The sequence below is a fragment of the Rosa rugosa genome, chromosome 3 (genome assembly GCF_958449725.1).
Source record: "Rosa rugosa chromosome 3, drRosRugo1.1, whole genome shotgun sequence".
In the NCBI taxonomy this organism is placed as follows: Eukaryota; Viridiplantae; Streptophyta; class Magnoliopsida; order Rosales; family Rosaceae; genus Rosa; species Rosa rugosa.
In genome coordinates, this window is record NC_084822.1 from 49,032,325 (window position 1) to 49,103,167 (window position 70,843).

The window sequence follows — 70,843 nt, forward strand, 5'->3', positions numbered from 1 at the left end:
TAAATTTAAAAACAAATAAAATTGTATATCAAGTATAAATATCGTTCCCGATAAAAAAAATGAAGAGAAAATTGATGGAGGAAGAAGATAGAGAGGTACAAGTTTTGAAAATTTTGGTGTGAGAAATTAAGGTGAGGGAGTAGGTATTTATAGAAATTAAAAAAAAAACAATTATGATTTTTTTTTTTACCTTCCAGATTATTTTTAAGGGTGAAAAAATAAGTTACCATTGCCAATTAATTGCAGCCATTGGATCGAATGATCCAACAGCTACAATTAATTGACCGTTGCAGAAAAGAATCAGTTAAAAAAAAAAAAAGATGGAGCCGTTGGCAGCAGGCCATGTGAGTGTGGAGCCCACCACCAACGGTCGGGCGATTCGCTTGCTGAGAATCAGTCATCCAATTGCCTGGGCAGCTGGGGCCCTCCAATTGCCCGAGCAATCCACTCCCGCTGCATCACCTCATTTCACATTTCTCTCCAATTGGTCACCCAATTGGTACATGGCTGCATGTGCTCTAATAGGCTGCCCACTCTTTTACTTCACAAGAAAACTCCTTTTGAGGTACTTTATAATAAATCTCCTGATTATTCTCGAATGTGTGTTTTTGGATGTGTAGCTTTTGCTACTTCTGTCAATCCTTCATCAAAATTTTCTCCACGTGCTCATAAATGTATTTTCCTTGGATATCCGATTGGTCAGAAAGCATATAAGTTATATAATCTTGAAACCAAAAAGATTTTTACAAATCGTGATGCTATTTTTTTGGAGGATACTTTCCATTTTCAATCCTCTTCTCAAGGGATTTCGTCATCTTCTCCTCCTTCCTTGTCGCTTCCTGTTCCTATCCTTGACAGCACCATCTCAAATCAACCACCTCCAGCTCCTCCCTCTTCATCTCTAGAACCTGCGTCGCCCAGGATTGATACCTCGTCGCAATCCCAGCCCAGGATTGATCCCTCGTTACAATCCTCCAGCTCCCCTCCTTCCTCTCCTCTTTTGTTCGACACGGATACTGCTGTCCTCAATCCTATTGACCAACCTGTTGTTCCCATCAAACAACCTGCCATTGAACCTCCTCCTTTGGCCGACCAAGATCCTATCCTTGCTCCGCGATGCTCACAACGCCCACATGTTCCTAATGTCCGTCTCAAGGACTACGCTCGCAAGTGATTTTGCCTCCACACACTTTGTCATCTCCTTCGCCGAATCCTCTCAAAGGTACACGCTATCCTCTCTGCAATTTCATCTCTTATCAGCGTTATTCACCACTGCACCTATCCTATGTTGCTGCTATTAGTAGGGATGGGGAGCCTACTTCTTATGCTCAAGCTGCTTCTGATCCTAAATGGCAAACCGCCATGGATGCCGAGCTTGCCGCTCTTGTTGCCAATAATACTTGGACTCTTGTTCCTCTTCCTCCTGGCAAATGCCCTATTGCATGTAAGTGGGTATACCGGATTAAATGTAAGGCAAATGATTCTATTGAGCGTTATAAAGCTCATCTGGTTGCCAAGGGTTTTACACAGGCTGCAGGCATCGATTACCATGATACCTTTTCCCCCACTGCAAAGATTATTACTGTCCGTTGTGTTCTTGCTCTTGCAGCCTGTCAAGCCTGGTCCCTTCATCAACTTGACGTTAATAATGCCTTTCTTAATGGGGATCTCCATGAAGAGCTGTATATGTCACCTCCTCCTGGTCTTCGGCGACAGAGGGAGAATTATGTTTGTCGCCTCAACAAGTCCTTGTATGGTTTGAAACAGGCATCACGGCAATGGTTTGCTAAATTCACTGAGGCGATACTTTCTGCTGGATTCACTCAATCAAAGGCCGACTATTCCCTCTTTATTCAGAAGGTTGGTAATTCCCTTACGGTATTGTTGATTTATGTTGATGATATTCTCATCACTGGGAATAATCTGGACTCTATTAAGGCTCTTAAACAGTTTCTACATAGCCGTTTTAGAATTAAAAACTTGGGTGATCTTAAGTATTTCCTTGGGATTGAAATTGCTTGTTCAGGAAAAGGTATATATTTGTCCCAAAGGAAGTATGCGTTGGAAATCATCAAGGATACCGGTTTTTTGGGTGCCAAACCTGTTGAGTTTCCAATGGAAGAAACAAAATTGTCAAATAAGGGAGACTTGCTTAAGGATCCGGCAGCATATAGGCGTTTGGTTGGCCGCCTCATATATCTCACCATCACCAGACCTGACATTACCTATTCAGTTCATGTTTTAAGCAGATTTATGCATGAGCCACGTTTACATCATATGGCTGCAGCACTTCGGGTTGTCAGGTATTTAAAGTCATGTCCTGGTCAAGGTCTTCTTTTACATAGTGAAAACGATTTAAGTTTGAGAGCTTTTTGTGATTCTGATTGGGCGGGTTATCCCATTACTCGCCGTTCTACCACTGGCTATTACGTGTTCCTGGGAAAATCTCTTATTTCATGGCGCACCAAAAGGCAGAAAACAGTCTCTTTATCAAGTGCTGAAGCTGAATACAGAGCTATGGCATGTACATGTTGTGAGCTTACTTGGTTGCAAAACTTGTTTGCTGATTTGCACATACCTATTGCCAAACCTGCCATGTTATATTGTGATAATCAAGCAGCTTTACACATTGCTGCAAATCCAGTTTTTCATGAAAGAACTCGTCACATTGAGATGGACAGTCACTTCATTTGTGACAAGATAGTTGATGGGTCTGTTCGCACTAGATTCGTTGGAACCTTGCAGCAATTGGCAGACATTTTTACAAAAGCGTTGGGCAAAGACAGGTTTAAGAATTTGTTGCACAAGTTGGGAGTTCTTGACATTCACTCTCCAACTTGAGGGGGAGTGTTGAGAATATTATGTAATTAAGAATAGATTTCTTGTATCTTTATCTGTATACCTAGATTATAGGGTTTCCTTGTTAATCAAGGTTGTATATCTGTATATATTGGTGATTATCAATAAAAAGGAAAAACAATTCAGTCACAATTATAATTATTTTACTGCACTCTTCTCTCTCAGGTCAGATTTCCTCTCTCTCCTCTTCAATTCTTCCCTAATTTGTTTACTCTCTGCGTCTGTTTGGATTCCAACAACTTGTACCAACTTGAAACAAAAACCAAATATTGAATCTTGAATTTGACCTAGGGCTAAGCTATTACGTCTCAGAATGGAGTTAAAGACTTTGTTATAGTGTTGGCTTTAGTTGAATTTTACGTTTCCCGAGGTCACCTCGAGCAAAGATGCCAAAAGATTTTGGCTTTTCTTTGTTTTTTGTGGTTAATTCAATTTTCTTGGCTGCCAAACTGTAATGGTTTTGATATGGGGATTTGAATGTGATTGTTATATGGTGTGTGTATTCCGAATATAAGCACCGGAGGGAGTAATTACTACAATGCCTTTAGGCTCTATTACTAGTGACTTTCCACGATAATTACCTACCCAATATAGGTTAATTTTCAAGCAGTAATTTTCTATACAAATTTCCATTCATGAAAATTAAAAGACCCCCATTCACAACTAAACAAGGGAATTTGGCCGTAAACCCCACCATCAACCCAACGACCACACCAAAACAGAGCAAAAGATAGAGACACATTGTCCCAAACTCCCAATAAGATGCCCCGGAAAGACTCAAAGTAAAAGAGAAAGACAAAGAACCAAGACAACCAATCCTCCACTTTAACCTCTATCAACCTCAATGCAGTTGCCGCTGTACCCTAACCAAAACCCCCCTAGAACTCAACTTGACAACCATGATTGGTTATCCAAGTTTCCACAATTAGAAACAAATAAAATATTCCCTGAAAAAACCCCAACGATTTATTACATCACACCTTGGCGTCCACGGAGCCAAGCCTCTCTCTCTCTTCACTAATACTCACACACTTAAAAATCCGAAAACCCGAAAGTCAAAATCTTCGCCACCTGAAAATCGGAATCGGAATCATGAAGGCCCTCGCGGCCACCGCGGCGGAGATCTTGAAGACCCCGACGTTCATCAAAATTACAGCTATTGCCATCGCGGTGGCGGGGATTTGTTGTAGTGTGCTAGTTCTACATGTACATTATGCTACTGTGTTTACTTGGTTTGAGAAAGAATGAGTGTTCTTTTGGCTAACATGAGATGAAATAATAGGTGTGGTTCAGTAATGTACCCCATACAAGACTTGTCGAAGATAAAGGTGGTCAAAATTGGATAGCGATTAAGAAAGATAAATTTGTGTTTCCTGGAGGCGGAACACAGTTTATTCATGGGGCAAATGAGTACTTGGATCAGATTTCTCAGGTTAGCCACTTCAACGATTCTCGTTTGAGTGTTTGAATATGTTCTTTAAATTATATTGATTTACTGTCTCTCGGATTGAGTGAGCAGATGATTCCTGAAATTGCATTTGGCCGCAAGACCCGAGTAGCGTTAGATGTTGGTTGTGGAGTAGCGAGTTTTGGTGCCTTTTTGATGCAACGGAATGTGACCACTCTGTCAGTAGCGCCAAAAGATGTCCATGAGAACCAGATCCAGTTTGCACTAGAGCGTGGTGTGCCTGCTATGGTGGCAGTGTTTGCAACTTGTTAGTGCAATGTTTATTTGATTGGCATTTCCTAAGCGCAACAACCAAGAGTCATGCTTTCATGTAATAACTTTCTACTCTTGGATCCTTAGAAGAATGGAATGCTTCAAGCTTCAGGCACAACTTCATCAACCAAGTATGTCTTGCATACATGTGCATGCTTGTCAAGTGGTTAGGACTGAACTTGTCTTTAAATCCTATTGTAGGATGCGAAAATCTTTTCAATCCTATTGTACTGATATGCGAATTTTTGGAAGGTTTTATCCAAAGCATTCAAACTTTCTTAAATTAGTTTATGGGCTTTTCCTTTTAAATGTCTGATTTTAATCCATGGATAAAAACCTCTTTTGCAAAGCCTTTCTGTAGCAGAAACCCTAAGAGACACTAGTTCATTCATATCATATATATAGATGTGTTTTTCACGTTGTTAGGTGTACACCAGAACAGAAAAGATATCACTGCTACATTTGTAAAGAGCTTTCTGATCTTTCATCCTCGGAAAGTATTGAGCCAAAATTGTTGAGAATTCTTCATGAGCTGTTCCTTGTTTAGCTCTTGAAGGACTATCAAATCCCAAAACTTTTTCTGTCAAAAAGTTTTCTAGTTTTATGCTTCATGTGTGTTGGTAGTTCATGCATGATTTGTGCCTTGAGGTGATTGACAACCGAGGTGAGAGTTGTGCCATCTCAAGATTGACAAAGGAGAACAAGGTCGCTGATTTGGAAGTAGCAAAGACAAGGAGACACCGCTGCCCACTAGATTGGTTCTAGTAGATGAGTTGTGTAAGATCTTTATGTACTTTCATATTCATATAGTGGATTGTTCACCGGCATAGTGCCCGCAGTTGTTTACCTCTTTGGAGGGTTTTACTGCGTCAACAGATCTTGTGTGATGAGTTTACTTTGAATGGTTTGGATAATTGAGTAAAGCATAACTTCGTCAGACTTATTGAGATTGATCTGCAGTTTCGTTTAGGATTCAAGTTGTGTTCCTATCCTGTATTAAGATGCGAACTGGCCTGCACTCCTAAGACTGATTCCTAAGTTGACATATTGATAAGTTCCGTTAGTTGGGAAATACATATTCATTCTGTAATTTCAATTGCCATCAGAGCAGGTCGCTAGACAAACTTAGCGTGATCCTGGTTAGGAATAGAATGGAAGGCGCAAGTGATCGTGCTGCTGGGTCGACAAGCCATCCTCCATTTCTTGATGACAAAGCAAATTATGCGGCATGGAAGGCTAAGATGAAAGCCTTTCTGTGGGCTAAAGATGTGACTGTGTGGGCTATTATTGAAAGTGGCTGGGAGTATCCAACAAAGACTGAAAAGATCACACAAAAATCTGGCGAAGAAAGCTTTTTAATTGCTAGAGTCACAGTTGAGAAGCCAATGACCGAATGGACTGCAGATGAAAATACAAAGAGTACAAACAATCAAAAGGCTCTAAACTCTATTTTCACAGCAATATCATCTGACAAGTTTCAACTTGTTTCACATTGTACCTCGGCAAAGCAGGCATGGGATATTCTTCAAGTCACTCACGAAGGCACCGCATCAGTTCGAGAATCCAAATTGCAGCAACTTATCACGCAGTTGGAGAATATGAAGATGGGTGATGATGACAAGTTTGCTGATTACTATGCTAGGCTCAGTGTTGTTGTGAATGGTTGTTTCAACTTAGGAGATCCCATACCTCAGCACAGAATAGTCAAGAAAATACTCAGGTCTCTTCCTATGAAATATCATTCCAAGAAGATAGCCATTCAAGAGTCGAAGGACCTGAATACCTATAATCTGCAAGAATTGATTGGAAACTTAACCACATATGAGATGGAACTCCCTGATGAAATGAAGAGCAAAAGTATAGCTCTTAAAGTGAAGAAAGACATTGAAGATGAGTCAACAGATGAAGAGGATATTGATGAAGATGAAATTGATCTTGTCACAAGGAAATTCAGAAAATTTCTCAAGGATAGGAAATCCAAAAGAAGTGAATCAAGGTCTGACTCAAGCTCCAAGAATATAAGAATAAAAGAAAAACTGGGTAATAAGGTTCTAAGGTTTGAAAGAGCACATGAAAAAAAGAAACAATAATGCTTCAAAGTGTTTTGCATGTGAAGGGTTTGGTCACATAGCTTCTGAATGTGCAAATACCCTGAGGAAAGCTAAGGGTAGTCGAAACAAGGTTTTAAATGTAACCTGGAGTGACAGCGATTCTGATGTTGATTCAACATTATATGATGATTGCAGTGTAGTAGCTTTGGTTGGCTTGACGACGACTGTTGAAGGAGCTGAAGGTGATGAACCAGATCTTGAGGAAGTTTTGCAGCAATACATTGCATTGTCAGATGCTTCTGAGATTTTGAAACAAAAGAATCGAGACTTGACTGCTTTGGTGGAGAGTTTAAAGAAAGAGATCAATAGGATTGAAGCTGCTTTTCAATCCCAGTTAGAAGTAGGTAATGAAGTGAGAATGTCCCTGGTGAATGACTTTCAATCTCTTCAACAAAAATTTCAAGAAAGGTGTGATCAGGTGGAAGTTCTGAAAAATGAGAAGGCATGCTTAGTATGTGAGCTAGAGCAGGTGAAGATTAAGGCTGGTTGTATCCTCTCGAGTGGTCAAAAGTTGGATAATCTTCTAACCAGTGGAAAGAAAGCTGGTGACAAGAGTGGGTTGGGATACACTGGTGAATCCACATCAAAAGTTGAAGCTGTGAAGTTTGTGAAGGCCACCATGCAATCCAGTTCTCAAGCTTCTCTCCCAATTCCACCCAAGCAGAATGATAAGCCAAGAAATTTTGTGCCTGTGTGTCATCATTGTGGAAAGCGAGGACATATAAGACCGAGGTGCAATCAACTAAGAAAAAATTCTTGGAATGACAAGAAGCCACTCATGAACAAAAAGAAAGAATATCTTCAAGAAAAGCTGGAATTTCTTTTTAAAGAAGTAAACAAGATAGCAAGATTTGTTTCAGTTCCATTCTCATCTATGCCCAAGATGAAGCAAGTCTGGATACGAAAAGAACCCCATCTTTCTAAGCTTCCACATACAGGTAAGTGAACTCCTCCAATATGTGCTTGTGAAAAATATATTCTTGGATGCCAATAGCATGATTTTTCCATCATAAGCACATATATAGGGGGAGTACTGAATATGCTTTTCAATCCTAAGATTTTTGTAGCTTGTGTTTATTTCTGCATTTTTCTATAAGGATGTTTTTTTCTATTTTTGGTTTTTATTTTTGTAGGGACTTTATTTTTTAAAAAAAAAAAAAGAGAGGGAAAAACTGGAGTGTATGCTTTGATTTTATATCATACCATACCATGCCTCACGGGTATTTCTGTTGACAGTGTTGAGTTGCAGGATTAATGGATGAATGTTTGGATGCTCAATTTCCAAAGAAAGCTAGGTTGCCGAAGTTTAAAAAAAAAAAAAAAAAAAATTGGTCTGGAACTTTGGCATCAACAACTCAATGCCTTGGAAAATTTCACAATGGTGTTACTGAATGTGTGAATCAGGTTAATCTGATCCATCTTGTGGTAAGTTGACAGGTAAGGTTAATAATATGAACATATCATGTGGTGTTTTCAATGGTGCTGAAAGAAGTTCTCTTGCACTTGAGTTCATGTTAAATGAATGCCAACTTTCAATGCCCTTGGATTAAGTATGTATTGACAATCTCAGGCGATTCATTAGAATTTGTGATCTAAGTTAGTTCCTAGTTTTTAACTTGTGCTTGTAGCAGCTGTGTGTTTGCATGTAGTATAGATTTGATTACTGTTGTCCTCATTTAGCTTCGAGTTACTTGACTATCTGCATATTTATTGCAATTTCTGCATTTAGGATTCCAAGTTTATTTCAATCCTAGTTTAGGATGCGTGTTATGTTGCAATCCTAACATGTGCATTGTCGTACATTATCACCTCAAGAGCAACTCATGAACTGAGATTTAGTTACATCACTTGGCCTTCTCCTGTAGTGATCTGTTCTTGCTTTTTGAGTGTTTAAAGGTCCAGAATTAAACCCTATTCTTTTCCCTCCCTTCTTGTGTTTATGGCAACTGAAGCCTTGCTTTGTCTCTTGCACTTGCACACCTAAGATGTTGAGTGGGGTATGCAGACCGAGTTATCACTCTTGTAATGGCACCAGTTGTTCTTTAAGGAGACATCCAGTCTACCACCAAATGTAGATGGGACACCTGCCTTGTAAAGCTAGAGTGTTTCAGGTCGAAACGGTGGTGGTCTAGGTAAGTCAGGCTATCTCCAAATGTAGATGGGACACCTGCCTTGTAAAGCTAGTGTGTTTCAGGTCGAAACGGAGATGGTTTGACTCATGATCTTTCTGTTAAAAAAATAATAATAATAAAAAAAAAGGAAAGCGGGGCTTCGCAAAAAAAAAAAAAAAAAAAAAAAATGTATATCAGTTGCTCAACTCTCAATGCGCCCTCATAGATCATGTCTCCATTTATATATATATTGTGCCTCTTCGTGATACTCTCTCTAAAGCCTCTGATGATCTGGGTTCACTTTTCAGCATAGCACTTTTAGTACCCTAACTCAATTTGGTTTTGAAATAAATAGTGTTTCGTTACTGAGACCTGCTCTCTTTCAAATTTGCTGGTTGATGCTCTTGAGAAGTGTTCATGTTGATGTTATCTTGGAAAAGCTCTACTTGATTGCTCTGTGTGTGGTAATGGTTTGTCTCATGCATCATCTTTGCTTGGTTCTTCTTAATTGTGTCTGCTACAAAGTGCAGGTTACCTTGATTCAAACATATACACTATTCTTCTTGATCTTTTGAAATTTGTCATAACATACTGATATTCAAGAGTGTTTGAAGGTTCAATTTTATTGCAGGGTAATTTTGATATTTTATTCCTAACCCCCTGATTACTGTTTGTTTCCGCTGCTACCACTACATGGGTATTGAATTTAGGGGGAGTGAAATCTTATGCACAATATGCTTTGGTCCCTTTGTCATTTCCAGGCAAAAAGGGGGAGAGATTTGAAGTTTAATGTTTCATATGCTTATGCTTACACTACTTCAACCATACATGTTCTTCACGGGTGTTATGTTTCTTGTGTGCAGATTATAACTTGGAAGTTCATATTTCTTGGGTCATGGTAGTATAGGATCAACTATTGTGTATGATTAAATGTAAATGTTGTTTTGCCTAGGAAATGCCAAAGAGGGAGATTGTTAGTGCAATGTTTATTTGATTGGCATTTCCTAAGCGCAACAACCAAGAGTCATGTTTTCATGTAATAACTTTCTACTCTTGGATCCTTAGAAGAATGGAATGCTTCAAGCTTCAGGCACAACTTCATCAACCAAGTATGTCTTGCATACATGTGCATGCTTGTCAAGTGGTTAATTAGGACTGAACTTGTCTTTAAATCCTATTGTAGGATACGAAAATCTTTTCAATCCTAATGTACTGATATGCGAATTTTTGGAAGGTTTTATCCAAAGCATTCAAACTTTCTTAAATTAGTTTATGGGCTTTTCCTTTTAAATGTCTGATTTTAATCCATGGATAAAAACCTCTTTTGCAAAGCCTTTCTGTAGCAGAAACCCTAAGAGACACTAGTTCATTCATATCATATATATAGATGTGTTTTTCACGTTGTTAGGTGTACACCAGAACAGAAAAGATATCACTGCTACATTTGTAAAGAGCTTTCTGATCTTTCATCCTCGGAAAGTATTGAGCCAAAATTGTTGAGAATTCTTCATGAGCTGTTCCTTGTTTAGCTCTTGAAGGACTATCAAATCCCAAAACTTTTTCTGTCAAAAAGTTTTCTAGTTTTATGCTTCATGTGTGTTGGTAGTTCATGCATGATTTGTGCCTTGAGGTGATTGACAACCGAGGTGAGAGTTGTGCCATCTCAAGATTGACAAAGGAGAACAAGGTCGCTGATTTGGAAGTAGCAAAGACAAGGAGACACCGCTGCCCACTAGATTGGTTCTAGTAGATGAGTTGTGTAAGATCTTTATGTACTTTCATATTCATAAAGTGGATTGTTCACCGGCATAGTGCCCGCAGTTGTTTACCTCTTTAGAGGGTTTTACTGCGTCAACAGATCTTGTGTGATGAGTTTACTTTGAATGGTTTGGATAATTGAGTAAAGCATAACTTCGTCAGACTTATTGAGATTGATCTGCAGTTTCGTTTAGGATTCAAGTTGTGTTCCTATCCTGTATTAAGATGCGAACTGGCCTGCACTCCTAAGACTGATTCCTAAGTTGACATATTGATAAGTTCCGTTAGTTGGGAAATACATATTCATTCTGTAATTTCACAACTCACCGCTTGTTGTATCCAAGCCAGGCTTTTGACTTGATCCACTGTTCAAGATGTAGAATTAATTGGACTCGTGATGGTAATCTTTCTCTATTGTACATCCTATAGAAAATTCTTGTTTATTTTATAGCTTTAAAGATCTCATATTAATTTAATGGTGTATCTGAAGTGCGTATCATTCATAGAACTGATTCTCTGAGTTTCTATCTAATACGGAATAAGTGACATAAATTTTTTTGTAACTTCTCTTGTTAATTGTTGATAAAAGCTCGTTGAATCTAAGAATCCTTTTTCTTATGATTATGTGATGTAGACGGAATTTGGCTTCTCGAGGTTGACAGGTTGCTGAGAGCAGGAGGATATTTTGTTTGGGCAGCGCAGCCTGTTTATAAACATGAAGAAGCCCTACAAGTACAATGGAAAGGTAGCTCATCGTGTAATGTTTTATTCTTTTCGTAGCTACCAACTGTATCTTTCTGTACTCATTGAAGTGCCCGAATCTCATATTCTTTATAATTTAACAAGAAAGTAATATGATTATATTCTTACTATTGGAGGACTAAGATCAGGGTTTGTTTATCTATTAACAGAAATGGAGGACCTGACTACACGCATTTGCTGGGAACTTATAAAGAAGGAAGGGATGATTGCCATATGGAGGAAACCTTTGAACAACAGCTGCTATCTTAGTCGTGATGTCGAAGTGCAGCCTCCATTATGTGATTCCAGTGATGATCCAGACAATGTTTGGTATGTCATACTTCAGTTTAAAGTTCTTGGTTGACTAGCACTCTTCAAATGACATGCATTTAATTGCATGTCATTATACAACTGAAAGTCGAGTTCTTTGTACTCATTTTGATGGATTGTCTATGCTGTTGAGTAGGACCTTGGCCTGCAGATTTGGTGAAGTTGTTGGGTAATTAGGAGACAGTTGATTTGCTGGGAACTTGATTTTGCTTTTCATCAGAAATTTTACAGTTTTGATACTATGTGCACCCACCCACACTCACACACAAAGCTAACAAATTTAACAATAATCTTGTAATAATGATTTTTTTAGTTGGCAATTCTATATGCTCTTTCAAAATCTGAAATCTCAAAAAGAAGATCATGATTCATTAAGCCTTGTGGTTTTTAACCATTATAACCCTTGGTTATACTTTTTGCAGGTATGTTGGTTTGAAGGCATGCATCACTCGGTTACCTGAAAATGGTTATGGAGCAAATGTTTCTTTGTGGCCTGCAAGGCTTCAGGATCCACCAGACAGACTCCAGAGCATACGATTAGATGCCTATATATCTAGAAAAGAAATCTTCACGGCTGAGGCAAAGTACTGGAATGAAATATTAACAGGTTATGTTGGTGCTTACCATTGGAAAGAGTTAAACTTTAGAAACATAATGGACATGAGGGCTGGATATGGAGGGTATGCTCTTCACCATTAAAACGGCCATAAAGGCTGTTGCTAATTTGATTGTTCTTTCAACTCCAAAAATATATGTTGAAATCATTTTGAGGTTTTGACCTTGGCAGGTTTGCAGCAGCATTGCATGACCACGGGCTAGATTGTTGGGTAATGAATGTTGTTCCTGTTTCTGGGTTCAACACCTTACCAGTTATTTATGACCGTGGACTTATTGGAGTAATGCATGACTGGTACGGGCAATGCACCTTCTGCTTTCTGATCTTGACTTGCAGTTTTCTTTTAGCATAGCTCGGAGCATATGTTAACATAAGTTGGTTTTGCATCTTTGTTGAGTAACATTTTTAAGGCTAATAGAGAAGGAAGTTATGAAAACTACAAAAAAAAGCTGCTTATTTTCCCTGTCATGATGGTCAAATTTATGTTTTCCAGGTGTGAGCCATTTGACACTTATCCAAGAACATATGACTTATTGCACGCAGCGGGTCTCTTCTCTATCGAGCAAAAGAGGTATACATATTTCCCATTTGATTAATTTATAGGTGGACCTTCATATAATGCAGATTGCAGAGTACACAGGTTTTGTACTAATCTGACTGTCTTAATCACAGGTGTAATATCTCAACCATCATTCTTGAAATGGACCGAATGTTAAGGCCTGGGGGACGCGTTTATATACGTGACTCTGTGTCTGTAATTGGTGAGCTTCACGAACTTGCAAATGCGGTTGGATGGGTGCCTGCACTACACGATACAGGAGAAGGACCCCATGCAAGCTGGAAGATCTTAATAGGTGACAAGCGTTTGTGACAATATGATTTAGTGCAAAGAAACTGAGGTCTTTTTCTACAAAAAAGGAATCGAAGTCTCTCACCGCATGAAAGAAGCCAGCGCAACTAACTTATTGGACATTTTATGTTGTATAATCTGAGCATTAGCTTGCACATTCACTTTTGTTGTTTTTGAAAGGAAGAATCCAAATGCACAGAATAGGTGGTCAAAGACTAAGATGTGCATAAATTAACACTCAGACGATGATATTGCAAGTCTTATTTCACAACATAAGACATGCCTCACAGTACAATCTTCACACTTAATTTATATTAAGATTTAAGAGTTAAGCCGGATCAAATTTAGTTATAGATTAGATCACTAAAGGCATCACGGAGGGGTGGCTTAACTGCAGGACCTACTCGTGCAGAAGAATCCTTTTGGGCTGCAGTATTGATCTGTTTCGACAGATAAGCCTCGTAGACTTCCACCACGAGTCGTGGATCTTTCTCCACCAGCTCCATGTACTCCTCACGCGTAGTAAGCTTGTCCATGTTGTCTGTGATCAAAGTCAAGGCTGCATCAACTATATGCTTGGCATTGTGCTGGTGTGCAAAGGTGTAGCTCAATATTGAGTTGTCCCAGTTCAGCTTGGACACCAAGAACTTCTCGCAGTAGTCCTTGAGATGCTGCACCTGGTACTTTTCAGCCAATATTAGGAGGTCGCAGGCCATTTCCTCATCGAGGCATATCTCAGCTGTGTAGAGGTAGTTGACAAAGGCACGAAGGGCATCATAGGACACATCACCGATCTTGATTGTGCCACTCAGGCTTTCCTCCATCTGATTCTCAAGCATAGCTCTGAACACCGGGGAACGACTCGCCTGATTATTAAGCATCAACATGTTCATAAGAAGTCCAAAACACATGAACAAAACAGGATCATGTGATCTACTCAAACAGAAATTTGTTCATAGCATCACAGCACTCTATATAATCAAACAAGTTTTGCCTAATGCCTAATGAAACTAAAGACTCTCGGATTCATGAAAAAAACCGGAAATTGATTACGGGTTCTTGAATCTACATTCCTAACAAACAACAATGATTATTTTCGACAACTCTTTCATCAAGACAAAAGATGGAACACAATGTGAGTGCAAAACCCAAGAAAACAGCTCAACCCACAAAGGGGACTGATGAATGAAGCAATAGGCGAAATGGGTACTGACCAAAACGGCCTTATGGGCCGGAACGGGGACGGAGGGCCCTGCGGCGGAGGGATCCTGGGAGGCGACCAAAACGACGTCGGAGAAGGAGATGGGTTGGGAGCGAGTGGAGAACTTGAGGAAGGCGACCTTGGCCTTGAGGTCGTCGATCTCGCGCTTGAGCTCCTCCTCGGTCTCGTTGGCCTCCTCGTAGCACTCCTTGCACGTGCCGGCGTCACGTGCGTCGTAGTTCTCCTGGCAAGATATGCACTTCATCTTCCCCACTGATGATGATGATGATGCCGCCTGTCTTGTCGTCATCGGCAGGCAGCTCTCCCCTAAACTGGCGACCTGCTTATACCGCTTCAACGTGTTTTTGTATGTACAATTAATTCTACACTACTATAATTCTATTTTCTTTCAACAGTTTTCACTTTACTCTTTGATGAGGATCAAAATTTATTCTTCGTGAGTTTAGGGTTTATAACTCGTCGGTAATATTTTGTTTGTGTATTTTTTAATCTCTTCGGGATTTCTCTTCATGTCATTAAGTGAGTTTTCAAAATGGTATTGTTTCAAACTTAAGACTTAAGAGTATGCCAACATGAGCAATTCTTTCTTTTATCTCGATATATTTAATGAGGAGCGTCTAATCGTGAAATCACCAGTTCGGGATTTGGTTGCTGAACACCCATTATGATGATGATGCTCTCCTGCCTCGTACGGTGGAAAATTGGTTTTCACTCTGGTTTGGAGTTCATGAGTTGTGCTATTTCTTTTGTTGCTAAACAGTTAGGGATGATGCCAATGTTTTCACCGCCTCGTATAGTGGGTGTTTCTCTTATCTTCTTATTCGATTTGTTGTAATTCTTTTTGAAGTTAAGCCATTACCGCCCTTGTTTTAATGGATTTTTAATAATTCCAATTTTGAACACGAGTTTTACAAATTAAGATGAATACATGTAAGATGGATATTGATACACAATCCTTAGGCAAAGGAGGTCAAATTCCACAAAAATGAAAAACGTATCAAAGTTCAGCAAATTTTTGAAGTATATGTACTCATATAACATGAGAAAAAAAAAACAATTGATTTAATTTGGCTCGAATTTAGCGAATAAACCCATTGTCAAAAAAGTAAACAAAATAGTGATCCTTACATCCAAACTCCAAGTAAATACATAAAGACTAAACGTTCAACAAATTTTGAAGGACAATATTTGGCTAACCATATTCCTAACCAACGCCAATGAAAACTAAACACCTGTCCTTTTTATTAATTTTATTATATAAACGATAGAGATGGAGAACGGGGTGAAGGAGAAGCTGCATCTCTCATTTCTCAATATTAGACAACAGAGACTATACAAACCATGTGTAACCTTATGTTTTGAGAAGTTCCGACAAAGTTGATCGGTGGAAAAACCCATAACCAAGAGTTGAAGAAGAGCTGTGATTTAGAGGAAGAAGAGAAGGACCTAAATTAGGATATAATAAAATAAAATAAAGTATAAGTGTTTAATTTTCATTGGATTAGAAATGTGGTTAGCCAAGTCCAATTTAGAAAAGATGAGTATGACAACTAAAACTAATAAAAAAATATAAATTAATTCACATAAATAGATAACAAATTTGGAGGCGTGACTTTCATTTCATAAAAACAAAAAAAATCTGTTAATAAAAAAAGAAAAAAAGAAAAAAAGAAAGAGAAAACGGTTTCTACGGAGAAAAAGAAAATAGAAAACCGTCTGACTTGCGAGTCCTAGTAGCGCCTCTGTGTTTGTCAAATTTTTAAAAAAAAATCCCAGATAATAAGACTTCATTTTTTACTGAACAGAACAAGGTCCGCTCCACAACCACAACCGCAACTCCCTTCTCAGATTCCAAAATCTCCATTCTTTCCCGGCCTCTGCACTCTTCCCTCTCAGGTCAGATTTCCTCTCTCTCTCCTCTTCAATTCTTCCCTAATTTGTTTACTCTCTGCGTCTGTTTGGATTCCAACAACTTGTACCAACTTGAAACAAAAACCAAATATTGAATCTTGAATTTGACCTAGGGCTAACCTATTACGTCTCAGAATGGAGTTAAAGACTTTGTTACAGTGTTGGCTTTAGTTCAATTTTACGTTTCCCGAGGTCACCTCGAGCAAACATGCCAAAAGATTTTGGCTTTTCTTTGTTTTTTTTTTTTTGTGGTTAATTCAATTTTCTTGGCTGCCAAACTGTAATGGTTTTGCTATGGGGATTTGAATGTGATTGTTATATGGTGTGTTTGTTTTGGTGGGTTTTGTTTAAAAGTTGTTGGGTGCTAAAAAGATTGGAACTTCAGGTGGTGGCTGTCAAACCCTAATTTTGGCTGCTGTGAGGTTTGGGGGAGAATTGGGGTTTTTTTTTTTTCCCTTTTCTTTTTGTGATGGAATCTGAAGAAGGAAAAAGCAATGGTGATAGCATGGAGTTCACTAGGGCAGCTCAATGCTCCAAGAATGAAGCCAACGGTTTTGAATTTGCGATATGCAATGATGTTGCCAAGAGCAGCTCCTCAGGGGCAAGTGAGGGTATTCGGACTTACAAGAGGCGGAGGCGTGAGAGGTGGAGTTGGGACAGCAAATCACAGGAAGATGGGAGAGCTAATGGGGAATCTTGGAGTCAAATGGTGGACCAGGTACCCTCTCTGGTTCTCTTCCTCTCTGCCTAAATATGTATGCATGTAAGGTATTCCGCAATGTTAAGCTATTGGCTCATGTCCCTGATAATGATATTAGGTTAACAGTTGATTGAATTTTGATATAAATACATCTGAGCAACGTTATTATTTAGACTGAAGAACCAGCTTATAAATAACCACTTATACAAAACTAAGGAAAATTGAAACACCACTCACATAATTTGCACAATCATGTTTAAATTTTGAGTCCTAATCCAAAAAAAAAAATGAAGATTGGGAAGAACAAAAAACAAGCCAGAGATATGAACAAAATTGCTTAACCATCATTTATTTGTAAGTGCATCTGTGAGCTCATCACACTAGGAGTCTTAGGGTGGCTTTTGTTATAAGCTCTAATGATGGAGTTGATACTCTTGGTACTTTGTGGGCCAATAGCTAAACTAGTTGATACTGATTATCGAAATGAGGATGAGCTCTAATTTAGGTGATCAGAGTCTTACATAACGTACCTCGTTGTGCTTCATTGAATGATAAAAGATAAACATATTCTATCTCCATCCCATCAATCCTCATATTTCTTTTGGATGATAACCTTTTATCTTAGTTTTTCTCATCAACCTATGCTTGATTTCTTGAAGCGTCTAAAGCAACCGGTGGGCCCGGTTATACACAACACCTCTTCTGAGCAAGTCCATCTTCGAATAAATAGTTCTGATGATTGCTCAGAGAGATACTGGAGAAATGCCGTACTGGAGCACATGTGTCAGTCAATAAGTGATGATGAAGGTGGTGTACAGGTGTGCATCAGAGAAGCCCTGGGCCATCTTCGACAGATTGATCATACACTGCCTAAGGTTTGTGCTGCAACCAAGAATCCATGTTTAGATAATTGATTTTTAGCAAGTTCTGTGGAAATCATTAAGTTAATTGTAAATGTTTCCATTTGGTCATTGATTTGCAGGAATTTGGTGAACATAATGAGGATCGGCACAAGTGTTTTCTGCCAGTACGGTCAGTCTGGAATGGACCTCATAATGTAGCCAGTGGGCAGGAGGATGTTATATCTAATGGCTCTTCAAGTAAATCAAAGCATCATACAGTCACTTCGACGTGCCAACATGCTTTTTTCAATATCTTAGTCTCAGAGAAGTTTGCTTTATTGTGCAAACTGCTGTTACAAAATTTTCAAGGAATCAAGGCTGACAGCATTTTTGACCTTAAACACATAAACTCAAGGATGAAAAGTGGAGTTTATGAAGATTCACCGTTGCTCTTCTCAAAGGATATGCAACAGGCAAGTTAGTTACTTTTATGCTAAATTGCGTATATGATGTGGATCTGATATGATGTAATGTCAAGATTTTTGATCTTTTAAGTAGTGTTACTGTTAATATTGAAAAATCTTTGAAAGATATATTATTTCATATGGAATATCATTTTGGTAATGATCATGAACTGTGGTGTCAATTGTGAGAATGCACTTCATTATCTAGCTGTAGGTGAAGGTATTATATGCATTTTGTAAAAACAGTCAGTTCATTAACCTGTTCTGCAAGGCATATCACTCTGATGAGTGAATTTTTCTGCACTACAATTATACGTTTTTAAAGTCCTTTTGGTAAAGCACTTGTTTACTATACTTAGGTCAAAAGGTGACATTGGATAATGAAAAGATGTGGAGGTATGAAAGGTTTTCTTTATTCAAGGAAAATGTTTCCTTGGGAAGTCTCAACACTTACATATTCCCCAATATTCTGTAAGCTTGAAGGTTCTTGGACTTCACATTCCTGCTTTAAATTTCATGGGAAACATATTGGTGGTGTTGCAAAGTTTATTTGTGGATGTATGCGCAATATGTGAGGTTGAGGCATGGTATATTTACCTCAATACAGGTGAATTTTTTTGAAGCTTTTAGTGGCTTTCCTTTTAGCAGACTGCATTTTTCTCTTCTCCCATGCTTGTATCGTCATTTATGGTCCTAATGGGGTCTATTCTTTTCCTTTTGACATGTTTGTGCATGTGAGTGGCGTACTCCTGTATCACAGTCCCACTGTTGTACTCCTTATTTTTGAAAGTCTGAGTTGCCTTATGATATTCTGCCTTTGTGTTAGATATACTGGCAAGAATATGTGTGATTTAAGTTTTGTAGCTAAAACATTTTTGCTTCTGCATTTCTTACTAGGAATTGGTTAATGGGAATGCATGTTACAAATTTACATGGAGCTCTAGACTGTGCTACCAGTCTGTTCATGTAAAAGTCCCTGAAATGAATTTTTAATTTCTGTCGTTTTATCTATTCTGAACCTTAGTATTTTTCTAGGTATGGAGAAAGCTTCAAGGGGTTGGTACGGAATTGATTTCCCTTGCAAAAAGCCTCTCGGACATGTCAAGGAGTTGCAAGGACCAGGTTAGATGATTCAGTTGTACATGTTGGTATTGGTATCCATTCCAACTTCCAAGTATCTGAAGATTTACTTCAATAAGCAGTTATCTTCGCTCTACCTGAGTACCTGTTCTCTGAACAAATCTTATATCTGTCATCCCAGGTCGGAGGTTCAGGCTACAGCACGTTTGAAGTTGGGAAAAATGAGGTAAAAGAGTTTCTACTTTCAACCTTGAATTGAGTGTAACTAAATCTCAGATATCTAACTCCTGATTGTATGGAGCACTTGGTACCTTGGAATGCATATAGAAAAGATTTCCAGAAAATCCTAAGTCTTTGCAGTACATGCACAAAACCGATTGATAAAACTTTTTTTTTTTTTGTATGCCTATCTATCTTTCGCTCATTCTTCTCACTTCTAAAAATTCAGTTTAATTTTGGGTATGTGAAAATGTTGATTTGACTTGTCTGGACTATGGTAATGATATGAAGTTGCCTGACAATCAAAGAATTCTAAAATCATTTTTGGTGGTTTGTGTCAGTATTCTAATAAATTTCTGGATAACAGAATACCTATTAAGTGCATCTTAGTTATCATGCTTAAGATTCTAATTTAGGATTGATCGTGCTGGTTGTTAGGAATATTCTAAACTTTGTCTCTTTAAAACAGTTCCACACCTTGGAATCTGACTCTTATCCTAAACTGGAGCAGACAGAGGATTGTGGTGTATACACAGTATACACTTGCAGGCACTGTGGAGACAAGGCAAATGGGAATGATTGTCTAGTATGTGATTCCTGTGAGGAGATGTACCATGTATCTTGCATTCAGCCTGCTGTCAAAGGCATTCCTACAAAAAGTTGGTATTGTGCAAGTTGCACTGCTTGTGGTATTGCATCACCACATGAGAATTGTGAAGTGTGTGAAAGGCTGATTGCCAGCAAAAGTCTAGTTGATGGTGTTGGTGGTGAAAATGTTCCTACAAATGAGGAAACAGTTGAGTTGGGAGATAACTCAAATTATAGTACAGATGATGGAATTCAACTATCTGAAGAGAATGGCGACTTGAACCTTTGCAAAGTTTGTGGAGTTGTGGTAGTAAAGGGTGAGACGGTGAAAATATGTGGTCATCCATACTGCATGAACAAGTACTACCATGTGAGGTGTCTGACGACAGGGCAGTTGAAGCTGTATGGTCCACGTTGGTACTGCCCTTCTTGTCTATGCAGAGCTTGTCTCACTGATAAAGATGATGATAAGATTGTTCTTTGTGATGGCTGCGATCATGCGTACCATATCTATTGCTTGAACCCACCACTCTGTTCCATTCCAAAAGGAAAATGGTTTTGCAGAAAATGTGATGCAACAATTCAGATGATACGCAGAGCAAAAAGGGCTTATCAAAAAAATGAAAAGCAACAGGATAAGAAAAGTGAAGGATCAATTAAGTGGAATGAAAAAGTTGATGATGGGGAATCAGAACAAGGTAGGGGGGGAATGGATGTGCTTCTGCATGCAGTCAAGACTCTAGATCATGAAAAGAATATGGCTGCTACTGAGATAATGAGAAATTTTCAGGACAGACAGAATTTGTAGCGATTTAGACTTTGATTTTGATACACTGGAAGGCTAAGATTTTCTGTTTTGGTCTTTTGTTTGAGGGGGATATTCCAAGTGAAAGATTTGATGATGGGGAATCAGAAAAATGTAGAGAGGCTTTTAAGCAGGGTATCTGCGACAACTGCCTGGCATGGATGCTTTTCTAGATGCAGTCAAGACTCTAGATCATGAAAGGAGATGAAGTGTTAACAACATGAAATTTCCAGGACTGACTACTTTTCTGAGAGTAACGATTTTGATTTTGTAGTTATATTACTCTAGGCTAAGAATTTTCTTTTTTGCTGCCTTGTTTTGGGGGGTATTTTTGTAGGTTGTGAACTCTGTTAGATTCTGCTGACTTTGGATACATAACACAGCAAAAGACATGATTCTAAAGGCTGTATATGTTGCTTGTTCCTTGTGAAAGTGCACGATTTGAGAAAAGGACATAGCAATTGGGTAGAATGACCATTTTCAGAACCACCATTGAACATACTGGTGGTTTGTAACGTTGTACTGTGTAAGTAGTTACTTTAGAAGGGGTATCTGAAAGTAGTTCTTACTTGTGTTGTGAAACGAAGACAGTTCTTCAAAGTGATAGATACTTCAATGATTTCTGATTCTTAATCATATATTTCCTGTCTTCTGTTATCATCATTTTACATGCTTGAATCTTGTTTCTGTTCAGCAAAAGATGGCAGATATTATGATTTGAAGATAATCAATTTTATATAATTGCCAATTTGATTGAATACATTTTCTGTGGATACTTGTTTTTTTATTTATTTTTCTACAGTATAGTACTACATGAATTATTGAGAACATTAGTATAGCAGACACTGTTTACTACATATATGAAGAAACAGAGCACATTGATGATAAATTTTAATGGCACTCAAACATCAAAATTAAATTATTGAGAAAAAATGAAGGCACTGGACAAGGGCTGCATAGAGGGAATCAGTAAAAATTCTTGTAAGTGTGTTCCCCTCTGAAACTCAAGAAAACATGATATCTAGATGAACAAAGGAACATTTTGGAAGAGGAGGCGTTTTGAGCTATATCAAGAGCCATGGATGAACAAACTTACTTCCTGCTAGAGCTCCCTCTCAAACTGTGATCACTAGTTTATTGGTCTCTCAGTGGTAACAATAACAAAGGTCCCTACTTGTGTGAATGATAAGTTTTTTTTTTTTCTCGGTAAGTGTGAATATAAGATGTTAAAGGAGAAGCAATGATTTGCTTTTTGGTAATAGGAGAATATTATGCAACTCGACTTTTCGCTCTGGAGGAAGAGTGGTTCACTGGTTGTGGAGAAAAAAAACTCAAAACCTATGTGATTGTAGAGTTGAGATCTATTTTTTTGGAGTAAGTGATCCTGAATTGGATACTAACATAACAGATATACTGACTGATATGCAATACCAAAGTGTTTCCTTACAATTTGTTCCTCTATATTTGGGTCTCATCAACTATATATGATTGATTTGGTTTGTCCAAAAACAAATAGATCAAAGCAAAATGAAATTGGACCAGTTGCTGGCTCATATATAGAATTACTCAATTACACTAGTGTAATATGTGTCAGAGCCGGCCCTAATTGGAGCTCACCTACCGATTCACGAGTTAGAGCCGATCCAATTATTGGACCTAGAATTGAGAGGAAACCTAACTCCTGTTAGATCTCATATCCTTTATGGCTTTATGCTAATTCTTAATTTTCTTATCTATAGCATCATTATACACGTGTGTGCATATATCTTGCGCATCCTAAAAAAGACCACCAAGAGGAAAGATTCCCCTTATGAGTAATTTTCTATATAAACAATGGGATAGCTACATTCATTTCATTGCGACCTTGAAGCACTGCAAATTCAGTTAATCTCTTGGGAAATCTAGTTATCAATGGAGTCTCAGGCTAAAGAAGCAAAGGTTCCAGCCACAATACTAGCCATTGGGACTGCAAATCCAGTAAGCTGTTACTACCAAGAAGACTATCCCGATTTCTTGTTCAAAGTCACCAAAAGCGAGCACAAGACCGAATTAAAAGACAAGTTCAAACGCATATGTAAGCTTTAATTATTGCATGCAAGAATTACACACACACACACACATCTATGCGCGCGCGCGTTATAATTTTATACTGAGAGATCTGCATGACATGGACAACATCATGATCTTTCACTTATTACGTCTTCATATCCTATTCGTTGTTTTTGTCGAAAATTATACGGATGTAACTGTGTAAGTCATAACATGCATGACAGGTGAAAAGTCGATGGTAAAGAAGCGATATCTGGGAGTCACAGAAGAGAATCTAAAAGCCAACCCTAACATATGCAGCTACAAGGCTCCCTCACTCGACGCACGTCAAGACTTACTGATTCACGAGGTCCCCAAACTCGGTAAAGAAGCGGCGTTGAAGGCCATCAGAGAATGGGGCCAACCCATTTCAAGCCTCACCCACCTCATCTTCTGCACAGCTTCCTGCGTCGACATGCCCGGTGCCGACTTTCAGCTCGTCAAGCTCCTCGGCCTAAATCCATCTATCAACCGGTTCATGATCTACCAGCAAGGCTGCTTTGCTGGTGGGACGGTGCTACGGATTGCCAAGGACGTGGCCGAGAACAATGCCGGAGCTCGTGTTCTGATCGTGTGCTGTGAGATCACCACCATGTTTTTTCAGCAACCTTGTGACAGTCACTTGGATGTTTTGGTCGGACAGGCTCTGTTTTCGGACGGTGCGGCGGCTTTGATTGTTGGGGCCAATCCGGACCCCAAAAGTGAACGTCAACTGTTCAATATCATGTCTGTTAGAGGGACTATTATCCCAAACTCGGAGCATGGAGTTGTGGCACATTTGCGTGAGATGGGGTTTGAGTATTACCTATCATCAGAAGTTCCAAAGTTGGTTGGTGGGAAAATCGAAGAGTGTTTGAGTAAAGGGTTTGAGGGCATTGGGGTTAATGGTGATTGGAACTCGTTGTTCTTTAGCGTTCATCCTGGGGGTCCTGCAATTCTGGACAAGGTTGAAGAAGAGCTGGGTTTGAAGGAGGGGAAGCTGAAGGCAACAAGGCATGTGCTGAGTGAGTTTGGGAATATGGGAGCTCCATCTGTGCTTTTTATTTTGGATGAGATAAGGAAGAAGTCAATGGAGGAAGCAAAAGCCACAACTGGTGAAGGTTTGGTATTGAAAAACATATCTGATGGAGCAAGCTTTTCTTCTTTTTGATATGATTCAATTAACATGATCTTTTACAAGAAGGAGAAAACATATATACGGAAGGGAAGGGAAAAGGAAGACAACAAAAGGTAAAAGGGGAACAGCAAAAGGAAAAAGGAGAAAGACAAAGAAACGGAAAAGAAGGAAAAGAAGAGACAGCAAAAAGAAAGTGAAAAAGAAGAGAACAATAGACAAAAAACAATTGCTGGCAATATGCTAAACTCCAATACTCCCCCTCAAGCTGGATCAAGGGGATTCATTGATCCAAGCTTGCCCAAAATACTGTGAAATTGAGCAGTGGAAAGGGATTTGGTGAAAATATCAGCCAATTGATCATGGCTTCGAGTGTAGTGAGTATCAATGATCTTGGACTGAACTTGAGCTCGAATGTAGTGACAATCAACTTCTATGTGTTTGGTTCTTTCATGAAAAACCGGATTAGAAGCTATGTGCATTGCAGCTTGATTGTCACAGAAAAGAGACATTGGTTGACTACTAGGGAACCCCAAATCAGAGAGGAGACATTTTAGCCAAATAAGCTCACAAGCAGTGGAGGCCATAGCTCTGTATTCTGCTTCTGCACTAGAACGAGCAACAACAGTTTGCTTCTTGCTCTTCCAAGTAACCAGATTACCACCAACAAATGTGCAGAAGCCAGTAGTGGATTTACGATCAAGAGAGTTGCCTGCCCAATCAGCATCAGTGTATCCCATTATGTGAGTGTTTCCATTGTTTTTCATCAAAATGCCTCTACCAACAGAACCTTTGAGATAACGAAGGATTCACTTTATAATGTGAAGATGAGCCAAAGTTGGAGCATGCATGAATTGGCTGACAATGCTTACAGCGTAAGCAATGTCAGGTCGAGTGATCGTGAGATAAATAAGCTTACCAACTAATCTTTGATAGGAAGTTAGATTAGAGAGAGGCTCACTCAATACATCAAGTTGCAGCTTACTATCAAGAGGAGTGCGAGCTGGTTTGCAATCCTTCATATCTGCATCTTGCAACAAATCAAGAACATACTTTCTTTGGTTAAGAAAGAGGCCTTTATGAGAAGTAGCCATTTCTATACCAAGAAAGTACTTAAGAATCCCCAAATCTTTGATAGCAAACCTGCTTCGAAGTGATTGTTTGAGCAACTCAATCTCTTCAACATTGTCACCTGTTACGATCAAATCATCAACATAGATAAGTACCAGCAGTTTGCTGGTTGAACCAATTCGAATGAACAATGAAGAATCTGCATTGCTTCTGTGGAAACCGACTTCTTCAAGTACCGAACTAAGTTTGGCATACCATGCACGTGGAGATTGTTTTAAGCCATAGATGGCTTTGTGAAGCTTGCACACTATATTAGGATCATGAGACTGAGAATGACCAGGAGGTAACTTCATATAGACCTCCTCTTCAAGATCACCATGTAAGAAGGCGTTCTTCACATCCATTTGGTAAAGAGGCCATGCATGATTAACTGCAACTGATAACAAAACTCTAACTGTGTTCATTTTAGCAACAGGAGCAAAAGTTTCCTTGTAATCTACCCCATAAGTTTGAGTAAAACCACGAGCCACTAAACGAGCTTTATGTCTCTCCACAGTGCCATCAGAGTGAAACTTGGTCTTGTAAATCCATCTGCAACCTACAACCTTCTTCCCTTTTGGAATTCGAACAATACTCCAAGTATTATTATCATTGAGAGCTTGAAGTTCATCTGCCATAGCCTGCTTCCATTCAGCAAGATGATTGGCTTCCTCAAAACTTTGAGGTTCATGAGTATTATCAAGGACACTCAGAAATGCAGAATGAGCAGATGAAAAATTCTTATAAGAGATGAAGTGTGACATCGGGTACCTTGCATTGTAGGTTACATAGTCCTTGAGCTTTGATGGAGGACCTCGTTCTCGTGGAGGGTTTCTACGAAGAACAACTACATGTGGAGCAGAAGGCTCGACAACATATTGCACATCATGAGGTTCGGCAACAGATTGCATATCAATCTCTGGATCAGAAAGAACAGCTGGAACTTCTTGAACTAGAACAGCAGGATTGATAGACGGATTGCAATCCTCAACAGTAGGGAGAGCTGGAGCTTCTTGAACTGGAATAGCAGGATTTATAGAAGGATTGCAATCCTCAACAATAGGGAGATTTGGACTTGGGAACAGATCAGATAGGAACTCCCCCTGTCCAGTATCACATGATTTCCTTGTGAAATAAGGAGTAACTTCATCAAATCTTACATCCCTGGAGACAATGAGTTTCCTAGTAGCAAGATTGTAGCATTTATACCCTTTTTGAGTAGATGAATATCCTAGAAAAACACATTTATCAGCTCTAGGATCAAGTTTATCACGTTGATGAGCTTGAATATGAACGAAGCATGTGCAGCCAAAGACTTTCAAGTGAGACAGATCAATCTTTCTACCTTTCAACACTTCAAGAGGAGATTTGAAAGCAAGCACTCTGCTAGGTAATCTATTGATGAGATATGTGGCAGTGAGAACACCTTGAGACCAAAATTTTTTGGGAACATTCATTTGAAACATAAGAGCTCTGGTTTTTTCAAGAATGTCTCGATTTTTCCTCTCGGCAATCCCATTCTGTTGAGGAGTACCAACACAGCTAGTTTGATGCACAATGCCTTGTGAGCTCAAGTATTGTGACATGTTATTGGACATATACTCAGAACCATTATCAGATCGTAAAATATGAACAGATGATGAAAATTGAGTGATGATAAGTTTATGAAAATCCTTAAAAACATCCACAACTTCACTTTTTAGTTTCAAAAGATACAACCAAGTAATCCTCGTAAAATCATCTACAAATGTTACAAAATACTTAAATCCATCATAGGACTCAAGAACTGGACCCCAAATGTCTGAATGCACGATTTCAAAGGGATTACTAGCCCTAGATGAAGAAGAAGTAAATGGTAATCTAGAGGATTTTGATAAATGGCAAACATCACATTGATTAGCTACTTTGTGCATATTTGGGAACAAAAAAGACAACACTTTCTCAGATGGATGAGCCAAACGTTGATGCCAAAGATGATGATCTTGAGCTAAATTTGAACTAGCTTGAAAAACCTTGGAGGCAAAGGAGTTTTTTGACAAATAATAAAGTCCATTCAAGAAAAAACCTTCACCAATCGTTTTCTTGGTGATGAGATCCTGAAATATAACATTATAAGGAGAGAAAATGACAAGACATTTTAAGGTATGTATAATTCTTCCAACAGACAGAAGTTGAAAAGGAAAGGAAGGAACATAAAGAGCAACTGAATCAATGAGACTGGAAAGTAATTTTAGTTTTCCTTTCCCTAAAACAGAAACACTTTGGCCATTTGCTACTGATACTTTAGAAGGGGTGGACAATTTTTCAAAATCATGCAAGTTTTTAAGCTTATTTGTCATGTGATCTGAAGCTCCTGAGTCTATAATCCAATAATCATCCACATCACAAACATTTAGAGCAGTTGAGAAGGATTTTAGAATACCTGAGGCTTCTTCATGTGGGACACAATCAGTTTCTGTAAGAAAGCCAGCAAATTTTCCAAGGAGTGGAGTGTGGCTTTCACTCCCAGTTATAGCTGATTCTTCTTTTTCACAATGCACCTGCCTCTTGTTGAGATAGGCAGCAAATTCATTAATCAAGGCAGCGGGATTGGAGGTGAAATTCATCATACTCCCAATAGAAGAAGCATAGAGTCAGGCTTTGAATTCCTGCTTTGATACCATATTGAAAAACATATCTGATGGAGCAAGCTTTTCTTCTTTTTGATATGATTCAATTAACATGATCTTTTACAAGAAGGAGAAAACATATATACGGAAGGGAAGGGAAAAGGAAGACAACAAAAGGTAAAAGGGGAACAGCAAAAGGAAAAAGGAGAAAGACAAAGAAACGGAAAAGAAGAGACAGCAAAAAGAAAGTGAAAAAGAAGAGAACAATAGACAAAAAACAATTGCTGGCAATATGCTAAACTCCAATATTTGGAATGGGGTGTGTTAATTGGGATCGGGCCAGGACTCACTGTGGAGACTGTTGTGCTCCGCAGTGCTCCCACTGCTATTTGAAGTACTCGTTGTGGTTAATATTTCTAAAAGCATGGTTTGTTTTCATGTCTGGTGTAATTTTCTATTTGGTTTGTCAGGGGCGTGGCTACCTTATGGCCTACAGTGGCCTGGACACCCTCATGAATTTGGCTAAAATAAGCTGCAATTAATATGTTATATAAGTGGATTGCTAAAATTATCCTTATTTGGGCCCCCTAATATAGGAGCCCGAGCTTCTTGGAGAGTAGGAGCCCCGAGCTTCAGTTCGCCGTACTAATGTCCGGTGCCATGCATCCTGAACAACATTAACACGCGCCTCGACGCCCGTAGATTTTCCATGGTCCTCCTCCAGAGCGAATCTAGTATTCGTCGATCAACAATTCAGCTCTCTCATTCTTGAAGCCGTTTCCTTGTTCCCGCCGAATCTTATTGCAGATGATGAGGATGAGGCACCATCAACCCTTCGCTTTACCACAACTTATGAGAGAATGGTGATCCACACTACATGTGGGTCCGGCCCCGTATTGAATGGTTTGTGTATCGAATAAGATACATTAAAATCATGAAACCATCAAAATCAATAAATAACATGCATAAACCTCAAGTGAAATATAATTAGAGTACAATCATAAGCCCCAAAGTAATGAAGACATTATAACTTAGGATCTTATACTATCTACAAGACAGTTTGTAAATAAAAAAGACAGTATTAAACTGATATACATGGCCCTCAGACGGTGGTGTTTAAGGAGGAGCTTCCCAAGACATCCACCGGGAAAATACAGAAGTATATATTGAGAGAAATTGCTAAGTCTGTAGCTGAACTTTTCTGGTGAAAGTTGCAACTACTGTTCAAATTCTAAAATAAATGACAATACGAAAGTATTTTAATCTTTTGTAATCGCTTCATGTATAGGTATTATTATATTTAACTTCATCAGTTAAGAAGAACATCTGACCATATTCGTTTTCTCCCATACATGAACCAGCACTACGCTAAAGTTTTAACTCTTCCAGTCTTACGTACACATACAAGAGTTTTCATGTCCTATCAGTGCTATCACCCACTGCATAACGGTTTCTTGTAGGACTTAAGCCTGATGAATGGAGCTGCTTTCGTCTTTTCATGAGATTCATTGCAGTATGTCTGTCATCTCGAGCCTCCTCTGAATCAGGCTGTACATACAGGTAAAAATTTGTATCACTGTGCTGAGATTTATACCATAAATTGGCAACTATGACTTACAAAAGAAAAGGACAAAAAAAAAAAAAAAAAACCATCATATTCGCAAGCACCACTTAACACATAAACAATAATCATCCACTTCAATCCTACATCAATACCATCACAGAAGAGTGGAAAAAGCTCTGCAAACTATAATCTTCCAGAATCAGTACCTTGATGGCTAATGCTTTGTCAAAGCTTTGAACGGCACTATCAGGTTCCCCAAAGTTTAACTGAGCTCTGCCAAGGGTAACCCATGCCTGAACAGATGTGAAGAAAGTAAAGATCACTTGGATGCTTGCATGTGAATTATCTATTATACTTTTCTCAAGAATGTCAAGTGAAATCACAATAAAAGTAATTAATTACTAAATATCAGCTAGTATATATAGGTATATGTTTATATGGACCATTAAGGGCAATGTCAATACTTTATTTTCTCAGCAAGACAATATACTGCATGTAATAATATTAGGAAGAATAAGAATCATGGGCAAGGGGGAAGCACAATTCAGGCTACTACAAATGCTAACTGCAGCATGGTCATGCAAAAGTCATTGAAAGCAAATTATGAAGTTAAACCATCTAGATCACAAGGTTCATAGCTCCCATTTCATAATGCTAAAGGTTTTCAACAGTTATTAAGTATCTTAATTTCTTTGTGGGGACTTGTTACACTAGTAGTCAAGAGAAATTGCCCCTCACCCGAGCTCAATTTCCCCTCCCCAAATATCACTAATTAACAAAAAGAAATACACACAGCAAAAGAATCATAAACAGCATATGAATGAGAAGTCTCTCATGTTCAAACTTTCTTCAAAGAAAGAGCATCATCATAACTTGGCACTACCACATGAACAACCGAAAAGGTGACAATCATGTCAAAAGTATAGAGGTTTTGAGTATTTTGACATACCTCAGCCCATGAAGGCTCCAACTCTGTAGCTCCTGCCAAATTTTATCCACAAATAAGTATAACAAAACACTTGCATTTGAACTAGAGAAATTGCCAGAGACAACAATCATTGGCATACAACAGAAACTAAAACTGAAAGAGAGGTCGAAAGTGAAATGAGGACCAAAAGGAGACAAGTAGGAGAACTCACGAGTTGCTGCCTTTATTGCATTCCAGGCATCCCCAATTTCTATCAAAACTTGTGCCTTCTGCTCGTGTAAAACTGCACTTTTGGGCATCAACATAAGAGCAGACTCCCATTTGCCCAATGCTTCGCGGTACTTCCCATCCTTCGAAAAAAACATTCGATGTGAGAAACATGCCATTATACCATCCAGATCAAAAACCAGCGAACCAAACATCATGCACATACATATAACTTACTTGTACCAAGCTAAATTGATTTCCTCTATCACTATGTATATAACATGCTCTATTCCCACAAGACCATTCAACAAGCATCAACTACAAAATTTTCATGCTTGACAAACTGAAGCAACTAGATTTTTCACATTTGATCAAAAAATATGAAAGCTACAAACTTTCATCAAAATTCTAAATTGGGTAATTGGGTTTACAATCAATACGTAATTACATACAGAAAAGACGTATAATTCATATCAAATTGAGTAAGAAAGAACACACAAATTGGGGTGATTTATTACCTCAGCGAGCTTAGTTCCCTGGGATTGAAAGGAGTTGAAGAGTTTGGCAACGTCGTCGTCGTCTTCTTCTTCTTCTTCAGAGACTGACGGCTCGTTCCGAGCGCTGAGCGGTTCATGGTGTTGTTCCTTGTTTAGCTCACCGTCTGCTGTGTCGTTTTGATTACTGGGGTTGTCGTTTTTGTGATCAAAAGGGAGGTTCGGGTACTTGGATACGGTGGCCAAAGGCCGCTTCTTGTTGTTCTTCCACGCTAGTTTCATCTCACACACTCCCAGTTCCGCGCTCACAGAATGCTCTGTAAGCAAAGTGAGAGAGCTACATGGGCCACAGGGTTAACAACCGTCACCGATCTTGAGCCCAACATTCAGTCTAGGCCCTCTAATATTTTTTTATCCCGGCCCATTATAGAGGTGTCCCACTATCATAATTTTTTGTGTTGGAGAATGGTGAGCCTAGACGTGAATGGTGTCCCTGAAACAAATAAAAGCCAACAATAAAAATGGTGAATGTGAATATCGATCTATTCCTGCAAGGGTGGTGAGAAGGGGAGAAGAAGAAGCCTGTTGGAGTGTGAAGAAAAAACAAAGAACCCCAGATCAAAGCTGCTTAATTAGTGAACTGGAACAAAGTGGGTTTCCTCCTAAAGGCCGATGATGATCGATTTAAGGTAGGTTTTAGTTGTTAATAAGATGTGGGCCACCACAAAATGCATGCTTTTCAGTTTTCACCATCACTTCGACCTGATCATCTACGCGTGCCACTGCAACAAAATGAAACCGTACGTGCACCCCAAAAGCCTTATAAAAGAGACCTAGGCATGCACTAGACGGGTGCAGGCTGAGCCAGATGAGGGAGATATAACTCATAAAAGAGAGATGTTGAGAATGTGTATAAATATAACTCTCGCATTGGAAAAATATAACTTTGCTAATGGGTTTAAGGATTTGGGCCACTCCATCCATTGTCAATTGGTTATGGATGTGAACCCTAGATTACTTTATCATAGTATCAGAGCGGGTTACCAATGTGTTTGGTTTCAGCGATGGCCACACGTGCTCACCGTCACCTAATATAACTTGTCCACGTGTATGACTTGAGAAATCGCCACACGTGTGGGGGCGTGTTGAGAATGTGTATAAATATATTATAAGGGTTTGAGTCACTTCATCCGTGTTGAGAATGTGTATAAATATAACTCCCACATTAGAAAAATATAACTTTGCTTATGGATTTATAAGGTTGCCAATTGGTTTTGAATGTGAACCCCATATTACTTTACCGAGAGAGAGAGAGAGGGGCGCAAAACAAGTCAGGAAGCGGAAAAGGATGTCCTGGAGGAGGAGAAGGCGGCGGCGGAGCTGTCTGGGCTGAGCCAGAGCCACTGCTCCTTAACTTATCATGTGGTCATAAATCCTAAATTTCAATAGATTAGACATCAGTCACATCACTCACATGTCATGTGTTAATGTTAGTGACCGAGGGGTCTCTAGTTAGCTTTAGAGATAGAGAGAGAGAGAGAGAGAGAGTCACACAAGCGAAGTATAGTGGTTCATCTCCCGCCTTAGCGGGAGACTACGTCCACTTGAAAGCTTATACTAGTGTGTTGAGCCTTGCAGCCCAAGAGGGATTACAAAGCATGTAATGGGATGGTGTTTAAGTGGGAGGAGGCATTCCTTTTATAGGTGAAGGAGTGCTCTTCCTTTACATTTTCTTAGATGTGGGACAAGAAACCACTATTCTAGTCTAGAAATGCCTATTATGGAGGCAACTTGGCAAGGGCGGGAAGGTGGCTTCCCGGTGGCGGATTTGCGACTTCCGGATACCGCCGCGTAGCCTGAACATAGGGCTACACGATGCATGTCTCGGTTGGGCCTTGCCATGTCTTGTGGATGTCCCAAAGTGGGTGTTACTTATGCTTGGTGAGATAGCAAACTAGCCTTGCTAGTAGAGGTATCTACATCATGCATGCGGAAAATGCAATTATTATATTAGTGTTACCTGAAACGCGGAACATTGCGGTATGGGTACGCGGTACGCCAATTTTTATGGTACGCGATATAGTAGGATATATTAGTTAGTCCTAATCTTAATAGTAAATTATATTTACTTAATTATCCCTTATATAAATACTATGAAAACATCATTAATTAGAAGGGGTAAATAGGTAAAATTATAAATAATAGAAAATATTCATTATCTTTTTTAATTTGGATAAAAAAATAGTTACTATCTTTTGATTTCAGAGGTAATAAGGATAAAAATCTCTACTGGAAAAGGAAGATGATAAATCATTCTCTACAAAAAAAAAAAAAAAAAATGAAGAGGAAAATCAAGCCGAGCCACAGAAGATGGAGGAAACATCAGATCTAAGAACACCAGACAGGTAAACATCAAGTTAGATAGAGGACCGATAAGGGATCTGTAACGCCCCGATTTGCACCTCACCAAATCGACCACGTTACAGTGCCGCGAACCTTAGAATCACACGCTAGGGATGATTCTAGAGATACGCAAGGCAAATAAACAGCTAAAATAAACAAGTAGTACTTTTCTAAAAGTATGACATTAGAGTTGAAATGGAAGCGTTAAATAAAATTTTTGAGGCGATTTTAAGTTGAAAAACTTTTCAACGAAAACGAGTTGTAATAAAGACAAAGTGCCAAACATTCAAAGTAAGGTATGATTGAATTACATTTAAAAGTGCAAGAAATCGGAACCTGAAAAAAATATTACAAATAAATTATACATAAAATAACTTGTTTGGCCCACCCAGCTCATTCCAATATTGTCCCGTTCACGTGCACAGTACCTGCATCCAAAACTGTTGTAGGGGTGAGTTTTCGTCCTCGCTATTCAATAGGGGATTCACCCTGGCTAGGTTTAAAAACACGTAAAAAGATATATACATTTCTGGCCAGTATTTCAAAACTACGTATATAGGTAAAAAGAAAAATTAAATCATAAACCATAGAGTTTGTTACAAAGACATTTGCGGGCCCAGAAAACACAAACCTGATGACCGGTCACTATGCCAACTACACCCTTACCAAGATTACCAACATACACGGTAAGGAGTAGCGAGAGTGTCCATTTACGCCGTATCACCTAGAAATGGTGTCACACCTCACAGGATGTAGGACACCATACCGTCCATACAGCCTCTCCGGAGGTTTAGGGGATCGAAACCCAAGGTAGTCGCTATGCTCCGCTCACTCTCAGGTCATCACACAATATAGAAATCCATTGAAAACAAGCATGGCGATAAAATATCAAATCCTTTAAATTCATAGAGAAATAATCATAGCCATGCGATATTATTTATATAGAAGAAAAATCCTAACCGAGAGAGTCCCGAGTCACCCTACCTGGAATATAGCAGCTTTGACTCCATTCATTTTCTTAGGCCAACACCACCACCTTTCACATTCCGGGTAATTGGAGTCCCTAAGTTCGAAAATAATTCAAGTGTCATTATAAAATCCCAAACTGTAATGCTTGACAATAATGTCAATCCCATGTAGTTAATTTCTTCCAAGAATGGTCTCCTTTCCTTGTTGGGTGTAATCCTTTTTATTTATCTGGACACCCAAAACTATTTTTCTTTCCAAACAATTCTTCAGTTCAAACAAAACTCACACTTGAGTGACCAGAGTTCTTAGAATTCTATTTGACAAGAATTTCATATGATCCCAAAATGCAAGGCTCTACACCTCTATGCCATCCATTAACACACAAGGTGTACACGTACTTGGAACTTTTGTCCAGTACCACAATCATTGATAAACCAAGTGTACTAGAAACTATACCAAATTAATTAACAATATATACACCAGGTCCTAACTCATAGTTTTCATATATACCACAAACAAACTTATAATTATCCCGTTGGCTTACTGCCTTAACCATTAAATATACAAAATCACATGAACTTGCGTTAGTGACTCTGACAAATTCATTCCTTAGCTCCCAGATAACATCGAACCATGATTGCAGCTAAAGCTTTGCAACTTAATTCAAACATCACAAGTTTCATATTTACAGTATCATGACTTCATACCCTTGAAAGAAATCCCAGCTTACCTTAAAATATTGACCAATTTTGTCTCTTTAGTCAGCTGGGTTCTTGGTCCAAGGTACACGTTGTCATTGTTCTTCACAGCTTCAACTCTTGTCCAAATGACAGAGCTTCCACCACAACCTTAGTCTGACCACTTGCTTCTCCTCAATCTCCAATCTAGGTAAGCAAAAGTCATCAGTACCTCAATCCAATTCCAATTCAAAACAAGCAGAAATCTACAAGTCTCCAACAATTATGGTTGGACGTCTTTTCTAAGCCTAAGGAATTTACCTTCAATGATACATGCTAATAATTATGAAATCCCAGACGTCATTATAGTTCCATTCCGCCAAATCCATGCTCTTAAAGTCTGGAAACAACGATGTCACGCCCCGAATTTTGAATAATCAATTCAAATCCGAAACATGAATAATAACAAATTACAACTAACATCCTGAATTTTTTTCTCACAAACAACCACACTTCACAACTCTCAAATTTACAATAACCCAAATCCTCAAGTTATTTATTACAGCACACTCCCACCAAATCAAATTGTAAGGCTCAAATGAGCTTAACTCGCCTCACTATTACAATTGCTGTAAAACTATAACCATTGCTCTAACCGCACGATCACCGTCCTGGTTCTCCTGTCCTGTAGGATTACCCGCTACACAATTTGAATAGTGTACCGGGAGTTGCAACAACACAAAACCCGGTAAGCTTTTTACAGCCAGTATGAGTAAACAAGAAAGAACTGTTGATTTATTAAATTACAATTCAAGTAAAATTCAACAGTATTACGTCTGCAAAGAGACATCAAACCACTCATGGAAAACCACAAGGAATACATTTTCACAATCCTCAAATCACAATACACCACACTGGTCCTGCAAACACCCAACCCACATAACACCACTCTGGTCCATCCCAATAACACGTTAGAGCTCTAACTGCCTCGTTACCTCTGACACCTTGGCCTAGGGTCAAGCAACGGCAAAAATACTTCGGTTAACACTATAACCGTCGCGCTTTGGACATCCCCGTCCTCAGCACCATATACTTCGGTTAATAATAAACCGTCGCACTTTGGACATCCCCGTCCTCGGTACACAACTTCGGTTAATAATAAACCGTCGCACTTTGGACATCCCCGTCCTCAGTACACAAACACTCCGGTTATCCATAACCGTTAAACTTCGGACACCTCGTCCTCAGAATCCTACATTCTCCAACTCTATACATACTCCAATGTAAATCATGAATATTAACAAGCACTCATCAATCATGATCATCACATATAAATATGATAAGTCAAATTTCAATTCATAGTATTTTAATCATCCCAAATTCCACACTCTTCAATGTCACACCATTCCACATATAATCACGTAAATATATATATATACGTAATCACCCACTCAGGAATGACCACTAATACCAACTATAGTTCACACAAGAAAATCGTGAAATTCATTTTGTATAATTAAAACCATTTTACTTACCTATGGACCGTAATTGATCAAGTCCATATGATTTTAAAACAAATATTTATTCCATAAATATTTTCACACAATTACGACAAAATAAGGTAAATAAATTTATTCGGTTCGTAATATGAACCACGTGAGGTTTACTCACCTCTAAATTCCCGCTGCGTCTTCTTAACAGCTCAAAAACAACGATCCGAAATCGTTCACCAATCAATCCATCAACCACCTAGTCAAACACGATCTTAACTTAGAAATCATTCATAGACCACACATATACAGAAATCCAACGGTCGGATTCTAATTTAATGATGATCCAACGGTCAGATCAAATTTATATGATGATCCAACGGTCGGATCCTCACGGATCGCCCTTAGGATCATCCTCCAAAATTATCACGAAGATCCAACGGTCAGATCTTCCTGAATCGCCCTTACTAACATCTCCACAAAATTATATGAAAATCCGACGGTCGGATTCTCACGAATCGCCTTCCGAATCACTATTTCTCAATTATACGAAGATCCAACGGTCGGATCTTCGCCCGTGACCTCACAAAGTCACCGGGACAGTCATACGATCAACATACTAAAATTTGAAGTAAAACCGATGGTCTGATCTTCGCAGATCGTAAACCGAAGATAAAACGTAAAAACCGTAAATAGTAACGTAAAAACGTAAATCCACTATTTACCAACTTTTTCTAACATAACCTTGTAATATATCAAAACGCTCGTATGGATGCATAGATCACCGTCCAGATAATATAAACTCAAAATATGGTCCGACGCGCCGCCACATGCGGAGGTCAGACGGCGGTCAACGCCGGCCAACCACCTCAGATGCTAAAGTTGTCAACTACAAACTTCTTCAAAATACAGAATTGAACCACTTTAATACCTGACTTTTTCTGAGACAAGGTCTAGATCGTCCTAGATCAAACGTTGAAGTTGGATTAATCTCGGCCGCACGATCAGATCCTAGATTGAATCAGAGGCGTCCAAAAAGTCAAACCTTGATCTAGCGGTCTACACTCAAAATCGTCATGCAAGGCTTATATGGGGATGATCAGAAGGAAGAGGAGATCACGAAAATGGGGAGGATCGGCCGAGGTGATGTCGGAAAATTGGTTTTCCGGCTGGGTCCGTTTTGCACTCGGGTCGGGCTTTGATCTCGGCTTGGAGGCAGCGGCGGGGCGGGGCGAGGCCACAGAACAGCTACCCTCGGCAAGGCGTGCCGGTCTGGTGCGGGTCCGGTGGCGGTGGCGTCGGGGAAGTGTCCGTTCCGACCGAGTCGGGTCGGTCGCGACCCGTCGGGTCTGAGGGACGCACGAGAGAGAGAACGGAGAGGAAACGCGGGGACTATTCCGCAAATTCAACATGTTTTCGTCCTTAATGAAAAAAAGTCAACATTTTTTTATATTTATAGAAAATTCCCAAATTTTCAAATATTCATAACTTATTCATACGAACTCCGAATATTGCGTTCCACATATGCACGAGATCGTATCGACGAGCTCTACAACTTTCATGAAGGAAGTTTTCCCCAAATTTGGTACGTATAAAAAGTCGATTTTTGAGACGCCCCTAAATACGTACGATTTCGAAATAAAATCGTTCAAACTAATTCACACCACTTCTCCCAGTTTCGTATTCGTGCCCACGCCTACGAAATTATTTCCAAAATGTCATCGGACATTAATTTGAATTTTTCGGGTATTACAAACGAACTGTATTCTGAAGCACGTCAACCATAGCTATTCTGTACGTTGTTTTCCATTTACAGAGATAGCTCACTCCATCTCACCAACTGATCAACCAATTCTGCAGTTCAATCATAACCAGGCATTATTATACGCTCTAAGATATGAATCAAGGTGAAAAGTAAACTAAAAATGACCCAAATCGCCGCTGCTCACAGTCAACACCGCGGTGGCCGTACAACCCCAAAACACCAACTTTTCCAAATCTTACCCGAAGTTGACATGCAATTACATTTTCTTGTAGAGCTCGACGAGGAGATAAATTTTCATACCTCATTTGCTATCGTCGGGTCACCGGAGAATGAATCGAAACCGCCGTAGCTTTCGGGCTTCATTCTGCTATCATGAAGGTTTGGTTGAGCAATCCGAGCGCATGTTCAGCTTCGTGCCATTAACGTGAAGAGAATGCTACCTGCTCGACACCGTGAATCGACCGGAAGGTGGCGATGCTGCTGGGTCGCTTTTTTGCTGGATTTCGAGTCGAAGAAATGGTGTTGAGGTTTGAAGCTTCTGGGTTCTCCGGTCTGTCTTGGTACTTATATATTTCTCAAGTAAAATGAAAACCAACGGGCCAGATCAAATGGTGGACAACGTACCCCAGATTTCACCGTATGATTGTCCTTTTCTGTCTAAATGAATTTCCTTAAACTCCCAAACCTCCAAAATCTGAAATAAATAGCTATGATGTCTGAAAAGTTTCACGAAAATTACTACGAACTCATCCCCATGCGTACTCTAATACACAGCCCTTAAATTGGACATTTCCCTTCAGGAAAATTTTCGAAAAATATACCTCAAACAAACTTAATAAATATCGAGATAATAAAATAATCACAAATAACTTCATCTCATCTTCTTAAAATTTTAAGGGTTTCACAGGATCGCTCAGCCTAGCGATCCGGGTCGCAGACACACAGCGATTGGATGCGTCGTTTCCACATCGCAGGTCGCCGGGTAAATCAGCGCTTCCGATAACTCTATATTGTGTAACAAAAAAAAATGCAATTATTGGAAAGAGAAAGAAATATAAAAGAACAGAAAACGGTAATCCAAAAAGTATGATAAAAGATGGAGAAAGATAAATTATAATCATTATTTTTTATTTATAAAATTATTTCAATAACTATATAATGTTTTTGGTGAATATTTCAACTTTGTTATGAGAATTTATTTTTAACATAGATAACATTATTCATTCAGTAGCTAACGAACGTCACTTGGTAGTTGATACTCAATCTGGGTCATACCCTTGTGAAAATAAGCACTCTATGATCTGACCTGAGAAGGAGAAAGAGTATTTGGAGACTCAAATGAATGATTTTGATGGTGATTCGCTGCCGGAAGACGAAGGGCAAGTTCCTCTCAAATGAAACATATTGATAATAATGATATCAAGTCGAGGATATCTATCATGCATGCATATGATTCCTGATTGAATGAATATACGCTACATATTGAAAAAGGCAGAGTTGCTTTTTGCGGCCTCTCTTTTCAATGTTGATCACATCGATTTTATGTTCGTTGAGAAGTATCGATGTTTATTTCGTCAACAAAGAAGGCTGCAAGTGTAAGTTCGCGATCGGCCATAAAGTCCAGGGCTTCAATTTCTTTTGTCCTTGCCCATTATAATCTTGAGCAACGAAAACGTGAGTCAATGAGGCAATACTCTTGCACCCAAATAAAAAGGGATGACCAAGCGGACTACCAAAAGAGCAATAGTATGATTTACGTTTTTCCACTATCTCGACATATATCCAGCTTCAAAAGCTTGTGGTTATTCCTAGTAGCGTTATCTCCTCCGCGTGTTCAGCTTACTTTTGAACCCAACCTGATCACCACTTTGAAGAGAATGGCGATCAAGTTTACACATTGCCATATGCATGTAATTAAGGATCTTGGTAATTAGTCACTATCTAGGGTCCATATGCTTAGCTAGAAGTTTCCCCCGGTTAACAAAGTTTGCATGACATCTAGAACTACTGGTCAAAACAGCTCAAAACTACAAGGTGGTGTTTGTTACACGGGATTGGACTGGATTGGACATTCTTATCTAGTCCAATCCCAGTTATCCCATGTTTGGCAGCAAGGGGACTCTTTTTAATGAGACTCCACAGTCCCAAAAACCACCCCGACACCGTCTACCACAAACCCACCAAAAACCATGGGATTGTGGAAGCCACTCTCACTCGATCTACTCTTCCCTTCTGATGAGGTCACCGTTCGGAGCTATGCTGGTTTCGCAGGTTGGTGGTGTTGAAGCTTTGCTGATTTTGGAGCTTTGCTGGTGTTGAAGGCTTCATACCCAGAAAGTCATGAAACATTGGCTTCACTAATTGGTCTTCTTCTTCCTGCTTCAGCTTCTGCTGCTTTTGGGTACTGGCATTGTTGCTGGGCAGAGCCATTTTCAGTACGGCCATCTCAGACCCATAATACCACTCACTCTGGTGCAGTGTTGGGTGTAAAGAGAAGAAAAAGAGAGCGCGATTTTCAGGAAAGGAAAAAAAGAAAAGAGAGCAATTAAAAGCAAAAGGTGGGTTCTTGAAAAGAAAAGAGAAGCAAAAGGTGGGTTCGAAAAGAAAAGAGAGCAATTAAAAGCAAAAGGTTGGAAGGTGTGTGCTCAAGTGCTTTGTGTGTTTTCTTCTGGCAATTATTTTTGTTGTTTGCATTGACAGAGAGAGAAGAGAGAGTGTATAGAATACAATGCAATGGGGTTTGTGTCTGGGTGTTGAAGGTTTTGCAGGTTGGTGGTGTTGAAGCTTTGCTGGTTTTGGAGCTTTGCTGGTGTTGAAGGTTTTGCAGGTTGGTTCTATATTTAATCCCGCTGGCACCAAACATGGGTCAAGGAACTCTATAGCATAACCTGGCTTGAAGAGTGGAGGACTCTAAAAGAAATTAAGCCGGGGTAACACAATCCCCCCTAACAAACACGGCCCAAAGGTGATGCACTCTTTGAACTTCAATTATGAACCAAATTCAAAGGTGAAAATTGTTATCTTGTAGAAAATATTAAAAGAAAGGAAGGGAATTCAAAAATGAAAAATCAAGTACGAATTGAAAAGAAAACCACTAGTAATAAATAAGTCGTATTGGGATCTAGAAATTCTTTCTTGGAATTTTTTTTTGAATGGAATTCTTAAATTGAAGCTTGAACCTTTCTCCAATTGTTGTCGAAAAAAGCTAGAAGAAATCAATAAATAGAGGAAAAGGGAAAGAGAATGTAGCTATCCATCACAGCTAAAACTCAACTGGCTTATGCGTGATAAAATGTAAAATGAACTTTGGTTCATTTCAATCACCGCAGATCGGTAGACGTGTCCTTATGTGTCTGTGGTCTAGATGTGCTTGCTCTCCAAGCTCGTCTCTAATTGGGTAATTTCTCTTTCTTCTCTGTTATAATGCACCATTCACAATTACAAAAAGCCTCTTTAAAAATCCCCCATCTGGGTAACCTTTGAAACCCATATAAGCAAGTACACCCGTTGAGCTTGACTTGTCAAGACTATTCACTGCTTTTTTGCCTTGTATTTCCACTATTGAGCTTGACCAGTCAGATACTGTTCACAAAATGTCACGACTAGTCAAGTTTTTAGTCAAGAACTCGACTAAAAACTTGACTAGTCGTGACATTTTGTAAACAGTATCTGACTGGTCAAGCTCAATAGTGGAAATACAAGGCAAAAAAGCAGTAAATAGTCTTGACCGGTCAATCTCAACGGGTGGACTTGCTCAACTGTCACACAGAGCAAGAGTACTAGTCAGAAGAAGCAAAGGGTGAGATGGTGTCGAAGCTTCAGAACCCTAAAGGTGCGGAAGTTGTCCCACAGGTGTCCGCGAAGCCCAAGACAGTGCCACAGGTGGTGGACAAACTTAAGAAGGAGGTTAATTGGGTCAAGCCCAAGAAAGGCAGTGTGAATGCTGGTGAAGACCATGGTGTTCCATTCGATTCTGAATTTCGCGGCCTCTGGTTTCTTTTGCATTAAAGAAGCTAATCAAATCTCTCTTTCAAATCCCAAATGCCAAAGAATGTGACCAGAACCAGATATTCCCAAACCTTGATGAACAGTTGGCCATACATCATGGTTAGTAAGAAGTGACCGGACTCCTGTAATTTTGGCCTGTCGGCCGGTGACCGATGACCGGTGAACCAAAGTTTCTTAAATTTGTAGCCTTCTCGGAAAACTCCGCCTCTTCTCCCTTCGTCACCACCCTTTTCTTTTTCCCGGCCTTGCCGGAATGGGGTTCCTAATTCCAGTCCATCGGAATGCCACATCAGAACCTGGAGTTGGGGAAACATGGATTCAGGAAGCTCACCTGTTCCGATGTCGGATTCCGTCGGCTCTTCACGTCCGGCCGTCGAAATTCCGGCGAGCGTGCGGAAAAGGACGGTGAAGAGGGTAGAAGATGAGGGGTTTTATTTCTGATTAGTATTATAAAATTTTCATTAAATAATCTTTTAGTTTGCTTCTTCGGATCTAGTCACTGTATATGTTTTTCAGTTTTTGATAATTCCTCAATGCAACTAGTATGTGCCCAACTCTCTTCGGTTTGACCTATTTTACAGCACTTTGAATTATCATTTGCAGAAGTTCCAGATTTACCTTTAACAATGTGTGGAAGAGGATAAATTCAGATAATAAAAACGAATCACTCATCTAACTAGGAAGTAATAATGTACACAAAGTAAAACCAAGATGAAGGAATATTAAACCTCAACCTCAAGCCAAACGATAAGGTTAACAACTTAACCAAGCAATAACATCGTTCATTAACGCTTGGACCATGCATAAAGGAAACTGATTGGTAATTATATGGTTTTTCATGCATGAAACATTAATTAGATGGTTTATTATGTATGATGTATTATTCTCACATAATACACACCCATATATCTTAACTAATTAATGAACACAAACCATAATTAAGGAATAGTGGAATCTCTTGCATGCCAAACCCTATAGTTGATGTTGATCAACGACATGACAACTAGGGTAATGATGTTTGATGTCGTTTGTTTGTTAATGCATAACACTATCAAACTTTACTCCCAGAAACCAAATTTAAAATTCTTCGCAATCATGTGCGACTGTGTGGGAGGTCAACGTACATCCCATGTCCTTTAGTCCACAAACCACAATGTTTCCTTGACCTAATTTCATGTTGATGGTGTATTAACAATTAAACAAATCGATTATATCCTTCCATATGTACATGTTGCTTTCATAATCCTAGCTATCACTACAACATGGTTTTGGTACTCAATTGCAATTGCTATGGTGGGGAATGATGAGAGCTAGCTTCTACTCTTTATGGGATGCTAGAAATTTTATTCGTTTTAATGAGCGTCGCTTAGCTGCTGATTATTTGATTCACTCTATCAAGCAGCAAATTCGAGAGGTTGATTTTTGGGGTTTTGGAATTATGCGTAACTCAGTAGATGAGCTCTGTATTTTTAGTGCTCTTGGAATCAGCAGTAGACCCTCAGGAACACAACAAATTCGTGAAGTGAATTGGCATGCTTCTTGTGCTTTTCAATTAAAGGTTAATACATATGGTGCTGCTCATGAGACGCTAGCTAGGGTTGGCAGGCTATGGAGGTATTTTTCGTGATCACTTGGGCAATTGTATGGGTTGTTTTGCTGGTTCCATGGATATTGCTACGGCCCTAGAAGCAGAGCTTCAAGCCATTATTCATGCAGTTTCAATAACATCAGGAAAATGATCAATGGACTTCTCTCTGGATTGAGTTTGATTTAGCGGTAGGCATTCACTTTTTTGCCAATAAAAATTGCTTAGTCCTTGGCATCTAAGTGTTGATTGGGCTAATTGTTGTATCATTCTCTCCTCTATGCAGATTCGATTTTCACATATTTATCGAGAAGACTAGGGAATCAAGTGGCTGATTAGTTAGCTAACTATGGGGTGGATCATGAAGGGCATTATTGGTGGGACTCTTGCCCTCCTTGTGCTTTGGCTGCCTTTGTTCACAATATGCAAGGTTTACCGAATTTTCGTATTAGCTAATTCTAATGTGCTTGATAGATTTGATGCAAAGGTGGGCTTGGGTTATGGTGATTTTTGCTGCATGGTTGCTGAGGCACTATATGTGTGTTCCATATAAGTGGTTGCTGCGTGGTCACATATATATGCTCTTCTTATATTCATCAGTGTGTAACTAATTTAGCTCAGTGCTCACTTTGAGTACTTTATTTCATTTTGTTCTAAGAGAGGTTTTGGCTCTTGTTCCCCTCTCTCTTCTTGTTCTTTCTTTTCTTTTATTAATAAAATAAAATAGAGGGACGGGCGGTGGGTTCCCGGTTGCGATGACCCCATTTCTTTCAAAATTGTGGGTGGGTGCTAATCACCCCAAATCGGCTGTTGCGGAGGAGCTAATATCGCTTAATCCTTTATTTAATTTAAAAATAAAAATAAAAAATAATCCTAGCTATCTACTAAAAATTGAAGCTTCCGGTAAATTCCTTGACCATCCTATGCTACAATAGTTACGCTGTTGCTCCCATTCTATGCCCATGATCGATGTGGTTACTTCTATCTTTTCGCAATCAGTTAGTTGTCTTGCTTATGTCAAAAAATTAACCATACAAACGGTTATGTTGGGCAAGGCTAGAGAATTTTAACCAAAAATTAAAACGTCCCGGAGTGTACGTAGGTATATTCTAAAGTCAAAATCCTTGGCCCTTGGGATTAGGAGAATACAGTGCCTGCTGCTTTGCTTTGGTACACTAATTTGGTGTTTAGTTTTATACATTTTTGCATTTGGTCCAGTAATCTTTCTGACTTGAGGAAATTGATGAATCTCAATACCATCCAAATCAAATAATGTTGTCTAAGCAAAGATGAAAATTGATGAACTTTGGACCTCTGGCTATGATCAAGTCTTTCACTTCAGCACATGCAAATCAATCTTATTCGCGTCAAAAGTTATATACGGATTCTAAGTTAAATGCATGGTTACATATAGTCCGGTCGCCCAAGTTAAAGTAATCATATAGGAATGGGACATATTAACCAAGCAAAAGCTGCATGCATGTATAGTGTTGATCAGGGACGTAGCCAGTATACATAGGAATGGGACATATTAACCAAGCAAAAGCTGCATGTATAGTGTTGATCAGGGCCGTAGCCAGGATACAGCTTTGGGGTGGGTTAATTTAAGGCTTGCTTATAAGATTTTTTTTTTGTTTTACTTTGTCGATAATAATTCAATAGATTTTGAAACTAAATTTTAGAAGAAAGACTAATAGAAAATATTGTAACTAAAGAAAAAAAGGGAGAATAAAATGTGGAAAGAGCAAAGAAAAATAGACAAGATTTGCCTTTAAGAGAATAAATTTTTAAGAAATACTAATAAGAAAAACTAATAGTAAAGTTGTAACAAAAGAGCAAATTTCCCGCGGCTGGTCCATAGGGCTGTTGAAGGGCTTTGCTCGGGTTTTTGTCAGGGAGTTCGGCTGGGATGGTGCTGAAGGGTGGATCGTGCGTACGGTCGGGTTTATCGATCCCCGCGGCTGGGTTTTGTTGGATCGGTGGTGCCATTCGTTGGCGGCGTGCGATTGCGACGCTTGGCTCAGGATCGGTTGTTCTGGTTTGATGCAGGTCGCGGCGGCGGCGTGAACTCAGGATGACTTCGATCGTCGGGATGGTTTGTTCTGTGCTGATGCAGGTCAGTGAGGGCGGCTTGGTCGCGGCGGTGGTGAGGCGGGTCGGGAACATGCAGGTCGGGCGATGTGGATCGGCTGGAGCTTGGCCGAATGGTGGCGTACGACGGGGTTGTGAAGGAAGGTGGACTGGCCCGAACCAACTTGACGGGTCTGGAGCAAATTTCCCTTTGGTGGACTACCCCTGTTGGGCCGCGAACTGTTGGGCTAGGGTTTTGCCCTAGTTCATTGCTATTTGGGCTAGGGTTTAGGCCCTTGGCCCAACCCTATGTTTTTAGCTTTTTGTCTAATTACACTATGTTCCCTTGTTTTAGAAACCTCAAAACCCTATGTGGTTGGGGCCTATATTCCATGTTCCATTTATCCATAGTTTATAGGCTCACTTTAAATGAGCGGTTAGTTCGAATATAGGTGGGCTACTCTCTATGTATCACAGTAGTTCTGCTACAACTTCTTGATCTGTCTAGTTGAAGGCAGCAGAAGGATATGTAATGGTCATCTTGGCATGCGTCAATGAAATCCACATTCCCTTTAAAAAAAAAAAAAAAAAAAAAAAATGAGGCAAAAAAAGGGGAGAAGGATACAAAGAAAACGATTAGGGGACTCGAACCCAAGTCATAACTTGAGAAAGAGATAAAAAAGTAAAAAACTTGTAACTTTTCCAACTGAACCAAAGTTTAGGGACTTAATTAATTTGCACACTTATACTATCCAAAAGATTGCAAGAGTTTTAGGTTGGGCTGTAGCCTAACCAGCTCTTCATGTAAGTGTGTAATTATGTCCCTGGTGTTGATATATACAGCCCAAGTCATAACTTGAGAAAGAGATAAAAAACTTGTAACTTTGCCAACTGAACAAAAGTTTAGGGACTTAATTAATTTGCACACTTATACTATCCAAAAGATTGCAGGAGTTTTAGGTTGGGCTGTAGCCTAACCAGCTCTTCATGTAACTACGTCCCTGGTGTTGATATATACAGCCCAACCAGCCCTTCATGTAACTATGTCCCCGGTGTTGATATATGTTGATACTGGTTGGAGGGACGCACCGCCACGTGGTGTGGCAGCCCCTATGCAAGAATTTCTCTTTAACTTTTAACTCAATGTCCCATCTTCTAGAAGCCCCATGCCAATTAGATTATAATTTGGAATTGTTTTAAAGCAATAGAATAATATTAATATCTCCAAGTTGCTTTCAGAACCTTAATAACCAAGAAGCTTCTTGCTAAATCCCCAAACGAGCTAGCAACCGACCACTCCAAAGTCCGTGTCCAACCCTTATATAATCATCCATGAAGAAAAGCTTTTAATTACTACTAAGCAAACGCATAAAACCCTACCCCGAAAACTATCGTGAAACCAAAATAATAATTTACCAACCAATAAATTTGTTATCATTCTTTTCGATCTCTGTTTGGTTTTGGGCGAATGTACATTAGGGTTTAGGGTCATTTTCTCCTCTTACCTATCCTATTTTGAACTTAATTTTTAATGCAGATTTCTTTTAGCTAGCTTGAGATTAATTAAGAATGTGATGATGGATTTGAAACGCATGAAGAAAAATTTCAGTGATTATGATATATTACTCGTTGAGGTCCATTCATTGACTTCAACTACTTCTTCACTGTGTTTCATGATAGTCGGTAACTCAGGTTTCTAATAAATTTGCTCATCATGCGAGAGGGAAAGCTGGCAACATCTTTTTAGTTCTTCCCACTGACAAAGTAATTGGTCAATCATGAAACATATTCTATTTATCAATGACCATGTAGTTATGCTCCAAACGTTCTAACTTTAGGTGAATTATATAAATAGAGATTTACGGTACGTTAAAAACAACGAGTAAAACCTAGATTTTTTTTTAATTTGAAAACCTAGATTGTTATAAATGTAATTCAAACAACTTAATAACATTAGGGTATTAGTGTTGGTTAGTGCATGTTGTACTTTCTAATTTTCTAAAGCATGCACAAACGGGGCTCCAACTCCCCATTCAAACTCCGATCCCTTGTCTTTTTTTTTTTTTTGATTAAGATTGAAGATAGAAGAGCATGCTCTCCATCTCCCAACCACTGCAAGTGGCCTAGTGGTTCTTGCCTAGTTGGGTGTGCTCCCCAACCTAGGTTCGAACCCCGAAGCTGTCAAAGTGGCCAGGCACTGTGCTGCAATGTACAGTTGGAGCATTTCACATGCGCTGAAGGGGTTTATCTTGGGCCTAGAAAGCTTTTGGGTTCCCCTTGACAAAGTCAAAAAAAAAAAAAAAATGCTCTCCATCTCCCCTTTATTTGAAAAGAAAGAAAATGAAACACATAGAGGGGGACGTAAAACCTTACCCCACAAAAGCAAACAGAAATCGAAGCTAACTCTAACCCCAACGAACGAAAACGAAAATTGGGAAGACCTGAATAATCTCTATTACATAATGATGAAACAAAATCTGGAGGGAAATCCCACCAAATCAAATCTACCAAAGAAAGGCCAAAATTTGCAAAAGCATCAGCAACTTGGTTTCCGATCCCTTGTCTTTACATGATAACAGACCACGTGATGGGCCCGGCTTGGTGGCACCGGAACCACGGGGAGGATTTTGACTGTTGAAGCATTGGAGGGTGGGTTCGTTTTCGTTGGGCACCGAATCGGAGATTCGGAGGCGCTTTTGCTGCTGCAATATTCCGTCTTTGAATTTAGGGATTCTGTTGGGTGGCAGTTAAATAACGTACGAGCATCGGACGGTGGAGTTCGACGACCTATAGCTAGTGAGGCGTAGAAGAAACAAGAGAGAATGTGTTGAAATGTGCTGCGTTTATTTGTTTGCTTATTGAACATAGCTAGATGAAAGCTGAATGAAAAAGTAAAAAGTAAAAATCTCCATCTTGTGCTGTGCATATTGATTTGTGGGGTTTGATTGATCGATCATTTAATCCTTTTTGGATAGCTATGATATATGATCAATCTGAACCCACCCATGAACTGGATGGCAGCATCCACCTTTTTACTGAGTTGAAATGTTGCTGTGTTGATTTGTTTGCTCATTGATCATAGCTAGCTGAAACATGAATGAAAAGGAGAAAAACAAAATCTCCTCCTTGTGTCGTGCTTAGTGATTTGTGGGGTACGTATGATCGATCGGTTCACCCTTTTGGCTAGCTAAGATATATGATCAATGGTTCACCATGAACCACTACATGCCGGCGTGTTAAACAGAAATCTATGGTGGTGTTGTGTTTATATTCTCTGATGGAAAAGAGCCAAAAATCCCAAACATGGTAATAGATAGATAGAAAGCTGCTTAATTACTCATGAAAACTACAAGCAGTGACATGTTTTGATGGTTTAATTAGTACAATATCCCAGATAAAGGCAAATAAAAACTAAAGGGAATATCATCACAATCTTCACGCTTCAGAGAAGGCGAGGCTGCCGGTCAAGTCAAGTACGCATTGGGACTTTGGGAGTCCTCATCCTGGCTCCGCTCTGGGAAAATCTGCTTGGAAATCTTGGCGTGTGGGATTATTTCGGGTGGCGTGGAACGGGCTGAACGGGGTTCGGGGGCACAGAAGATTGAGCTAAAGAATTGAACAACGGAAAGAAATGCCATGGTCTTGACTAACCTTCTCTTCGCCGGCAACAGACTACCACCTTTCCTCTTGGTGGGTTTGAGAGAGCTATTAGGTTCCATATTGGGCTTTTCCACCGGCGGCGGTGGCAGATCTGTCGCAATTTCCGCTCCGGCATTTTTCTGAAGCTCCGACGCCATTTCTGCCTTTTGTTCCCACCGTGTGGATGTGTTTGTGTGAAATTTAGGAGCTTGGGTTTCAAGTGGGACGCTTGCAGGGATTTTAAGAGGGTTTATCGTGAAGAAGAAGCTCCCGATGACTAATCACGATGATCCCCACGTATAGTTAGTTTTTGTTGGATAATGAAAAAGCCAAAAAGGATATAGAAAAGAAATTACAAAGAATGTCCCCGACAACAATCTAATCCATGAAAATCAAAGTTAAAAGCATGAATGACATTAAGAGGGATAGACAAGACAACTGGCTAGAGGGAAGTTAAAACCTGCAGCACCCTGTTTAGTGTTTACTATTTCTAACAGAGCCATTAAAATTGAGTTTGACAAAATTAAAAGTGGGGATCCACCTAATGATATGAGCCGTAGGGACATGGTTACTGACAATGTGCTTATTGCTTAACAATATCAGAGTAGGCAAGAAACAAGTTTGCAGTAGCAAAGGCAACATGAATAGCCTCTTTATGAGTACATTAGAGCATCTGCAGTGGGGACTCAAATTTGAGTCCAAAAGTTAAATTTAGGTCCAAAATCAGATGAAATCAGCTACAATGGATCAGAAAAATTTGGACTCATTTTAGCAGGAGACCCAAAACTCGGCTCAAATTTGAGTCAAGAGAGGACTCAAACTGAATTGGACCCAAATTTGTGGGACCTACACGTTGGACAGTTGTGAGAATACAATTGGGGTATAGCCTAAAGTTTGGGTCCACCGTATAAATTAATTCATGCATGATTTTTTTTTTCTTGGCTGAAACTCATGCAAACTTGCAAAGTTCATAATTTCATTGATATTTTTAATTTTTCTGTTCTTTTGGTATAATATTTAATAAAGTTTCAACCAAATGATGTTTTTTTTTAACATTCTGACCAAAGCTAAACGAAAAAAAAATAAAGTTAACAGTTTATTTCAATATAGTTTTATTGTTGACCATTTTTGTTACCAAAAGAAAATAACATTTGATACAAAATTGATATAGTTTTATTCATACTATGTATAAAGAACAAAATAAAAACAAAAAAAATTGATACTAAATATAGCTCTAGAATATGAGTCTAAAAAATGAGTCCTGCACCACTGTAGCACAAAATAATTATAAGTCTTTCTATACATTATTCAGATGGACTCATATCACTATTCCAGCCAAACTAGACCCAAATTTGAGTCCAAAATTTAAGTCTCCACTGCTGATGCTCTAAATACAAGGTTATCTCTAGTGATCCAAATATGATAGCAAATGAAGAGAGCCTTAGCAAACGAACTTATTGACTGGGAAGAAGTACTAGAAGCAATATGTTCCAATCAAGAAGGAGTAGTTCCAATCAGATGAATTAAACGATATAAATTAAACGATATATTAGACCAAGCTAGTCCAAACATCTTTTGAAAAACTACAATTGAAAAATAGATGGTTGATAGACTCCATATCAGAAGCACCGAAAGGATAAGATCGGTCAATAAAAGAGGTGGTGAAAATAGTATCCCTAGTTTTATGATGTGCCCTAATTAGTTGCCAAGCAAAAACCTTGATCTCAAGAGGTAGATGAAGCTTCCACATTTTATTCAGGAGGTTTGATCTTGAATGAGCAGGGTATTTATCAGTAAGCAAAGCATATGCCAATTTAATGGTAAAGTTTTCATGACCAGTAGGTCCCCAAACAAAATGATCCTTAAAATTAAAGTGAGAAAGAGGCAGAGCAGAGATATCATTAATAACATCATAGGGTAAAAGACCATGAAGTCTGTCAAGTTTCCAGCAATTATGTTCAATGAAATCAGCAACGATATCATTTAAATTCATAGAAGACTTCAAATGATCAGGAACTACATTAAAAAGAGAAAAGGGATATGACCAGTTAAAGAGCCAAAAATTAACATCTTGTCCATTGCCAACAATCCATCTTAAACCTTGTTGTAACAAAAGTCTAGAGCTTGTTGTAACAAAAGTCTAGAGTCTAAAATGCATTTCCAAGCAGTGGAAAAAGAAGCAGATTTCTTAGCTAAAAAGAAAGAGTGTTTCCTAAGATACTTAGCTTTCATAATCTTAACCCATAAATTATCAGACTCAGTAAGAATCTTCCAACCCAATTTGGCTAAAGCTGCCTTATATATTAAAGTGACTAGTCGGTCTAATTCCCAAACCACCTTTCCATTTAGGTGTACAAGCAGAAGACCAAGCAATAGGAGATGGATCCATGCATTAACTCATTCATAAAAATATCAGCTTATAATGCAAATCTTAGGTATTGTTCAGAGAAAATTGAATATTTCTATTCTTAAAAGAACAAAATATTATAAAGTTGGTAGGTGGGGTTTTCGGTTTTTCCCAGAATATTCTGCCTGTGCTCGTTTCGATGATCCATTCCGCATAGTCTTAGCTAGGCTAGCTTCGAATGAAAAATGCCATTTCCTTGCTTGTTGCCATTTTAGATCATTCCGAGTTTACTGGAAAGGCTGTGTGAAATAAGCATGCCGTTTTTAAGTCGTGACAAGAAACTTGAGGTCCGGTACTCCCATAGTCCAATCCATTCAAATCCGATCAAATCAAATCTAGGACTAAAACAGTCCTAGATTCGTGCCGATTTCTTGTGGTATCCCATCGTTCTATAGTACCCACCAAGGTAACATGACCTAGCTAGCTGGCGTATTTACTCGGTCCCAAATTAGTCTTTGGGGACACGTCGAGTCACAAAGAGAGCTCCCCTGAGTGTGATAAGGAGAAGGTGATATCATGATTATCATCACGTACGTTGTACGTATCTATTCTTGTTATCTTGTGTTTGGCTTGGCTTTGATTGGATGGAATTGTAAGAGCAAGTTCACCCGTAGTCAAGAAATGTCAAGGTCGAAAAGTCAAGGCGTTGACCAGCCAAGTAACTGTTCACTGCCACTGGACATGGGTTTCCACCCGTTTTTTTTCTTGACCAGTCAAAACTGTTCATCGATTTTTACTGTTCATTGAAGAGGAGGAAGGTGTAACTATGAAGTATAATTTTTTGGGTGTGAGATATAAAAAAAATGGTAGGTATTTATAGATAAATTTTTAGAATTTTTGACAATTTTTTTTCTTACCGTTACAACCCTATATATACATATTAATTCCTAAACCGTCGGATCTCAACATTAATTGAAACCAACGGTCCAGATTAAAGGACCGTTGGTTTCAAAATTTCTGTTCAGCCAACGGCTCCTGTGCACGTGTCGCTGCCCCGGCCCACTCTATGTCGCTACGCGACAAAAAACTGCCGCACACGCGTTGCGGCTCTTCCTGCGTCGTCCGTGTGTTCCACGCTCTCCTCCTTCGCGTCTCTCTCTGGGCGATTTAACGCGGATGTCACCCACATGTGGAACTCGGGCCGAGCTGGCAGCTAGGCAAATTGGGTCAGGAAAAATAGTCATGGCCTTGCCCTTTTTTTTGGACTTGGTCATGCAAAGCCAAAACTTGGCTGGTCAAGCTTGGGCCGGTGGAAGCAAAATTTTCCTTCAGCTCGGTCACCACATCATCAATCCCTGCTAGTGCCCGGTCAAAACGAGACCGGTGGAGTTGCTCTAAGGGGGCAAAGTTTTTATGTTGGGTTCGAATTAAGGTCACATATCATTGAATTCTAGTGCACATCCAAGTACTTTTGAACTTTTGTTTTTGGCACACGAAGTGACGAAACAGAAGTGAAAAAGAACCCAATTTGGTCACACCTAAAAGGCACAGCCTAATGTTTCCTAGCTAAACAAAGTTACTCATTCATAAGAAGACCTGAATTAAGCATGATAAAGATGCATGAAGAAAACTAGAGAGAGCATCGACTTGATGCATATACTCTCGCAGATACTCTCGCAGGCGTACGAATCGTGTCAAGTAAAGAAAATATTTGAACCTTAGTTTATCGTACCTCGGGGATTAGGTGTTGGACATACCCAAGATAATTGGCGGTAGGATACTAAAAGCACAAAAAAATAAAAATAAAAATAAAAACTATAAACAATCAAAGCACCAAGTCTTGGCAATACTCTGCTTAGCTCACACCAAATCTATTCACAGCCACTAACTTGTAGCCTCAAGGCGAATATACAAATGAGTCGATGGATTCAATGATTGAGAGTTGAATTGAACTTAATTAACAAAAAGTAATGAAATGTAAAGCAATTAATATAATTGCAAAGAAATTAATAAAAGTGTAAACAATATGAATGAGAATGCCGGGTGCTAGGGAGGTTCCTTGACCCAAATCTCATGTGTCGGAAGCTAATCTAATGTAGATGCAAATTTCATACTTTGGCGGTAGTCGTATCCAAGGCGGTTCAAGACTCAATGACCGAAATTCTATTTCATGGTATTCTTACCTCCGGTTCAAGGGTCGTAGGAACTCACTTGACATGAATTAGAGCCAGTTCAAGAGTCTTTAATTCACATCAAGAGGCTTAGAGATCGAGGAATTAGACTACTAAGTGACTCGCCCGTGCAATCACGCAACAAGTGTAAATCACCATGCTTATAACCCCTCGAATACGAAATTGAAGGTTTCTAGCTTAGGAATGAGAGGGGGTCAAGCCTCTAACTCCATCATAAACATGCTCAAAATACATACCCTAGAGTTGACTAGGCTCCTAGATATGCATTTTAATCCAACAAAAATAGATATAAACATCTATCATATGAAAATTGCATCATTACATTAAAATAAACATCATTTACACAAAATTTGGACCAGGGTACACAACCCTAGCCCCCAATAATAAAACTACTCACTACCCATCACCAAACTAACATCAATATATATAATTTAAAGAGGAGAAAGTGAAGAGAAGTAAGGGAGTAACAAGAACAAGCCACAAATTGCTATAGAGCAAGTATAGCTAGCCTTGATTTATGACTCCCTACTTTTACCCAAATTTAATAGTGTTGAAGTTCTTGATGCTTGGGCTTCCCTTTTGAAATCTGTGGAATTGATGAAGCGTTTTGGTGGAATAGTGAAGAAAATATAGAAAATGGGTTGGTGGTGGTGAGTTTCGGTGTTCGAGAGAAAAGAGGATGGAGTATGGTGGTGTTCGGCGCTGTGTAGGGTGAGATAAAAGGGAATGGGTCGTGGTCTGTATATGCCGAGAGAGAGAATATATTCATTAAAATCTGGATGGCGCGCTGTGCGAGAAGGAAGAAAGATAAGGTGATGGTGAGGTGTCACCATCAGATTGGTTTAAGCGAAAAAAGAAGAATGGTAGCTGATGATTGATAGCACGTGCAGCTCCTCCATAATATATTAAACTAAAGTTTAATTAAACCAAAGCTTAATAAAACCAAAGCTTAATTGCCTCCTCTTTCTATATCTTTTATTATTTTTTTCTTCATAATCTTCTTCCCATCAACATACAATTGCGCACATTATTTTCTGGTGATTAGGTTCCACATTCTCGTTGACATTGATTATTGTTGATTTTTTCATCTTTTTGTCAGAAACTCCATTTCGCTCTAATTTCGCACAATTTCTTTTGAAATCCACAACTCCGCTTATTTACTACAATATAAATAAAAAAATAGATTAATTACATAATAAATGATTTGATGATTAATTTATTGCTAGTGTTTTAAATACAATTATATGTATAAAAATACGTGTAATCAAGCATCACAATGGAAGAACCTGACAAGTTGATCTAAATCCCTACTTAGTTACCTTGGTGCAATCTCGGATCTGTCAAGAACGAGTTGACGACTACAGGGGAAGCCGTTGACTGCAGTCCGCTATACAAACGAAGCCCTGTAAACCTGTTCCAATCGACTCTTTCACTTTAACAGACTTCTTAAACACAACAGTTAGTATAATACATGCCACCACGTGTCCATCTTCTAACACCAGTTGGATTGTTGTCATGGTTGACCTTCCTGTGAGGAGAATTGACTCAACACTATTGTTCTTCTAAAGAATAGAAATATTCAATTTTCTCTAAACAATACCTAAGATTTGCATTATATATATATATGCTGATATTTTTTTGAATGAGTTAATGCATGGATTCATCTTCCATTGCTTGGTCTTCTTGTACACCTAAATGGAAAGGTGGTTTGGGAATTAGACCGATTAGATTAGTCACTTTAATTGAATTGGAAGATTCTTACTGAGCTGATAGTTTATGGGTTAAGATTATGAAAGCTAAATATCTTTCTGACCAACTCTGTGTTTTTAATTCCATACAATATGTGCTTATTGCCTATATATGAATCCCAGCTTTGAATCCAATCTTCATATTCGTCTTGTATCATACAAAATGATTCGATGTGAGCTTTCTACCATAAAAAGATCAAAGTATCGTAATTTAGTTCGTTGCGAAAGCTAAACTACACTGTTGCGAATAGAGAGTCGTCGAACGCAGGTATCGATCTTGATTGTTTGACAATTTCAACTGCATCCGTGAAGCTGCCAGATACTAAGGTTGGGCTGGCACGAAAGTTGGGCTGATAACAAGTACGAAGGGTTTGGTTTACAGAGTTTGTGTGCTAGATTTGATTTAAAATTTGGGGTTTTGAATTATGGATTTCCGATTTCGATCGTTGACCGCTGGGTACGAAAAAGAAGAGGAAAGATTGAAGATTTTGGTCGACTTTCGGGGAGGGAGGACGGTTTGGGTTGAGGAAGGTTTCAATAGAAGAAGAGGTATGTGTTTGATTTAGGGTTTTTTTTTTTTTTTTTTTCAGCTGTCTCGGATTGTGGTTTTGAGTTGTGTTTGAATTTTGTGTATTTGTATATTAACATGTGAATGATGGTGATTTGGGTTTAAGTTTTGGTTTGGATGGAGATGAGATCAGTTTTCGCCTTTGATTGTCATACCGATATATAATAGACCAAATTGGCTTATGGCTGTCTTCGGGAAGGTTCTACCTAAACTAAACTGAGATCAGTTCTTACACTGTTGAAAATCTTCCATCAGCATCAGTCTTCATCCAAGGAAGGTTAACATCATCAATCACTATCCTTTACTTTTTCTTCGTTGAAAATTAGTTTGTTGAATCTTCAATAATTGCGATCTTATTTTATTGGGTAGTCTGCGTCTCTTGCTTCTGTAGATTGTAAAAGAAAACGATTCACCTCTAGAATTCCATATACCCAAAGTCATTTTGTTTCATTTTAGCCATATTACTGTTCTTCTGAAAACGATTGATGCCAGATTCCTTTTCTCTGATATATGTAGTTCTATAAAAGCCCACGCACTGAGCTACAAAACAGAAGACCACAAAACCAATCTGTTTTTCTTTGGGAAAAGCTACGCCTTGATTTACAACGTTGATGGCACCAAGTCTGTCACCTTTTGTTGTTTAAAGATCATTTGATTTGATTACTCATATTTGAAACCTGCTTTGATTTTGTACTATTTGTTGTGGCTCCTTTATAGCTGAAAGAATCTAGCTTTATAACCTGTCTAAATAAATTACCAGGAAAAATTTGATACAATAAAATACAAACAAAACTTTTATTGTCTAGACAATGAAAGAGACGCTAAAGAAAGAACCATCAATAAAAACTGATCATGAAGACTATTAAATTTTGGTTCCTATTTACCACTTTGTTTCATAATCATCTGTTCTTTTTAAATACATTTCCTGATCAAGAACTCAAACTTGATACTACTCAGTTTATTGTTTTTGGGTATCGGTACTAAATAAAAAAAATTTAATCATATTAAGGTGTGAGATTAGTAAAGTGTTCTTTGTTTGATAGTCTTTCATTGATAAAATTGATTACGCTACAAGATGTTTATATATCCTTTGACTTTGTAATGACCTCCAAGATGCTTATATATTCTTTAGATGTTTATAAGAAACATAATCTACTTTCTTTTGATTTTATTGAAACAATGATTTCATCTATGGTAAATATTAGCACGAAGTATCATGACATCTATAATAAACATCATGAGTTCTTCAATGTTTCATATAGTCAGATAATCTACTTTCTTTTGATTTTAGTAAAAAATGATTTCATTTGTTCTTTTGATTTTAGTAAACAATGTTTCATTTGTTCAGTTCTTTGGTTCTTTGGTTCTTTCTTTTTGGTTCATTTGATAACTCAAATTTACCAATGCTATCTGAACACCTGAAGGGGGTTGTAAGCTGAGAGTGCATTTGAACTTGAATTTGTTAGGAATTTTTTGCATATACCTGAAGAGGGTTGTAAGGTGAGGGTCTTAGTCTGTGAATTTGTTAGGATTGTAAGGTGAGGTGAAGGTAAATTTCAGAATTGGGGATTTCCTTGGGTGATTGAATTTGATTCAAATGAAATTTCCGAATATACTCATGGATTTTTTTAAGGAAAAATACTGTTCTTGACATAAGTAAATTGGACATTTGTGTTTTTCATGTTTAGGACAGATAAGTAAACTGATCTGCTTCTAACACACAAGGAAGAAGAGTTCGGGAAAAGCAAATTGCAATGCTAAAGTTGGTTTAGGATATAAAATATGATTCAGTTTGTACAATTCTTTTGGCAGTCAGAATTCACTCATGCTTGGTGAAATTTTTTTTCTCAGTTTGGACAAGAGAAATCTAAAAATTGATACACCACTCCTCTTTCATCAAACTTTTACAACTGTTTGTAGAGAGATGAATCAGTATTGAGATGCCTAAGGTTTCATTACGATCTCAAAGTAGTGTAAAAGGGTATTGTTCTGATAGATATATATATTTATTAGCTGTTTTAAGTCTTTTGTTCTCAATTCTGGAGCTCATTGTTATTTTCTGGGTTTTCAGTTGTGGTTGTGGGTGCAGCTACTGTTCTGTGTATTACCAGATTAAAGGTGCTGTTTTTCTAAGAAGTTTTTTTTTTTTTGCTTCTCTCCGGTTCCTGCGCTTTGGTTACAATGTGGGTTGACAATGTGATTACAAAGTTTGGCTCTCTTTTCTTGCTGTTGGTCCAAAAGCTATAAGCAAACTGTAGCTAATGTTACTCATCTAGAAGTTTGTCCAGATTAGTATTTGTTAAAGTCTGAACTCACCTTTTCTCCACATCTTTTCTTCTTTTCTTCTTTTCTTGCCATGACAAATAAAGTTTATGAACCAAACCAACAGAACAAAATAGTATAACCATCAAAATAAAGTTTATCTTTTTTTTTTCTCCCCTTTTTCTTTAGGAGATGTGGTTTTGTTAGTACTATAATTTGAAGATTATAGCATGACATTTTATCTTTCTTGGTGAGACTCGAGTGTTTTTCATTTATGTCAGATTATGATTTTTAAGTTTTAGTATTGACATAGAGTGCAAACTAATTTTACTTGAACACCATGAAGAACAATGGATTTGATTCAAATTTATAAAGCAGTCATATTGTAAAAGTATATAGATGAACTGCCTTTCAAGTTATTTCATGAAATACACTTTCATCAGTTATTGTTGAGCTTCATTTCATTTGGTTTGCACTTAAATCATTTTGCAGACTTGCATGCTTCAGCATTCTGTTTTCTGATAAAAAAACACTTTCAGTACAATATCATCTTTTCATAGATGGTATCTTCTGTTCAATGATTTAATGAGCATATTGCTGAAATTTTGTTCAAACCTGGAAAATTGACCTCTGAGGTTTTCACAAGATCACTGATATCTATTTTCTCATTCTACCTAAATTTTCATTAAACTTCTTTATAAATTTCTTTCTTCACTTTTACAATCTTAATTTCTATCATAATTTATACTAGATCTTCAATTTCTACAAGATCCATAGTCAGATTTTTGACTTTTGGTAGATGGTTGCAGATGGATAATTTTTTGATTATACATGGATATGATGGATGTTCGTTTCAAAAGCATTACATTAACCAGGATTCGGGGGATAGGTATCCTTCAGTTGCTCTTTTTTCATTTTATATTGCGGTTATGTTGTAGAAAACTTACTTATGTTACTTATTTTTTTGATGTCTGCAGCTTTGTCTTATCAAGCCCTCACAAGTATAGATTACAGTGCTATTATACTGAACCACGTATTGTGCTGCTTGGCATATAAATTATGGATTCTGTTTGTTCTTATTGTATTTCCTGGTAATCACTATTAACTGCATATGTAATTTCTTTTGTTTTCTTCAATCAGGTTTCTTAAATGACATCTTTGATGTATCACAGTACTGATGTTGTTTGAATATCTAAATATTGTGTTTAACTGCAGTGCTGGAGTTTAAATATCTAGCTAATGATAGGTCAATTCACAGATTGGTATTGATCATTCTGGAACATAAAACATTCCTAAAAGCCTCGAGACATCTCCTGAGATTTGCTGTCCCCAAGAGCCTTGAGAAGTCGTATCAGGCTTTTGCAGCCCCCATCTGCCTTCAGAAATATCAAGAGACTTTTGCCGTCCCCAAGTGCCCGGAGAAGAAGCATCAGCAGGCTTTTTCTCCCCCCAAGCACCTTTAGACATCTCAGCAGGCCTTTGCCGTCCCCAAGTTCCCTCAGAAGAAGCATCAGCAGGCTTTTGCTGCCCCCAAGCACCTTTAGAAATCTCAGGAGACTTTTGCCATCCCCAACTGCCCTGAGAAGTATTGGCAGGCCTTTCCTCCCCCCAAGCACCTTTAGAAATCTCAAGGGACTTTTGCCGTCCCCAAGTTCCCTGAGAAGAAGCATCAAGTGCCTTCTGAAGTAGTATCGGCATTTTGCTGCCCCCAAGAATGACGGGCAGTAGACTTATCTTCAGTTTAAATATCTAAACTGTTATGTAAAGCATATTCAAACTGTATTTCTACAGTCTTCGATCTTCAGCCAAACTGTTGGCTTCAAAGTTGGCTGAGAAGGGAAATCCAAGCTCTTATGCAGGTTTGTAGTCCTTGCATGTTTTTCCATCATTCATTTTTCATATTTCACTACAAATGAGTCTACATGATTTGCTTTCTCTATTTTTATACAGAAACGTGTAAGCCATGCATTACCAATATGATGGAGTTCAATTCTATAAAAGTACCTGAATGACGTCAACAGGTAGTGCAGCACCTGAACATCAGAAGCTTATCACATCAACAATTTTTGGTCATATTATTTTCAGCCTGCTTTCAAAACCTTATCACATCAACAATTTTTGGATTATACAATGATCAAGAAAGATCACAATCCTTTTGCGCTGTTTTCCAGAGCTTTGGCTCAGCTTTTGCAACAAAGTGGATTACAACTCACTGTATGCTACTGCAGGTAATCAACTAAAATGCTATTGCTTGAATCTGTCTTTTACAATTTTTTTTTCTTTCACAATTTAGATATAGTACTAATTCTTTTACTGATCAATCTACAGACATTCCAGAATGAATCAAAGCTGATGAAAGTCTCTTCTAGACTAAATTAACAACCACAAATTCCAAAAGCAAAAGTGGAAAACTTATTCAGCTGATTTCACTCTGATAATTCTAAGTCACCTATGATGACCTGGAAATTGAAGTAAGAGGCTGGCAGAAGCAGAAATTCCAGAAGAAATTCAACAAGTTTGCAAGGAAGTTCAAGCAAAGTTCAGTTGCCAGTCCTGTTTATCTGCACTCAAAATTGTATTTTGTCTCCAAGAACTATAGTCAGTTGCCCCTCCTCTCTTCTTCGTTTCCTCTTCAGCTCGGAACTCAATTTCTTTCTGATTTTCATCCCCACTACTATCAGCCATGGAATACCCATTCAATTCAACTTCCGGTGAGCTGCGCTCTTTTTTGTTTCTATAATTAGTTCGCTATAATTTGGTTTTGATTTCCAATTGTTTGCTGTAATTGAAATTTGTTAGGTCTCCACGACAAAAGGTCTTCGCCTTTTCAATTAGAAGCATAAATTCGTCATATAAATGCTGCATGAATTTAGTTTGAATGTGAATTATTTATTACGATGTTCGAATTAAGAATTTAGCTGGATCTAAATTGTCTATAATAGTTTGAAACACATTATGCAAAGCAAATGTGAATTTCATTTCGTTTTCATATCATTTATTTGATTATGGCCTGCTCAATGCTAATCTCCATTTGTGTTTCAGCTGCCTCGAAATCCGAGGGCATTGCACCTGCAATTTCACTCACAGAGAATGCATCAAAGCACTTCAATAAGATGAGATCCAAACATAATGCATGAGGATCTATGCCTGAGAATTGGTGTTAAACAGGGTGGATATTCGGGCATGTCGTATACCATGGACTTCTAGAGCAAAGAAAATGCAAGACCAGATGATTCAACCATTGAATATAATGGTTTTAAGATAACTGATGTGCTATTTGTTATAGTTAAGAGTAATGATCGCACTTTATGTACTAATACAAATTAGTTGCCTTTAAATTTGTTATAAGAGTTTCTATTGTTGAGCTGATATAGTATAGGGTTTTGGAAAGGGATTAAAAGACACAAATGTAATCTGTGAAGAATGTAATTAAATGATAATTCATTATGTTCTAAGTTCCAACAGGTTGATCAAAATGATTGGTGTAATGCTATTTGATATAAATCAAGAAATCAAGCACAGACTAGGCTCTTCTTTATAGTTTTTCTCTGTTCATGTTTTAATGCTTATCAATGGTTTGCATTCTTTGTGTTTCTGTTCAATCTTCTTAGGCTCTTCTTAGCTTTTAGTATTTCTGTTTCCCTAGTTTGTATGCATTTTCTGTTTCTTTGTATTCAGTGTGTATAAGATCTGGGTGTTTTGTATTGGAGATTGGTTTTTGAGCTTGAAAGTTCTTTTTGTGTTCTGGGTTTAACAATTTTCTGCCTTTCATGTTGATTTTTCATATAAAACAGAGAGCTTTTGTTTATATATTTTTGTTTTGTGGACTGTTTATAAAACAGAGAGCTTTTGTTTATATTGTGTTCTTTTGTGGACTGTTTATAGCTGTAAATATTCTAGATAAGCTCCACTCTACTTGGGATTGTTTTCTGAAATCAAGTTTTCTTGATATTGTGCATTTGAGAAGCGATATTATGTGATTTTAGTGTGTTCTTTGTGCTTTTAATGTCATTATCGCATACGAAATGATAAGATGCTCTGTGATCATAACTGCAAAGACAAATCAGCAAGCCTTGCTAAGTTAAAGTACAACTCATAAACAAACCAAATCTGCAAATCTTAGTCTATAATAATAGCGAAAAGGTGAGCACTATTACTTTCTCATGTAATGTTTACATCAATCATATAATTTAAGATATACCACTCTTATGTTACTTTCTTCTATAGCAGGGACGACATCTCTATAGAATCACTTGAATACTCATCCGAAGATATGCTGTAAATAGTTAATCTTAACTTCTAGCATAGACCTTTTTTGGCCAAGCCTAACCATTTTTTGCACCATGTACATATACAACTACTTGGTTAGCATCTGTACCATTTTTGGAATCTGACAAAGGCACCAGATTTTTGGGACAACTAAACAATATACACTCTTATTTTGCTATGTAATATATCTATAACGTAGTTTTTATGTAAATTCAAGCATATCAATAGTATACCCGCAACATAGGCTTTTTGCCTAGTTCATCTTATTTTGGAATGATAGACATTGATTGATCAGATCATGTGCCTGTAGGCATGTAAAACATAACCTTTCCAGAAGGAGCTAAAGACCCCACAAAGTACCCTTTCTAAATTAAACTCCTTCTGATCAATACAGTGTTTTAATTCCATACAGATATGTGCTTAATTATTGCCTATGAATCCTAACTTTGAATCCGATCTTCATAGCTGAATATTACGTGTTGTATCATACATAATGATCGATGTGAGCTTTCATAAATTTCTACCATAAAAATATCAAAGGATCATTACCAATTTAGCTTCTCTGTTTGTGCCGGTACATATAGTCAATGTACATGTCTGATGTCTCCACTCCTAGCCTGTAGTGGTTTGGAAGTATTATTCTGTCTTGCAACCTGATGTAACACCACCTCATGATGCTTACTATCCTAAATTTCAATAGATTAGACATCAGTCACATGTTATGCATGCGAAAAATGCAATTATTGAAAATAGAGAAAAAAATAAAAGAAAAGAAGACGGTAATACAAAAGTATGATAAAAGATAGAGAAAGATAAATTATTGTTAATTTTAATTTATAAAATTATTTCGATAACTATATAATATTTTTTGTGATTGTTTCAACTTTGTTATGAGATTTTGTTTTAACATAGATAACATTATTCATTCAGTAGCTAGCAAACGTCACTTGGTACTCAATCTAGGTCACACCCTTGTGACAGCATTCTAGATGATCTGATCTGAGAAGGAGAAGAGTACATAGAGACCCGATTCAATGATTTTGATGATGATTCACTGCCGGAAGATGTGGAGCAAGTTCCTCCCAAATGAAACACATTATATCATTATCAAGCCGCAGCCATGCTGATGGGACAAAGCAATTAATTCTTGTAGAATATCTAGCATGCATATGATTCCTGATCGAATGAATAGACACTACAGATTGAAAAAGGCAGGGTTGCTCTATGAAATGTGAACACATCGATTTCAAATTCGTATTGACATTTATTTCGTCAAGAAAGAAGAATAGAAGATTGCAAGTGTAAGTTCGTGATTGGCCATAGGGTCTAGGGCTTCAATTTCTTTTGTCCTTGCCCATAATAATATTGAGCAACAAAAACGTGAGTCAATGAGGCCCATCTCTCACCTAAAAAAAGGATGACCAAGATCATGGACTTCCAAAAGAGCAACAGTATCTTTCCACTATCTCGATATATACCCAGCTTCAAAAGCTTGTAACCATTCCTAGTAGCGTTATCTCCGCGTGTTCAGCTTGCTTTTGAGCCCAACTTGATCACCATTTTTGAAGAGAATGGTGATCAAGTTTACACATTGTCATGTGCATGTAATTAAGGATCTTGGTAATTAGTCACTATCTAGAGTACATATGCTCAGCTAGAAGTTTCCCCCGGTTAACAAAGTTTACATGACATCTAGAACTACTCGTCAAAATAGCTCAAAACTACAAAGGAAATGCACTCTTTGAACTTCAATTATGAACCAAATGCAAGGTGAAAATTTTTATCTTGTAGAAACTATTAAACGAATGGAGAAGAATTCTGAAATGACAAATCAAGTGGGAATTGAAAAGAAAAACACTAGTACACACTGATAAGATACCCAATTGGGCACCTAATCACCTAATAAATAAGTGGTATTGGGAACCTGAAATTCTTTCTTGGAATTTTTTATTAATGGAATCCCTTGAATTGAAGCTTGAACCTTTCACCATTTGTGGCTGGGTCAAAATCAAATTGTTGTCTAAAAAAGCTAGTAGAGACTAGAGAGAGAGAAAATTAGGATAGGGAATGTAGCTATCCATCGCAGTTAAAACTCAGCTGGCTATGCATGATAAAATGTATATTGATTCATTTCAATAACCACAGATGGGTAGACGTGTCCTTATCTCCGTGGTCTATAGGTGCTTGCTCTCCAAGGTTCTCTCTAATTGGGTAATTTCTCTTTCTTTTCTATTATAATAATGCACCATCCACAATTACAGAAACCCTCTTTAAAATTAATCCCCCATATATATTTGGGACGTACCTTTGAACCCACATAACAGTGATCGATAACACAACACACAGAGCAAGAGTAGTGAGAAGAAGCAAAGAGTGAGAGGCAGATCGAGATGGTGTCGAAGCTTCAGAGCCCTACAGGTGCCGAAGTTGTCCCACAGGTGGTGGACAAACTCAAGACGGAGGTTAATTGCTTCAAGCCCAAGAAGGGCTCTGTTTTCCCGGCAAAAAGAAGGCTGGTGAAGACCATGGTGTTCCATTCCATTCTGAATTTCGTGGCCTCTGGTTTCTGTTGCATTAAAGAAGCTAATGAAATCTCTCTTTCAAACCCCAAAATCCCAAATGCCAAAAAATGCGACCATAACCAGATATTCCCATAACCTTGATGAGCAGTCGGCCTTACATCATGGTTAGTAAGTAGTGACCGGACTCCGGTAAATTTGGCCGGCCGTCCGGTTACCGGTGAACCAAAAGTTTCTTAAATTTGTAGCCTTCTCAAAAAACTCCTCCTTTTCTCCCCTCGTTGCCGCCCTTTTCTTTTTCCCGGCCTTACCGGAATTAATGGGTTTCCTAATTCCAGTCCTTCGGAATGCCACATCAGAACCTGGAGTTGGGGAAAGAAGGATTGGGGCAGCTCACCTTTTCCGATGTCGGATTCCGTCGGCTCTTCACGTCCGGCCATCGAAATTCCGGAACGGTGCGGAAAAGGACGGTGAAGAGGGGAGAAGATGTGGGGTTTTTTTTTCTTAATAGTATTATAAAATTTTCATTAAATAATCTTTTACTTTACTTTGTCCGGAACTCCGGATCTAGTCACTACATATGTTTTTCAGTTTTTATTTTTTCTGATAATTCCTCAATGCAACTTGTATGTGCTCAACTTTCTCTTCGCGCGGTTTGACGTATTTTACAGCACTTTGAATTCTCGATCATTTGCAGGAAGTTCTAGATTTACCTTTAACAATGTGTGGCAAAGGATTAATTCAGAGAACAAAACGAATCACTCATCTAACTAGGAAGTAGTAATGTACACAAAGTACGTACAAACCAAGATGAAGGAAAATTAAACCTCAACCTCAAGCCAAACGATAAGGTTAACAACGTAACCAAGCAATAACATCGTTCATTAACGCGTGGACCATGTATAAAGGAAACTGATTCTTCATGCATGAAACATTGAAATTGATGTGTACAGTGTACTTGTGTAGCGGCCTCACTGACTAAAGCTTACACAAACCAAGTTTTTCCAATGAAGAAACGTACCTCAACAATCCTCTTCTTTCCTCTTTCAGGAATAACCATATATGGCTATCTATGGTATGTTAATGTCTCGTGTGGCTAATTAAGAAACAAGCCGAGCTTGAGATCAAGTAAGAAACATATCTCTAGCTATATGACTATTTATGGTATAATGTTAATGTCTCATCCTCGAATATGCTTTTAAATGAGTATTGCGTAGTATATAATTATGATAAACATGATCGATCGTTACATGATGGAGTAGTATGTACGACCGTACGTGCATGTTTGATGTCTCCACTCCAGACCTCCAGTGATCAACTTGGCTTGGATTTTGGATTCTGGAAGTACTAAGCCTAACGATATCATCACATCACTGAGTGGCCCTAGCTATACTTCATGTTCATACACGAACGCGCACGTTCACATTGCGTTCATATCAATTCTTTTTGTTTGAAATGGAGACTAACACATAAGAAATATGGATGAGGGTCCGCTGTCGATGTTTACTACTTATGTTCCATTATTACAATTAATATTTGGTTTTTGAAAATGAAAAGAAGCTTCCCAGTTCCAAAACAGTGGGCATGCATGCAAGTCCAGTTTAAGGAATAAAAGTGGTATTAAGACAAACTGTTAACTTCCCAGAAACTTGACACAACTGGGCAGAAACTATTGATAAGGGTTCCCAAATGCCACCATAATTAGTTAATAGTTGGTTAAAGGTTATAATTACCTAATTACAATACAACACAGCCAGCTTGTGGATAAACACAAAAAAGTGCTCGAAGAACTTCTATTTAATTTTGTGGGGTTATAAATAATCCACACCTAAATTACCTCTCAAGTGGAAAGTCAAACCCGAACCTCACGATGCTTTTTGAGCTTCTAGAGGTTGTGATCATTGATTGAAGTGGACTAATACAGTTAAAACGCTATAATAACAGGGAAAAGAGACAGTTGATCAGCAGTTAAAACTCAGAGCTAAATCATGAGTGTCTGTATTTCCCTTCTTTCTATTATTAATTTACTGATATTATACATTTTTATTAGAACTTTCTAAATGTACCCAGCAAAATTCTAAGTGTACCCAGCTAATTATTTATATCCAATAATATCTAATTAAATGCAGATAAATTTTCCAAAATACCCTCATCTACACAAAACAAACCCAGCAACTTCTTATTCCCTTTCTCTTTTATTTTGGGTTTCAAGATTCATGTTCCGGTAGGAATTGCTTCAGTTTGAGACATATTTGATGAGTTTTTTGTTCAATTAATCATCTAAGCAAAATAAAAGAACAAATTATTATTAGAGGGAAGAGAAATTTTTTTCAAGAGTTGAGAAAGGTGCGAATCATCTTCAAACTGAATGACAAATCATCTCAATGGAATTGATTTGTTGTCTCTACCACCAAGATCAAGAAGTAATAATCATTGAATAATGGATTCCACAAGAAGAAACTAATTAACTTCTCTCCCTATAAATCAATCCTTAGACGTTGCTGCTGGGTATAGAAAGAAAAACCCAATATTTGCTGGGTGTTTGGCGATGGGGCAATGATGGAAAAATTAATTGAGTTTATTATATATTTTTAATTTAAAAATAATTGCTGGGTATACTTAGATTTTTGCTGGGTACATTTAGAAACACCCCTATGATAATTATTGGTCGATCAGCATGAAGCCATGCTCAGCCCATACGTCATTACCCTCAATTCTATTTTTTCATGTAATTGTATGTCATGCTCAGCCCATATGTAATTCTATTTTTGATTAAGAAGAAAATTCAATTACCTTAAATAAGTTTGTCATGCTCAGCCATACGTCATACCCTCAAATCTCATTTCAGTATTTTCATTAGTTTACGTGTCTTGCACCACCATAGCCTCAAATCCTCAATCCACTAGCATAGTCCCCAACAATTGAGCCGAACAAAGTCTAGGCTGATTAGTATCATTTAGCATGACCGATCATCCCCATAATTTTTTTTTTTTTTTTTTATCAATATAGAGGAATCTAATTTGGACCTTGTTAGTAAGAACTACCTTGTCACTTAGCCAAAATAATGGCAGTGACAATATCAACATAGAAAATTTATTGGTTACCAAACTAGTTAGTCAGAATTGGATAATTAACTGTATACTAAATTCAACCAGCTCCAAACTAGGTGCACAATTTAAATTGGGTAACGGGTTTGAAAGCCGGTTAATTAATTTAGCATACTTTAGTAATCATAATCTAAAAGTTATAGTAACTTAGCAAAAGAGTTTCGAAGAAAAAGTTGGAATGTTAAGGATATATGGTCACTATTTAGAAAACTTCCAAGTAGCTTCCCAAACCTCGAAAACTTTAAGTCCCATATATCAGCTAGCTAGTCAAAACCCTTCAACATCAACGACGGAATCTAGTCAAAACGACTTGACACTACAAGGGCACATTTTTGAGATTAACCATCTTATCTTATATACTGCCATTCGCATTCGAAAAATCAACATTAATGCTGATTTTGAACTTCAATAATGAAATAGATTAATTAGTTGACTACTTCTCTCCAAAAAAAAAAAAAAGGAAACGTAACTAAGATAAGAAAAGGAAATATCAATTTCGTAGTTTTTTTTTATTACAAATAAAAAAATGAGGCTACAAAGAGCTATCCTTAAAACAACCAACACCTAAATTATCGATTCAAGAATTGACTAGTGTTAAACATGCATCTCTATACCATTTCAAAAAAAAAAACATGCATTTCTCTAACTGCAAACTGATAGTAGTTAGATATGAAAAAAAAGAAAGAACACAAAGTACACTACACATATGTCCTTGTAACATCCCAAATATCACCTATCACAAATTACTGAATTAGTAGGGAGTCAAATTGGGTAGCTGGTTTTATTTTCTTCTTTTTGTTTGATCTGATCATCTGATGGTACCTCTTGAATTCAAGCTTCATATTTCATATTTTCATGTGTGGGTGGGTCAAATTGTGTAGTAGAAAATGTGGGATAAGGGGGCCAAGACAAATGAGAATCAACTTGATCCCCACACAGATGGAGTCCAGCTTTATATAGACGTGGCAAGAGTTGATTGCTCCACTGCCCAGAGCTGCTTGCTTTACTATTAAGCTTCTCTGCTTGGGTATTTTCTTGTTTATATATGCTCAGTCTGAATCCCTCGTTTAATTCACAACCTACCAACTTCATCACATAACACAGGGGTAAGAGAGAGACTAGTGAGAAGCAAAGAGTGAGAGGCGGATGGAGATGGTGTCGAAGAAGCTTGAGAACCCTGCAGGTGCGGCAATTCTCTGGTCCTTGACAGACCCAAAGCCGGTGGGCAAACTCGAGGCGACGAAGGCTAATTGGTGCAAGCCCAAGAAGGGCAGTGTTTTCCCGGTGAAGAGGAGGCTGGTGAAGACCATGGTGTTTGATTCCATTGTGAAATTCATTGCCTCTGTTTTCTCTTCCTCTAAAGTACCCAATCCCACGATCTCTCTTTCTGCACCCAAAATTCCAAAAGCCAAAAAATGCAACCACACTCGGACATACCCACATCCAAGCCCAGACCATGTTGGCAAGCTAGCTCACAATGAGTCGTCGGTAACGAGTCTCTGACTCCGGTCAAGTTGACCGGAGTTTTGAAGACGGGTTGTTCTCTTTGAAGCCAAAATTTTCCTGTATACACCCAGCAACGTACTCCTTTTAGAATGTTCTCTTGTGAAAAGACTCTTCATGTTCTTCCCTTTTCACCATCTTTTTCCTGACCTTACCGGAATTCCAAACCTACCGGTGACTAAAAGGCCGTCCGATGGCGATGAGAAAACCCGGGGAAAAGAAGTATAGTTAAGCTCACCGGTTCCAACAGCATCGCAATCCGTCCAATCTTTACCTCCGGCGTCAGCATTCCGGCAAAGGTAGGAAAAGGAGGCGAGAAGCGGAGGAGATGAGAGTTTTTTGTTGAGACAGTAATATTATAAAGAATCCAAAATATGAGCGTTGGATTTTCTTTTCTTTTCTTTACTTTGGCTTCATCAGATCCGTCACTACGTTTCTCTTTTCTACCGAGTTCTCTTCAATCAATTAATCGTTCCATATATGTTTCTGTTTGCTTTAAGATTTTACGAATAAAATCAGGCAGATTTTCTTAGTTCACAATTTCTCATCTTGCAAGTTAAAATTTGATTTGAAAATGGTATATACATGAATGGTACATCTATGTGACTATGTCCCATAGCTTATCAAAGCCAAAAGGGAAATATTAATGGTTAAACCCACATCCCCCAAATATTTAAGAGA

The 70,843-nt window shown here is 38.3% G+C and overlaps 6 protein-coding genes and 1 long non-coding RNA gene across 9 annotated transcripts; 4 read left to right on the forward strand and 3 right to left on the reverse strand.

The window, feature by feature from the left end:
* The first annotated feature begins 3,951 nt into the window (after positions 1–3,951).
* Positions 3,952–13,337, forward strand: LOC133737870 (probable methyltransferase PMT10). The gene is made up of 10 exons (XM_062165348.1): positions 3,952–4,065; positions 4,142–4,291; positions 4,379–4,561; positions 10,848–10,959; positions 11,194–11,304; positions 11,471–11,630; positions 12,053–12,310; positions 12,418–12,540; positions 12,740–12,817; positions 12,919–13,337. Exons 1-10 carry the CDS (start codon positions 3,952–3,954, stop codon positions 13,115–13,117), a joined length of 1,488 nt encoding a protein of 495 aa, XP_062021332.1. The 3' UTR covers positions 13,118–13,337.
* On the reverse strand, positions 13,291–14,672 carry LOC133739422 (BTB/POZ domain-containing protein At4g08455-like). The gene is made up of 2 exons (XM_062167202.1): positions 14,311–14,672; positions 13,291–13,962 (listed from the first exon to the last, which is right to left on the reverse strand). The coding sequence occupies exons 1-2, from the start codon at positions 14,605–14,607 to the stop codon at positions 13,441–13,443; spliced, it is 819 nt and encodes a 272-aa protein (XP_062023186.1). The 5' UTR covers positions 14,608–14,672; the 3' UTR covers positions 13,291–13,440.
* Positions 14,673–16,058: 1,386 nt separating this feature from the next.
* On the forward strand, positions 16,059–21,567 carry LOC133736594 (PHD finger protein EHD3). Of its 2 annotated transcripts, none has more exons than XM_062164135.1 (7): positions 16,059–16,214; positions 16,615–16,947; positions 17,589–17,804; positions 17,912–18,244; positions 19,271–19,357; positions 19,497–19,541; positions 20,004–21,567. In XM_062164135.1, exons 2-7 carry the CDS (start codon positions 16,699–16,701, stop codon positions 20,928–20,930), a joined length of 1,857 nt encoding a protein of 618 aa, XP_062020119.1. In that variant the 5' UTR covers positions 16,059–16,214; positions 16,615–16,698; the 3' UTR covers positions 20,931–21,567. The 2 variants fall into 2 exon arrangements, with proteins under 2 accessions (XP_062020119.1, XP_062020120.1); XM_062164136.1 differs by having other exon boundaries at positions 20,046–21,567.
* A 1,196-nt stretch (positions 21,568–22,763) lies between these two features.
* LOC133736595 (3,5-dihydroxybiphenyl synthase-like) lies at positions 22,764–28,362 on the forward strand. Of its 2 annotated transcripts, XM_062164138.1 has the most exons (3): positions 22,764–23,001; positions 23,201–24,116; positions 28,157–28,362. In XM_062164138.1, exons 1-3 carry the CDS (start codon positions 22,839–22,841, stop codon positions 28,239–28,241), a joined length of 1,164 nt encoding a protein of 387 aa, XP_062020122.1. In that variant the 5' UTR covers positions 22,764–22,838; the 3' UTR covers positions 28,242–28,362. The 2 variants fall into 2 exon arrangements, with proteins under 2 accessions (XP_062020122.1, XP_062020121.1); XM_062164137.1 differs by lacking the exon at positions 28,157–28,362 and having other exon boundaries at positions 22,766–23,001; positions 23,201–24,173.
* Positions 28,363–29,077: 715 nt separating this feature from the next.
* LOC133739103 (uncharacterized) lies at positions 29,078–31,373 on the reverse strand. The gene is made up of 5 exons (XM_062166826.1): positions 31,066–31,373; positions 30,552–30,690; positions 30,362–30,393; positions 29,619–29,705; positions 29,078–29,396 (listed from the first exon to the last, which is right to left on the reverse strand). Exons 1-5 carry the CDS (start codon positions 31,321–31,323, stop codon positions 29,262–29,264), a joined length of 651 nt encoding a protein of 216 aa, XP_062022810.1. The 5' UTR covers positions 31,324–31,373; the 3' UTR covers positions 29,078–29,261.
* Positions 31,374–40,374: 9,001 nt separating this feature from the next.
* Positions 40,375–41,299, forward strand: LOC133740993 (uncharacterized). Its single transcript, XR_009861544.1, has 3 exons — positions 40,375–40,616; positions 40,731–41,120; positions 41,164–41,299. It is a non-coding gene; the product is annotated as an uncharacterized LOC133740993 (long non-coding RNA).
* An 18,734-nt stretch (positions 41,300–60,033) lies between these two features.
* Positions 60,034–60,462, reverse strand: LOC133737871 (uncharacterized). The gene has a single exon (XM_062165349.1). It carries the CDS (start codon positions 60,460–60,462, stop codon positions 60,034–60,036), a length of 429 nt encoding a protein of 142 aa, XP_062021333.1.
* Between the last annotated feature and the right edge of the window lie 10,381 nt (positions 60,463–70,843).

Bases quoted from the DNA above. Each gene is read 5' to 3' on its own strand.
- LOC133737870 (XM_062165348.1), top strand. From the start codon at position 3,952: ATGAAGGCCCTCGCGGCCACCGCGGCGGAGATCTTGAAGACCCCGACG. The intron at 11,305-11,470 runs GTAGCTCATCGT...ATCTATTAACAG, and splicing joins CCTACAAGTACAATGGAAAG to AAATGGAGGACCTGACTACA. The intron at 11,631-12,052 runs GTATGTCATACT...TACTTTTTGCAG, and splicing joins GATGATCCAGACAATGTTTG to GTATGTTGGTTTGAAGGCAT.
- LOC133739422 (XM_062167202.1), bottom strand. From the start codon at position 14,607: ATGACGACAAGACAGGCGGCATCATCATCATCATCAGTGGGGAAGATG. The intron at 13,963-14,310 runs GTCAGTACCCAT...CTTAATAATCAG, and splicing joins CGGCCCATAAGGCCGTTTTG to GCGAGTCGTTCCCCGGTGTT.
- LOC133736594 (XM_062164135.1), top strand. From the start codon at position 16,699: ATGGAATCTGAAGAAGGAAAAAGCAATGGTGATAGCATGGAGTTCACT. The intron at 16,948-17,588 runs GTACCCTCTCTG...GATTTCTTGAAG, and splicing joins GGAGTCAAATGGTGGACCAG to CGTCTAAAGCAACCGGTGGG. The intron at 17,805-17,911 runs GTTTGTGCTGCA...ATTGATTTGCAG, and splicing joins TTGATCATACACTGCCTAAG to GAATTTGGTGAACATAATGA.
- LOC133736595 (XM_062164138.1), top strand. From the start codon at position 22,839: ATGGAGTCTCAGGCTAAAGAAGCAAAGGTTCCAGCCACAATACTAGCC. The intron at 23,002-23,200 runs GTAAGCTTTAAT...CATGCATGACAG, and splicing joins AGACAAGTTCAAACGCATAT to GTGAAAAGTCGATGGTAAAG. The intron at 24,117-28,156 runs TTTGGTATTGAA...TAAACTCCAATA, and splicing joins AAAGCCACAACTGGTGAAGG to TTTGGAATGGGGTGTGTTAA.
- LOC133739103 (XM_062166826.1), bottom strand. From the start codon at position 31,323: ATGAAACTAGCGTGGAAGAACAACAAGAAGCGGCCTTTGGCCACCGTA. The intron at 30,394-30,551 runs GTGAGTTCTCCT...AAAATTTGGCAG, and splicing joins TGCAATAAAGGCAGCAACTC to GAGCTACAGAGTTGGAGCCT. The intron at 29,706-30,361 runs GTATGTCAAAAT...ACATCTGTTCAG, and splicing joins TGGAGCCTTCATGGGCTGAG to GCATGGGTTACCCTTGGCAG.
- LOC133737871 (XM_062165349.1), bottom strand. From the start codon at position 60,462: ATGCCGATACTACTTCAGAAGGCACTTGATGCTTCTTCTCAGGGAACT.